Genomic DNA, 70,250 nt, shown 5'->3' on the forward strand with positions numbered 1-70,250 from the left:
GAGAATAAGGAGGGTGACTATCATGATTTGGAGATGGTGGATCACCATATTTTGAGGAAGGCAGAACAAAAGACTCAAATGATGATGAACAAACAATGTTGTCCAAAAGGGATGTCCACTCCCAATACTGCAATTCACAAGTATTGTTCTCCCCTTGAATTGTAGTATTAGAGTAGTAAGGGATAGTCTCAAAGAATGTAACATCCATAGTGTTGTAAAACTTTTTGGTGACTAGTGAATAACATTTGTATCCTTTTTGGTTAGAAGAGTAACCAAGAAAGATACATTTACGAGCCCGAGCATCAAACTTCCCTCGGTACTAAGAGTGAATATGCACAAAAGCGATACAGCCGAAGAGTTTGAGGAGAGTCGGAGATAAGGCGAGACTGGGGAAATAATTTTTGAAATGTCTGCAATGGAGTGCGGTGTTTAAAACCTCCAGAGATCAGGCAATTTATGAGTGGTATGTAGTAGTGAGGATTGCTTCTCCCCAAAAAGTGGTTGAGGCATTAGCTTGAAATAGTAGGGATTGAGCCACCTCAAGAATGTGGTGATTTTTCCGTTCAACCACACCATTTTGTTGCGGTGTGTCAACACGAGCTTTGTTGGACAATTTCATGAGATTTGAAATATAAGCCAAGATCAGAATTGAAAAACTCTTTGGCATTGTCGGTCTTGAGTATTTGAATATCACTTTTGAATTGGTTTTTAACCATGACATGGAAGTTTTGGAAGATGTGCTTGCTTCTGATTTGTCTTTCATTAGGAATGTCTAACATAATCTAGTGTGATCATCAATCAATAGTAGGAACCACCTTGAGCATGTGAGACTTAGGGTACGAAATGGTCCCTAAATGTCACCATAGATGAGAGAAAAAGGATGTGTAGGCTTATATTGTTGGGAGAGTGAATGTTTTGAGTATGTTTTGCAATTTGACAAACATTGCACTTAAACAAACTCGGATTTTTATTAATAAAGAGTGAAGAAAATAAGTACCTTAAATATGAAAAATTGAGATGACCAAGTCGAAAGTGCCACATCATAATCACTTTCTGTATTGGATTGACTACTATCACCGGAACTCAACTGACATTTGTGACTAACTAAATGACTTGAAGATAGATAGGCATTAAAGAAGTAAAGGCCTTCACAAAACTCAACACTGTTAATCGTTTTCCCGGTGCTCAAGTCCTGAAACATCCAAGAGTTAGAAAGGAATTTAATCTCACAATTGAGATCTTTATTTAATTTACTAACATGCGCAAGATTACAATCAAGGTCAAGAACAAATAGCACAGAATGTAGAGTTAGTATGCTTGAGAGATGAACAATTCCTATCCCAATTACTTTAGCACGTCTCATATGCAATACACACTGATTGGGGTTCGTCACATAGTGAAAACGTGGAGAAAAGTGAACTATCACCTGTCATGTGCTCTAAAATGCCAGAATCCACAATCCAAGGGAAGTGGGTAGATGTGTGCATTGTTGATGGAGGAATATGTTTGCCTTCTAAATGAGTTGTTGGAGAATATCAAGTTGTTCTTAGAGAAAGGAACCAAGTTGTCACACTATGTCGTGCGTGTGACTACACCATTTCCCTTTGCTTCGCGATCCTAGGAGGGCTTCCAATATGTCGATTTCCCATGCCGCTTCCAACACATGTCCTTGGTGTGTCCTTACTTTCAAGGGTAGTCACACCATAGGTGTCCCTTCTTTTGGTCGATTGTCATTTGTTTTGTCAACGGGATTCCGAGCAGCTAGAACACTTGCTTCAGTTGACTTGAGGGCTGAATTTTAGAGTTTTGTAGTTCCAACATTACCCGCATACGACTTTCTTTCCTTCGGACTTCTGAAAATGCCACCCGAAGACTTGGCAGTGGTTTTGTCCCGAGGATTCTGCCCCTTCCTGTATCCTGAGACTGATCAAGTCCTATCAGAAACTTAAACACTCTCTTGGTCTTCACAAATCTCTTGAAATACGTGTGGTCTTCAGAACACTTCTAATTATGGGTTTCAAAGAGATCCACCTATTGCCAATAGCAATTAAGAGTTGTAAAATAGATAGTTACTGAATGATTACCTCGCCTGAAGTCTTGGAGAGAACTTTCAACATGAAATAATTCGGCAATGTTGTCTTAGTTGGAGAAAGTATCACGAATTGCCTCTCATATATCTTGGGCAATCGTGAACAATAGAAAATTTTCACCAATTTCTACATTCATATAGTTGATTAGCCATGACATAGCAAGTTTGTTTTTGGCCCTGCAAACTCGATACTCCAAACTGCCTATTTCTAGTTCTGGACTACCCATAAGATAATCAATCTTTCTTCATCCGCTGAATGAACATTATTACTGATTGTGACCAATGAAGATAATTGTAGTCATTCAATTTGTGAATGGTAATTGAAATAAGATAGTTTATGATTGAATTCGGAAGTGTGGCATCATGGGATGATTTGGAGCAGAGTTGACTATGGAAGAGTTCGCCAGCATCATGGGGTGATTTGGAGTAGAGTTGACAGTGGAAGAGTTCGCCGACATCTACTCGAAGTCCGACATGATTGGCTATAGCCTCAGTAAGTAGACAGAGTGGAAGAGATGTTCTAATCGAAAGTTGTCGCCCTCGAAGATCAGAATCCCCGATGGTTTATGAAGACTAAAACCCTAGAGCGGCCGGGCAGCAAAAGGAAACTTCGCTCTAATACCATATGGTTTTCCTCAAAAAAAAAAAAACTTCACATTTATTTCAATAATCTTGCCTCCTTTTATATACAAATTACATACCCCTATTTAAGGAATTGAAATCACATAATATCTCCTAATCAATTACAAATATTATCAAATCAAATCTTCCTAATTATACAATATCAAATCAAATATGCAACAAATCTGTATTCTGACGAACCTTTAAGTAATATCTCAGTATTTGAACGCAGCTTCTAGTTCTACTCCAGATAATTTGCAGAAATAGTCTAGCATTGTCGCCGGACTATGACTTGGGTTTATTGTTCTAATCATGGGGAATGTGCAGGAAAATGAAATAAAGAAATTTTTCGGATGTAACTAATAGCAAATTTTGGAAGGAAAAAATCTCACCCAACTTTAAATTTAAACAAAGCATCATAGTTATCTGGAGTTATGCACTTTGTATTTTGAGAAACAAATAACATATCCAAGAAAAAAAGTAAGTTGATAATTTGAGCCAGTGTTTAGTTGTGAGTTGATTTGCAGACCGTTATTACCGTTGAGTCTATACTAGACATATCTCCTTTCACAAAACCCGGGGACGGATTTTAAGGGGCACCGTAATCATCTTTTACTACAATAGGTATCAGGGTGACCAAACGATCAAGTAATGACCAAATCTAACTCCTACGTCGTAACTACATAACTAGAGATATTAAATTGATTTGCTATGCAAAAAATAGTATAGGTGGAGGATTTGGAAAGGACTCCGACTCTCAGAGTATGGGTTACCTTGAAGGAGCCACTGTCCTTGGGATCCCTGCACCACTCGAGGTCAAGATTATTAGTGGAGGTATGGTATGTGGCCTTGAGCGAGTCTCCCTCCTCGAACTTCCTGGTGACGGCGAAGTCCCAAGTGTTCTTAGACACATCATAGCAGGGCTCTAGCACCGTCCTGCCCAATTCCCCGTGCGCGTACACGTACTTAACCTTACAGGCGCTCGGCTCACCAAAGGTATAGCTCACGTTAACCTTGTCGGAGGGATTGAAGGCAACGGACCCGTCTAGAGTCGTCCGATTACTCCCCTGGGCGTGGATGTAGGTCAAATTCACCGTCTTGTCCATCAAACGGACGGAATTCATGAATTGGAATCGCACATCCTAAAGCGAGATAAACATAAAAGAGTCAATCGATGAATCCATTAAGGCAAGCGATGGGAGAAGAAGAAGAAGGGAGAAGAGGCAGACGTTGGCAGGCAGGTGGTAGTCAAGTATGAAGGCGCCGGGCTTCTCGACGGAGAGTGCGAGGCCGTTGAGGGAGGGGCCACGGATGAAGGTGGCGTCGGTCATGGATGCCTTGATGCGGACATCGCCAGCATTGACTGCAAGAGTGGAGACAGCGGTGGCGCCCTTGTTAGCCTCGTACCGGCCCTTCAACGTCGTCTTCATCTTCCCCGCCCTCTCTCTCTCTCTCCCCTCAAAGTGATTGAAGGACAGATGGGATTTGGCAGGAGTGGCGGCGGCTACAGACGATGCCTTGCGTCTTCGCCGGGAGATGAAAAGATAAGCTAAAAGGGAGGGCAAGCGCTGGCGTTCGACTTTGAGAACTGAACCGGAAAGTAAACGGTCCGAGTCATCACGAGGAAATTGAACGAACCGGCAATTTACAACCCAACTAGAAATATCAAATATATTGTTTAATTTAATTCGAATGACTTGATTGGTCATGCTCATCGATTAATCCTTGATTAATTTTATATAATTAAACAACAAAAAATGACAGCACACAAGTTCAGTCTGTGACTAACGGATTGAAGAACTTAAAACTATTATCATAGTCTGGTACAAATAGAATCTGACCTGAAAATAAACAGGTTATTTCACCAACACAGCCAGATACTACAATTTGACTGCCACTCGTGACAATTTAAAAGTCAGAATCTACTTATTAAATAGTAAGACTTGTAACTCTGCAGCAGGAAGCTCTTCCGAGTCTTGAGGGGTTCTTTAGGGAGAAAGAAACCCTAATCATCACAATGATATGATTTTTAAATGGAATTGTGAACCACCAATTCTGACATGTAAGCCAGTTTATGGAAGAAATCATAATCTGGTATCAAGTTCATGCAGCTACAGCTACTGCTTCTTCCAATGCAACAACTCCCGGAAGCTCTTTTCCTTCCAAAAGCTCCAAGCTAGCTCCTCCACCAGTTGATATGTGGCTCATTGCATCAGCTACTCCAACTTTCTCGACAGCAGCAACAGAATCTCCGCCTCCGATGATTGTTGTCGCCCCTTTTCCACTGAGCTCTGCTAACTTTTTTGCAATGGCCTGCCAAGTTTCAAAGAATAAAAGATTTGCTTTCCGGTGCCATAATGAATCACACAGAAAACTCAATGAACTTACTTACAAAGTTACAATTGAGAATCTCCATCGGTACGACTAATATATATTAATGAGAAGAGAAATTATCCTTACCTCGGTTCCAACAGCAAACTTGTCGAACTCAAACACTCCCATTGGACCATTCCAGATAATGGTCTTGGTTGTATCCAGTGCATCACTAAATGTTTTAACTGAATCTGGGCCAATATCCAATCCCATCCAACCATCAGGAATTCCAGATGCTGGCACGACCTGAACAAAAATTAGTTGCCTTTGATCGCCACTTTGTTTTTGGCATTGATAATATATGCATACAAAAACTATAAGTCTATACAAGGATAGAGACGACAAGATATGTGATCCACAATAGTTTTCCCAAGCAACTAGTACAAGATTAGCAAACCTTGCTGGCTGCATCGGGTGCAAATTTATCAGCCACAACAACATCAGTTGGCAACAAAAGAGAGACACCTTTGGCTTTGGCTTGTGCAATAAGAGTTTTTGCAAGCTCGAGTTTGTCATCCTCTACTAAAGAAGAACCCACTGAGAAGCCTTGTGCCTTGTAAAATGTGAATATCATTCCTCCACCCAAAAGGAGAACATCACATTTCTCTAATAGTGATTCAATCACTCCAATTTTAGATGACACCTTTGAACCACCTACGATGGCTGCAAAAGGTCTCTTGGGGCTTGAAACAGCACCTACAAGATAATCAAGTTCCTGCAAATAGATGGAATGAACAATTTAAGCAAAGTGAACATAAAACAGGAAGCAAAATAAGGGACCATTTCAGGTTTACAAATAAAGAGGCATATATCTTCAAATTTTTTTTTGGCACGGTTCAAAATGTGTCAATATTATTTTGCAAAACCTCAAATATACAGACGCATAATGACAGACCTATAAGTTCTTTTCAATGTTTATACCTACCTTTTGCAGTAGAAAACCAGAGACAGAGGGCTTTAAGAACTTGGTGACACCCTCGGTTGATGCATGTGCTCTATGTGCTGTTCCAAATGCATCATTTACATAGAGATCCGCTAGTGCTGCGAGCTTCTTTGCAAATTCAGGGTCATTTTTCTCTTCTTCTTTATAGAATCTTACATTTTCAAGAAGTAGAACACCACCTTCAGGAAGTTCATCGACCAATTTCTCAACTTCTGGACCAATGCAATCGTCAGCTTTCTCAACCTATTCATGCAAAGAAAGCATAGTTTGAAATAAGAAATGCCCACTGGTAGAACTGTGTGCTTGCAATATACCATACAAGATACAGCACGATCAAACCTTGATTCCGAGAAGTTCAGAAAGCCTAGGCACAATAGGGGCCAAGCTGAATTTCGGTGTAACACCCTTTGGACGTCCCTGATTATCCAAATAAATAATATATAAGTACAGTGGCAATAACTCTAAAACATATACAACTTAATTAGTAACCATATGACAAAGTGTAAACATTATCTATTATAGCATGTAACAAAGCAGAACTCACTTTTTTATAATGCAAAAGGACAATAATAACTAGAGTAAATGACATTATAATAATCCTTGCAGAGGCAACTTGAAATTGCAGTTCATTGTAGTATTCTGATAATTCAATCAAACATCAAGGAAGCCAGAAAGTCATCACTTTATAGTCAGGATTTTTCCATATCCACAGAGATCAACTCAAGAATTGCTAGCAAAAAATTCTGCAAAAGCAAATATTGGAATCCAAGATGGAATTGTATAAATTGTTGTACATCTACTTTTATGACAAAGATCATATAACTTGCAAAAGGTTCGTTTTAAGATGGATTTGATGTAGAATAAAATTCCAAAATGTTTTGAAATAGTAAAAGAGAGAACTAAAGAGCATTATAATTTAGTCTTCCAGTACCATGAGATTACAGAGGCGGAAAACATCATGGCTGATGCGACATCATAAAGTCCACTAAAATAACAAACTTAGGATTAGCAATTTTGTTAGAAAATGGTAGAATTATAAGAACAAGAAACTAATAAAACTCCCTTGCCAGTCCAGCATGGAATAATTGCCATTATAGTTGAATTAACAGCATATTCGGAACCAATTTTTATCGAAAAGAATCACAATGCAGTTGAAAAAGACTTCCTCACTTCTAACTCTTGTGTTTGAATTTAAATGAGAAAATCAGAATTGAAATTCCTTTTCTTAGTTCTTACGTCTGGAATTGTTGATTAAGGATATGCTTGGCATTATATTGTAAATTTTTGTAGTCTCGGAAATTCTTGAGAACTTTCAAATGTAAATGCATAGATTTCTAACAGAATTTATTCGATAACAAAGTTATAATTTTCTTTTGCCAACAAAGACAGGAATCTGCTACAATATTAGACAGAATTCAGATACCATAAACCTTGATGGTTCCAAACAATTTGTAAAAGAAATAAACAGCAAATATCGAGTTGACAGCATGTGCATTGCAGATCCCGTTAGCTAAAAGAATAACATCTAAGAACGTCTATGATTATGCAAACGGGTATTGTCGCCATGATATGTGATAGAAACCCGAGTTGCAAAATAGTTCGACCAAGGAAAGACGCTTACCAGATGGCTGGAAAGGATGACCTTGGCCCCGTTGCTGATCAAATGCTTGATGGTCGGCACAGCCGCCCGGATCCTAGTATCATCTGTGATGTTACGGTCCTCATCTAGGGGCACATTCAGATCCGCTCGGACGAACACCTTCTTCCCCTTGAGGTCAGCCGCGGTGAGGTCACCAACGCTCTTCTTTGCCATCGACACCACACCGCGCGTCCCTCTTCCGCTCTTCCCAGCCACCGCCTGGATCCTGTCGGCGACGTGGGCGGTCAGCAAACGATCATCCGTGGCGCAGGCGAAGCCCAGCCGTCGGAGCGAGGGTCGGAGAGAAACCGAAGCGGAGGCAAAGGCAGAGGCAGCGGCCACACGCCGGCGTGATGAGGAGGTCGGGAGGAGGGAGAGGGCGGCGGCGGCAGTGGAAGTCATGGGTGGCGAGCGCTGATCAAGAAATTAAAGACGGAGAGGGGAAGCGGGGAAAGGAGAGAGGGTTAAAGAAAAAACAAAGGAGTTGGGTCTGTGGAGGAGAGCGTGAGGGCGTGGATTTTGCTTATCGAGGAGGAGCGGTGGAGAGAGGATGATAGTGGTTCGATCAATGGGATGGTGGTTGATTTGGGCGGGTGGCGGATTTTGGTGGCCGTTTACGGGAAGAGATGACCAAGGGGTGGGCTTTAAAATATTGATATACTTCTGACGTTGTTCCAATTCTACCATCTGCTTAAGAAACTTTTAATTTATTTCAATTTTGAATTTGTGGGCAATTGTGTCAAATCAAGTTGGAGACCTGCCCCGCGGGGGCTTCGGTGCAATGATAAGATAGGGGACGGACTCACTAGGTAATGAGCTAGGATTTTAATCTAACTTAGGACACATTATATATATATAAGAAGTTCAAATTATAATTACCTGTGATATTGGCCGTCCATCATGATCTGCTTTCCGAATTACCTGTGATATTGGTCGTCCATCATGATCTATACTTTTTGATTTATTAAATTCTAACGAATAACGACTAATGAAAATTTTCATCAGATCAAAACGATGATCTTCGAAATTAGTCATATTATAAAAATTATATTCCTAGATTAAAAAAAAATTGGACATTTGAAAAATAAATAAATAAATAAAATTAGAGCAAGGGTGCAATGGAAAGACACTTCAATGATAAATAGGAGCATCACGAATCTTGTCATGAAAGCATTTGCCTAAAGTGGGATTATAGACAGTAAATGCTTGACACTAAGTGCATTGCATAAATGCCTTTTTTTTTTCTTTTTTTTTTATTGTTAGACCTTATATCTTCCCATATTAGATCCACATTGGACCTGATATGGGAAGATATTAGATCCAACATGGACTTGATATGAAGAGACATTGGGCTTAACAGGCTCACATTGGGCCTCATATCAGACCCAATAATAAAAAAAGGAAAAAAAAAGAGGATTTAGGTTTTTCAAAACTTCTGGTCTACTATTAGGAATGTCGAAAATAATAATGAAGAGTATATTTGGACTCTTTGCAATTTTAGAGAATCCATAGGACCTAAAATAACTGCAATCTGAGATTTCTAAGTCGATCAATGGATTTCAATCAAAACTTATTGATGAATCTAGAGAGCTCCGATTGCATCCATTTCAGTTCTTGTGTATTTTTTATGTTACAAGGATTTCAAATATGCTATCTATTATTTATTTCAACTTCTAAAAGATGTTAGAATATAATAAAAAAGAATCAACAAAATAATTCTCATACGTTGAGCCTGATATGAATCATATCAAGCCCACGCATGAGGATTTTTGTCAATTCATCATTATTACAATTTTACACCTCCGTATAAGTTGAAATAAATAATGGATCATTCTCTGTTAATTTATGGGGTTGAAAAAAATTCAAATATGTTATTTATTGATTATTTTGATTTCTCCAAATGTATTCTAATGTTATCCAAAAATCAACTGAATTCTAAACGTTGCAGGTCTGATTTATATATCAGACCTATGTTATGCATGCACGCGTGGAAAAAAAGATAGAAAAGAGAAGAGCGGAGAGGAAAAATTAGATTGGTTGCATGCATAGGAGAAAATAAATAGAAGAGAGAGTGAGAAACAACAATAAAAAAAAAAGTCAAATTTGTCAGAAAGATAAAATAGGAAATACACTTAAAAAGGTACATTTTTTGATAAAATACTAAATTAGTGTACGTATTTTGATAAATTGAGATCTTTACATGCGCCCTTTGATAAATTAATATAAAAATTATATTCCTAGATTACGAAAAAATTAAGCTGGATATCTAAAAAATAAATAAATAAAATTAGAGCACGGGCATAACGGTAAGACACTTCAATGACAAATAGGAGGATCATGATTTGAATCTTGTCCCGAAAACATTTGCCTAAAGTGGGATTATGGACGATAATTGCTTGACATCAGAGTGCATTACGTAAGTATTTTATGAATTTATTCTAATAATCGATGAAAAATTTGTATAGAGCTGATTATTTAATCCTAGGATTAATCAGTTCAAACAAGTTGAATATCTAAAATAAAAAATAATTAAAAAATAATAATGAAGCGTAAGACACGTATTGATGACGGTAAGTTTCATGCGTCTTTATCTGATGATCCTGGTCGTGCAAATCTTCTATTGCATTGGACGTGGTCAACGGAAAGACACGATGGCCCTCCCAAGATTTGCAAATTCCTAAACCTAATAGTTAGTAGCTTCATTTGACCATCTTAACTCTGAGAGATTGCAAATAATTCCCATTGCTAGCTCTTCAAGTATGTTAATTATGATACTTCTATGTTGCCTCAGCATTTGCTGGTACTTTCTCAACTAATTAAATGGGAAGAACCAAAGGGAGCCAAAGGTAGATCAATGAAGTTCGAATGATTGAAGTTTATTGTTGATGTGCGCAGTTTGCAACGTGTTTCATAGCTATCATTAACTTCCAACTGTTGGTTAGACTTCACTAATATGTCTTAAAGTATATGCTAGTTTTCTCAAGTGCAACTTGGCTTGTTATAGTAGTTCCTTTCGAAAGAGAATTAAACTGAACCTGTGACAATTCTGTTATGTTTTGACATTAAAAAAACAAGAAGCAATCCATAAGTCTCCAGAGTCCTGTCCTTTAACCATGCAGATTAACCTCTGAAGATATATTTCTAGAAAAGTTCATTGGTCAATTGTAATGCTTCTCACCAGTACCAAACGTCAAACATTACAGTGCAAGATAAAGTTGATTGTGCAAAACACTTTTTTCATAGTTACTGGGGAACCTTATTTTTCAGTGGGCAATTTTGAATTTGTATCAAAACTAATTTTGATGAATACCACACGATAAATCCACCACTCCTGTCTCTCTGTTTAAACACTTTACTAATACATTTATTGGTTCAAATAATTTAGTCTGAGAATTTGAGAAAATTCTTTGAGGACTTTGGATGAACAAAAGTCATCAAATGTTTGAGAAAATTTATTCCGCCAAGTTTTCTGTGAGCTTCTTGAATTGTGTTATCTCTAATTATTTGCGTGGTAACTTCACAATCCTGATTCTTGATTTGCTAGATTTGAATTCCCATGTTTTATATTCGAGCTAAATTACCTGGAGCTGGAAAGCACCAAAACAAAAGCAAGTGCATAAGATGAAGGTTATTCAGCAGATATTCAGGGAAACAAAGCAAAAAAAAAAGGAAAACATTTACATGCCAACCAATTTGAAATTCACATTCTACTTTCTTTTTTTCAACCTTTCTTAAGCCACAAATTCACAAGATTGGTGGCATTTCGCTGCCTTGACACCAAACCTTCAAGCAAGTTACACAAGCACAAACTTAAACAGAAGAAAAGAACTACAAATTGCCACATGAGCAAGGAAAGCAATTGCTTGCTGGTTATTAAATATTCTTTTTCCCCAATGGCATGATCTGTAAGGAAGGTGGGTTGGATGATGACTCTAGGAATAATTGAGGTTGTAGTGATCAGATCACATGGCAACACAGACATTGCTGTCAACTCACATGCCATGCTCCCTCAGCACATGCAATTATGCAATCTCCTTCCCTAGCATTCCTATCATTGGATTTGAGAAAAAGAAAGAAAGAACACCTCAATCACACTCTTGACAACCATGTTACACAAGTGGTCACAGCTCACTAGATTCCTCTATTACAAATAAGCAGAGGGTACTAATCACACTTAGCTAATCAATTTACAATGTGATAGTTAGAGTGGAAGCATGGTGGTCGTTGCATTGGTGGTGATGCTGGTGGTGGTTGTCAGGGAGGAGCAATGAAGGTGGCGGGGGCATGAGACTAGGTGGTCGTTTGTCAGACCGGCAGCCTGCATGAAGGAATGGATCACGGTCGGACCAACGAACCGGAACCCCCGGCGTACCATGTCTTTGCTAATGGACTCTGATTTGGATGTCTTAACTGGGATTTTCCTGCATGACCTGTAGTTAGGTGAGAGGGGCTTGTGGTTGATGAATCCCCACAAATAATTGTCCAGAGATGCGAACTCTCTTCTGACCTGTCCAACCAGCCACATGTGCTGTCTGATTAGAAAATTCAAATTGAAGAGAAGCTGAACTTTAACAAATAAAAATCCCTAGGCAATAACTTTTATGAACCCAACACGGATAGAATTTACACGTATAACAATCTGTCATAGACGTTTTTAACCAAAATCTTCTACAAAGAAACACACAATGGTGAAGGGAATTTTAGTGGCGTCTACCAATTCATGCCATGGATATCAATTATAGAAACAATCATTTGTTAAAATAGGCAGCCTAGAGTACTTAACAGAGTGATTATAACTTTTCAGAGATTTTGCTGCAAAATTGTAAGAACAAAAACAGTACAACAACAACTTTAAACCTTTTGTTATATTCACCAAGTTTCTATATAGTAAATCTAGTAAATTGGCAACACTGATTATGATACTTTTTTTCCTCATTAGTGATTTTCAGAGGGAATTAAGAGGCTTCTTTTGTGTTTGATTAGGATTGTTTTGGTAATTACTAGACAAAACATGGATAAGTGTCATTTCAGAGAACAAGTTGTTTGGCTGATGTAGAATTTTATATTATGAAAACATGCAAAATAAAAAACAATGCAGAAGAGTACAAAATTAGCATTGCAGTTATTCGAGTACCTCAAGAATTCTCTTGCCGTTGCCGACTATTTCTCTAACCTTTCCTATATCTAACCCACAAGCTGCACAAACTGAAGCCATTTGCCTCTCAGTGAACTTGGCCACCAACTCTGCGTCGAAATCTGCAAAAGCAGCCCTGCAAAACCAGTAGGGCGTGTCAGCAAACTTGAACCTTAATTTATTTTACAGATTCTACATTCAGAAAATTGTGTTTTGCTCACCTGAATTCCTCCCTTTTCTTCAATATAGTTGTCCAATCCAACCCAACTTGAACTCCTGCCAGTACTAGTAGTTCAAATAGCATCCTGTGAAAAACAAGCGAGCAACTTTCTTTAGTTTAGTCTATGCACAAACAGAGAGATAAAGAAAGGAGAGAAGTAAGCTTACTTGTCATCATGGAGGGGCACTCCCCACTCCTCGTCATGGTATGCAACGTACACAGGATCTAAAACGCAGAGCAAGAAATTATTTACAATTTAAAAGATCTCGCGTAAGCGAAATGAAGAAAAAGTCAGTTTGACACCAGAATTTGATGTGATGAAACTGCATCTCTTCTCCTCTTGACTGTTGGCATCATTGGGCATGGAAGAATCAACAGGAACCACCTTTCCGTCAAGTTTCGCCGGCGTGCGCCCGTAGTGCGCAATCCGCATCTTGCGCTGCGCTTGAGCGAGCACGGCGTGCTCCCTCTGAGCCGCGGCGATGCTACCGGGCGCCCTGTCAAAACCAAGCAAGGACATCGATTCCGGCGACACAACGAATTCGCCGGCTCCAACGGAGCTCATCGACCGCTTTATCACCGGACGCGTTAACTTGGTGAGCGGAAGCTTCGCAACCGCAAGCTTATCGCCGCTCGTACTCAACCCGTTCGACTCACTGCCTCGCGGAGGTGCAGCCTTGGGCTTCTTCGGCTTGGGGGACACCGGAGGCGAGAGCTTAGTGGGAGTCGCAGCAGCAATGTGATCCGCATCAGGCCGAGCTGCATTTTTGGTGAAGGAGGAGGGCAAAGAGAGGGACTTCAGAAAGGTCTTCTTCAGCGGCCGAGCAGCCTCCAGCGGGGCGATGCGGTTGGAGGGCGGCTGCAGGACCGGACGGCCTTCGATCTCCGCCACCTGCCTTGCGAGGGCAGACTTGATCTTGGAATTGCACATGTCGGTGGAGGGATTGTGAGGTGAAGAAAAGGAGGCTAATCGATCCAGATATCGCAGTTGGGATGGGAAGGATGGAGGAGGGAAGGTTGTTTATTTATAAGGAAGGAAGGAAGGAAGGAAGGAAGGGGAGGGGAGGAGGAAAAGGAAGGCGGGGACAGATAACTAGTTAGATGGAGGAGGAAAGGAATGAAACATGGAGCGAAGGGATAAGGAAGAAGGGGGCCTGCGCCCTGCGGTCTGCCACTGCCCAGGACAGGCCACTTTAGGTGGGAGCTGGGGATGTCTCGCACAAAATTGCTGCTTTGTAGTTTTTTTTTTTTTTTTTTTTTTTTTTGTAATACAGTATGCACCTTTTCGGATAAATCAAGCAGCATCAAATAACCAACATCAACATTCTTAGGCCAGTTTTTAAATTTTTGTTAAGGAAAAATTATTCAATAAATTAGGAAATTAATTCAGTTGAATTATATTTTTTTATCATTTAGTTGAAAAAAATGGTAAGTTAATTGATCCACCTATTTCGGCACCACAGTGCCTTTACTTATGGGATTATAGACGCTTAAATATTAATTTAGATGCTTCACGTGGACTAACGCATTGTTAGTTTAACGTGTTAAACCGATAGAGTGCAAAGTGCCTTCACTTGTGGAATTATATACGATTAAATATTAATTTTGAAGCTTCTTGTGGACTAACGTATTGTTAGCTTAATGTCTTAAACCGATAGAATGCAAAGTCCATTCACCAACTTTAAGCATCTGTTATAGCGGAATTGCTTATGGGTTCGGTGTACAATATAACTAGCAGTTAAATAGTATAACACGTATTAGTAAGCATGTGATAATAATATATTATAAATTCTGCAATGTGGAATAACAAACATATAATTTGAAATTATAGTTCTATGCTTGAAATTTACTATTATTTTGTAGGGTTGGGGAAATAGCTGAATCGGGGGATGGGATGTTGTAATCATGGGGGACTCGGAGTCGACGGTTCTAGGGCTGCGAGCAGATGTAGGGTTAGCAGTGAAGGCATTTTATTTATTCATGCCCACCAGGAACAGGAGGTGCAGCCGTGCAGGCTGGGAAAGTGGCAGTGAAAAAACCAAGATTAGCAGGAAGTGCATGCTCGTGTGTCCATTGCAGTGAAACTACATCCCAATATTAAGTTTAAAACTTTTTTTAAAATAAAAAAGTCTTTTGACACGCGAGTTTTTTGCCACATAGTTTCATAATTTTTTTTTTCTTGATTGAGATATTCTATCTCGATGCCACCACTGAAAAGGTTCTAGAAATTCTCCTTCAGTTCATAACAATGAACATGAATTTGGATCATGCATGCAAATTCATCTCCCTAATCAAAACTTGTGTTCTTTTCGACACATGTCATGTGGCAGTCTGCGTGTCATAATCACTATCCAAATGGCCGAGGATGATCTAACAAACAATTGATTTTCGAAGAGAATGCACAGTGACATAGTGTTGGAGCTCACATGCCATGTCTTTTGGTGGAAGTTGGCACAAGGATGGATGTATTTGGAAGTAAACGAAGGAGCTGATGTCGATGGCAGGTACATGTTGAGTCTTTTCTAATCTTTTTGGAAGCATTGATTAGGCTATCACTGCTCCACCAACAATTTGCAGTTTGCAGCTAAGTGAGAATTGACAAATATCCATAATGCATCAAATGAAAGTAAAGTGCAGACTGACAGAAATTTCTAAGAATCAGTCTGTAAGTATTTAGAGAAGTTGATGATTCTCATTCTCTCTCTCACACACACACATCTTTGTTACCTCTTTATTTAGAGCAACAAAGTTTGTTTATAAGATAAATAATAGCAAAGTACATGTGAATTAGTAATTTTCCACAAGGACTAGTTTGTTCATTTGGTGCATTTCCTATACGAGTTTCATGAAACTTCTTTGCAAACACAGCCACAGATATGTCATCAGTTCAACTACAAAGGAGTCTTGGAAGACAAACAAGAGAATGCACCAATATAGCAATATAATACTGTATTTTTTTAAATTGAAACTAGATATCCAATTTACACCGATTAATCATAACTAATCTAGCCCCATGCAAATTTTCCATTGGCCATCAAAGTAAATCAAGAAGCACTTGCAACAGACGGTCTATCAACCTAACATTTTTAGGTCAACGACTCATTATAAAAAAATTCATTCGTTAATTCGCCAAAATTGAAACTTGATCCTTATTGCCTCGGGGGCATAGTCTGCATTGATCCTTATTGCCTCGGGGGCATAGTCTGCATTTTCCAACTATATGTGATAGGGGACAAATATTGAGATATTGATGGGTTCATCCACCTCTGTGTTTGGTCTCCTACTCTAATAGCAAAAAACCTAAGGGACCCTGGCTTGATAATTGTGTGCTGGGGAGAAATGTTAACATGGAAGGGACAATTAATTCTTTGTAGTACACAGTTGTCATAAATGATACTAAGCAAGGCAGAGCTGCTATGGTCTCAATAGTATCATGCAGACAATGTATTCCAATCAATGTAAGCTCTAGATTTAATGTTTCTGACCAAAGTATGCAAGTAGCTGCACAGTTGTCCCCAAAGAAATACTAGTGTTAATCTTTACATACTATTTGCCAATCTGCGAGTTATATCATATCATAGCCTATGCCTTGATTGTGTTCCGCAACACAGTTTATCACTATTGGCAGAAAGAAACCAGTTTGAACAAACAGATTAAATTGAATAAATAACAGTTATATACACTTCAAGCTGGTCTGGCACAAATGTCAAACAAGGCTAAATAAGTTAGGAGCAAAAGGTGAAACCATCATCTTAACAACCTCTCCAAGCCCCAGACTCTCTGGAAAGGAATAAATTACGGTAGACATTTGCCCTAGCACAGCGCCCTTTGCATGAGGGAGGTCCGTCAGGCACCCGGTGAGACATTTTACACCCATTGGGAATTAACCCTAAGACCTATTGGAGTAACCACTCATGCAGGTATTAACTCCGCCAATACATAGGGCTAAATAACTTCATCTAGACACTAGAAAAGAATGATATCTGCATCATTAATAATATATTTGGGAAAATGTGGTACTCAAACTACTGCAAACTAAATTGGCAGTAGCTTAACTTACAATTTGTTAAGACAAACTGCTACTGCAGAGAATTATAAAAGAGGATTAACACAACTGACACAGCAATTATAACTGGCAATGCAGTGACCAAGTAAAGGGCACCGTAGCCCTGCACGGACAAATAGTTCAGGTCAGTAAAAACATAGAGCAAAAAAAGATTACTAAAACATGGGCACAACAAACAGGATAGAGATCCTGGTGAAACCACAAGTAAACCTAGCATGTATGTCGGTTTTACTTGTTCTTAAGATAATATCAAGATATCAGCAGACTCCAATCATTAACTAAGATGTCTGTTAAAGGTATTAAAGATAGTAGGTGCTAGGTGCTCCGTGTTAGTACTTCTAGGCTTATGGGCTTATCATGAACCTTACAAGTACTACATAAGTGTTTCCCATATTCTAAATGGTATCTGAACCATTGTTCTTTTAAGGTTAGATTTTTATGAAGAATATCCTGAAGGAGGAACCCACTGACTTCAACGACAACTTCCCTTCATCGAATTTCTCTTCAATCTTTGTCTAATCTAGTTAATCTGCTTCTGCTATTCTCGATTTCTCAACATGAAGTATAATACTCGATTTTGTCTTTAGATTAATGTCTATCAGTGTTTCAAATGTACTTTTTTAGGAGATTTATTTCTCTCCGTTTCCTATACATCTCAACCTTGTTCTTGGTTGCTTGCTTTCAGGTGGAGAAGATATGCTCGCTAGATACAGACGTATTCATCTCCTTAATTTCCTTTTATGATTATTCCTTCTTGAACAAAGCAGAAAGAGGGCTTCTATACCTTGACTTCACGTGTTCCCATCATATTGTTCACGACCTTTCTCTTTATATTTCCTTCTCCTATTCTTCTCTACCCATTGATCCAGTGACTTCCTTTTGCTTGTTCCTAGAAACACTCAGTTCATTCTTACTTCCATCTTCATTGACTACCTAAACAGAGAAAACTCTCCTTTCTTAGGTTACTACTTATAACAAAAGCTGAGTTGCACTATCCATCTCCGACAAAGACCAGATGAGAAAAACATCTTGTTCTCATTTCTAATTCCAACAAAAAATTAAGTTGAGATATTCGTCTTTTATCTGGACCCTCATGTGTGTTCCTTGTCTCTTTGTCTATTATGTGCTATTACATGCGGCACTTCAAGCAGAAATAATAAGAGATTTGTTTCTGATCTCTCTTCATCCTCTTTATTGACATGGTGATATGGAGTCATCGCCACCATGTTCCATCAAAAGTTTCCATAGCTTTGATTAGTTATGTTTTCATTTTAATTGTCATGGTCTTGATTAATATTTGTGAGAGCTTTTCTAATTTATTTAACAAGCCAAAATAGACAGAATCTATGCTCAAGCTTGGAGAGAGTGGTGATGGTATTATACTTATTAAGTGTAGCTAGTTTACTCCAGCATTGATGCTTCTAGATTTTTATGCCTTCGAATACTATCATATCCAATAAATACTATAAAGTGTTTTTTATCATGTCCTATAAATATTATCAGTGTTTCTTATTGGAATGAACAATACAATATCTTCTTTTGCCAAACTCTAGAATGTCAAATAGTTGAGGGCCCAAGAACAATTAAACCTCAAGGCCATATAGGCAGCTGTTTAATTTTACAAAAATATTCTATGTTCTGAAATATTGAGGAATCAACTCTACTAACAGAGGAAATAAAAAAAAAAATCACAGAAAATATATTCAAAAACCTAGCCATTTCATAAGTCTATTAAACTACAAAAGAAAATTCTAAAATAAGAACTAAAAAAGGCAGTTATTTGAGAAGTTTTTCTTAAAAAAGAATGAAACAAATAGGATCACCATTCTCAAAGGCATGAGTGATTTATAGATATGAATGCGTGACGGAGAATAAAAAAAATATTTACCACAGCTGGGGGCACATCTATATCATCACCATCACCATCCTCATCTTCAGGATCTATGTCAACAGCTGAATCCCAATCTATGTTAAGTCTCTTAGCAGCCTGGGGATCAACTCCTGTATCTGTGGCCTTTGCATAAAGAGATTTTCTAGGCCTGCCCTTCTCTAGTGATTCAACCTTTATGCAAAAAGGTAATTAAAAAAACAACCAGTGTTATCTGACATATCCCATTTACATATGGATCTTTGATAAATGAATATACTTTTGCTAATAAAAACAATTAAAATACATATACATATTGCTCAAGAACATAGACCCTTATGTCAATATTAAAACCAAGATGGCTATAACATGAAAATCGGTACATGTCTAACAATCATTTAACTAACAGTTATCAATCATTAGGCAAACCACAAGTTGCCAATTAAGATGATGCGAGAGAGAAAAAATATTCAAAATGCAACATGGGGGTTCATTCCCATCACTATGTAAATGTTTTCGATAATGTAATGCTCGTAAGGTTTTCACCTCCCATTCCCTTCACCAAAGACATGCAAAATAGGCAAAACAACAAAAATGAGAATTGACTGCAGTGAATAGGAAGTACATCAAAATTCTGTTTCTAAAATTCATGCTACTGGAGGAATTAAATTTTGGAGATCTATGTGGGGAAACAAAATGCTACAACAAAGCAGAACTACCCAGATATGAGTATAAATAAAAATTGAACAGTGAAACAACAAGTTCTTCCCAGGTAATGTTAAAATTTGCACCTCAAGATTGGGCCATTCAGTCATCTCCTTTGCAAGCAACTTAAGAGCCACCCGGTTTTTAGGAATTCTCCCTTCATTCACCTACAGATAATAGAATCAAAGTTAGTTTTCTAAATAAACAAAACTCACAACATACACTTCATTTTTTTTTTAATTACTAACACCCTATTAGTACAAAATGATGCAGCCAACAATAAATATATTTGTCTCCCTAGGTTAATCCCTTCTGCACACAATGGCCTATTTAAGCATTGTTTCATACTTTTATTGATTGAGTAAACTTCAGATAGTTGTACTATATGGACGTCCTACACAACATTTTGAAAGAAGCTGACTCTCTTGGAAGAATAAGCGTCAGTGTATCCAAGCATCAAGCATGCATAACATAAACAATAGCAATCAACTATTATAAATCTAGAATTATCTTGGTGGATCACTGGGGTCAATATATATTAGTGGATGAGTGATTGAAGAAAGCCACCACTTGTTTGTACGCAGATGTATTGTCCCAATATTCAGTCTCACCTAGCAGCCAAGCAAACCACAGAGGCAAACACATTAGCTCTTGTGAGTTCAACCACAAAAGATTGAGTAATGATGCATACTGATAATTTGGGCTTAGCTATACACCTTCACAAGAGTTCTATCCCAAATTTGCAATACAAATTACAAAAGTCATACATCTAACTGAGCTGAAGCACATACATCTTCCAGAGCAGTAACCAAATCATCCCTGGTGATATCCTCTGCGTCATCTATACCAAGCAATCTCTTCCGTTCGACATCCCTAGGGTCCTCGATCATTATAGTTAACTTAACCTAGAAATGCCAAAGAAGAATAAATATAGCTAAGTTTTAGATCAAAGGGAAAAAAAAGGACTAAACTCCATGGTTTCTATTATTAAGATGATAACACAGAGTTTTCTTTTTTTATATAAATGACAAAATTATTATGACCAATAATTGAGATAAAATATAAAACCTAAGTGGGCCAGCACAACTCTCTCCAAACATAATTTGTTAAGACATTTAACCATGCTACACTATAAAAAAAATAATCAAGAGTAACCGTTTAAACTCTAGGCATCCAAGAAAGCAACAAAATATAAGAATGCAAAGTAAATGTGCTTCCTCAGGTATGTGGCACTAATGTCACGCACAAATAAATTACTTGGCAGCCTAAGTAAACAAAACTTGTGTATAAAAATTTAAGGTTCCAGGCTCAGTTCTTCTATCCATCATCCAATTGTACTACATTTGTATAAGAGCTACAAAGAATCATACCTCTCCGAAGATCATGTCTCTATTCTTCTTCAGAAGCTCCAAAACCTGTCCAAAAAATTGAGATTCATTCACAATATCAACGGAGAATGCATCCGAATCGTAAGTTTGAACAATTTTCTCAAAGAAAAAGTGCTACGAGAAGCAATAAGAAGTAAACAAAGGGCGAAGTAAAGATACTCTCTGGATCTCCTGGACGCATTCGAGATCCTCAGGGGATACATCGGACTGATCCTCTTCGGAGACGCGTACGTCGGTTTCTTCCTTGCCGACGGAGGCGAGAACAGGCAGCCCTCCGCGTCGGCGGTGGCCAGGGAAACGGCGAGGTAGGTGGGAGACGGAGGGACAGCGACGTGCGAGGGAAGAAGAGGGAGGCGTCCGGGAGGGCACTCGGGGAACGAGGAGGGCGGGGGGGAGTTTGAGAGGAGGCGATGGGAGATAAAGAGCCATGGGCGTCGGATTGCAGCGCCGGATTGGGAGGCGAGCACGATAGTGGGTACGGTTTATCGCACTCTTAATGGGCCTAGCTTGGTCGAATTACGGATCAGCCCAGTAACTAGTTTGGATGATCTAAATGGGTTGGAAAAATTGCACATCGTCTGAGTGACCCAATGCTAGACCATCCAAATATATACCTTAGTATATTTATTTTATTTTATCAATAATTTATTTTTAATTTATCAGAAAGTACAACGCCCATCGCGGTATAATGATTATAAGAGCCAGCCACATTTTATTATCATGCATCAAAATGTACAACGACAAGCAACAGAAATTATTCAAACTAATTACGATGGCTTAATTCTAACCTGAGACAAAACAATCTCAGAACAGCAAACTAGTTCATGTAATTCTCCATCTTCCTAGTCCTGCAGCCTTGCCGGAGTGGCTCTCCAAACTCAAAAAGTCCTCCTCTGTATTATCCACACCAAGCACGGCATCACCTCCGTTTCCATGGATACTCGAAGCGTCCAGAACACCCTTCACCTCGTCACCATTGCCATAAAGGTTCGCTGGAGAATGCTGATGCGCATCTATCTTCTCTCCCATCACCTCGGAGTTGAACAAAAGCTTGGCGTCGTCGGCCGTTCCTGTGAGAGCGGAAAAGAAGGAGAGGCCATTGGGCCAGCGTACGTCCGGCTCCGGCTCTTCCAGTTGAGCTCCTGAGGCGCGAGGGAGGAAGAGGAGGGTGACGTCCTTGTTGTTCGGAGATCCGCCATGGGGAGAAGGCTGGTAAATTGAGGAAGAATTCAAAGAGGCATAATGGTTCCAGTTGTAGAGCAATGGTGGATTCGGAGCGGGCGTATGCTTGAATGGAACAGAGGAAGCGGTGCTGCTGTTCCTCGAGGAGAAGAGCTGAGAGAGGAAGAAGCCGGATTGGTGCCCCAGTGATTCAAACATATGCCTCATTCTCAACACGAAATGCAGATCTTCTGCTATCTGACACGTTCCAAATCTAGAATTTTAACGTGATTTTTTTTAAAGAACAAAAATCTGCCACTAAGACTTACTATCTTGCAGGAACCAAGTTGGAGGAGGCCATGGCCTGCTTGAATCACAGCTATAGTCTGCTCCGGAAATCACAAATTAAACATAAAAAACAGTTTTAAAGATTATAAAAAGTGAAGAGGGAAATGCGTGTTGCCTGAATGCCAGAGGCAAATTGATCAGTCCATTCGGGAGGAAGCTGCATTGACAAAGTATAAAACAAGGAATAAAGCTCCAGTCACAATGATTTAATGCTTGCAAATGGATGGCAAAAAAGAGTAGCGCGATTAAAGTTTAAAGGGCATCCAATTCTCATTCTTTTGCAGGTACAAAGTGTAAGCTCTCTACACTTTTGTCAGCTGGCGCAGTGGTGTGCTGTCTACTAAAAGGTAAAAACAAGGAACAAAAGCACAAAATAGTGCAGAGCAGGCTACTACTTACAGAATCAAAGGAGCTCTGCCAGTAGTTGCTGATGCTTGCCTCACATTGATCCGAAGGTTCCTTGAACACCCATTTGTGACACTTATCAGAAGCAACCTTCCCCATCAAGCTGCACAGTTCAATCAACTTCCTAGGTCAAGCCTAACCAAAACAAAAGGAACAAAAAGAAAGGCCACGCAAGCTCTCATCTTTTGGAAATTCACTGACCGAAGACTGACAGGAGTAGTCAAAATCGCTATTTTAACAGAAAAAAGCTACCAAATAGTTTTTTTTTTGTTGTTCTTTGAATGGAAAAGGATTGAAGAGTTCCTAAATTAAAGGAGGGATTGGAGGGTGCTAATTAAGATTGGAGTCATGTTTCTTCTAATATGGTTAATGGTTATCCCTCAACACCTAGCGATTACCCACCCTTCTCCGTAGTTATATAGTTGAATCGACATCTTGCTGAAGACCTTCCTCACAGTGTCCTCCTCTTCCATGCACTCTGCTGTGCTTGTCCGGCAAAATCCATCCTCCCACATCAACATCCTGCAGTTAATTCCAACATAAATTAGCTAAAATTTTCACGAAAATTTAAATCTTTACGAGGAACTTTAGAAGAAATTAGTGGTGACAACTCACAGGGTGCCATTGTCGTCTCCCACCACCTTGCAGACATTGACACCCCTGCTCCTCCTGATTACCAGGTGCAAAAAAAAAGGAAACAATCGAATAACAACAAGAGAAACGAAAGGAAAAAGTTTGCGAGCGTAGTAGAGAGAGTACGGGCGAGGGCGTATAGTCCAGAAAACAGAGTAAGTCCAATCCGAGTTGAGGCAGACGTTCCTGAGAGCCTCATGAAGAGCCATCATCCCTATTGCATCCTTGCTCCTGCTGTCCCCTCCTGCCGAGCCCACCATTTCGTCTACCTATCTCTCACACTATTTCTTCTTCCTGCTAAAACAAAAAGCCTCAAGCTACTCTTGCACTTTCCAACCTCAGTAGCTCTGTTCGATTGCAAGTCTAGGCAGCACGAGAACATATAGCACAAAAGAATTTTCCTTAGGTATATGATCATATAATGTCGGGCTGGTAGCTACTTTCCTTCCAACGGCCTCTCCATCCACCACGAGTGGTCCTAACTTTTACCATTTGGTTTAACTATATTCACTGAATACAGAGCTACCGAACGTTATTTATCTGATCAAATTTGACAAAGAAGTAGCGCCGAGGACAGCAGCAGCGAATAAACTAAAGCCCGCGGCACGTGAGCACGTGCCGTGGCCGAGGACGGCGCCTCGTGAGGCATAAACAAACGAAAGTGGCTTTGTTTAAGCAGAGGCAAAGCAGATTAAGTTAAGCGTGGCACCAGTGCGTGAGATGATAGAGACAGGCATATGCGGAGAGGAGAGGAAAGAGCTTTAACTTGAAGATAGGGAGATGAATTCAAGAGCAAGTGCTTAATTTGCCCAGTTGCAACTGGCGGAGTTAAGAGCACCGATCGCGGGCCAGTGTGCCCTGCCCGTTGGACAACTTTTACCTAGAAACCTTCTCTTTCTCAGTTCTCACTTTGACCATCAGGCATGAGCTCCAACGGCCCCTTCGCTTTATTAATTTGTGTGTTCCCTGAGACTGAGTTGAAGATCCAGCAAAATCTAGGATAACTGTTAACTATATAGTTTCAGTATGCTTATACGTCGAGAATTTTGATTAAAAGTCAGAAGTCAATGGTTAATCAGTAAGAGATCGGAATTCAGTATTGAAGTCTATTCTCGACTCTTGAGATTGGAGGATATGATTTTGCCCCATCTCTACTTGCACTTCTTCCGCTGGTCCCAGAATCAAAATCTATCACTACTCCCATCAAACTCATAACATAAAATCATCATTAATTAAGGACATGTAAATCCCAATGATATATGATTTCATCACAACGCAAGCAATCATTCTCAACATCTATTTTTATTTGAGATTAATTCCACTTCAACACCGACCCGGTAATGAAGAGGGATCCCATCAAGAAGAGGTCAACATAAAACAGATCGATTGATATGAAAGATAAGGTCAAATAAGATGTCTAAGTGAGTAGAGTAGATTGAGTACGGCCGAGCGGATCGAACATGGCCGAAGAGACTGCACAAGCTTATGAGATAAGCCAATAGAGCATTTCTTAACAGGGTAAAGATAGACCTCCAACCACAAAAAAAAAAGCTAAGCAGCAGCTAATTTCACTAACCGGACATCACTTCCGATCAAATGGAGACAACCGAGGACAATCAGGAAGTAAGGAAAATGACGAGCTCGTAGGTCCGATGGATACTGCCGAGCGAGGGTAGCTCGACCGAGCGAACGTCGATCGACTGCGCATGACCCCACCAAATATCATATCATATATTTTTGGGAGTTTGTGTCGCTGACAGCAGGGCATGTCTAACAGACAAATCGTACTTTAAAAGCTTCAAGACTGTCACATCAGAAGATTGCATGACTGCTTAAGGAATTGTGTCAGGGACACTTTTCGACTGGAATTTTCCTAGGGCACATAGGAAAATGTGCATACGCTTTGAGATGCGTGCATAACTCTATAGTGACACTATAAAAGGGGGTTCTCATCTACAGGTAGAGGTACATGAGCAACTTCATTTTCTATACACTTCATCTACAGTTTCCCGTCCTTTGAGATCACCGGAGACTGACTTGAGCGTTGGAGGGCTAATGCTGGAAACCCCTTCCCGGCCCGATACTAATGCCTTTGTGTTACAGGGCCACGTGGACTCTTCACCACATCAACTTTGAAGTCACATCCCCTCCCTAGCTCAACGTTATCTCCGTTTTCGAATAGCGTCATATTTAACGTCATCTGTGGGAACATTACCTGTAGCCAAAACGCGAAGATGGAGGATGTTGGATGACTCACCACGATGATGTTGACACCAGAAGAGTTGGACATTGATCCTGTCTGAATCAGGAGTCAACGGACGCTGGGGACGTGGCGCTCCCTGCTGGATCCTCGAGTGCTCCGGCGAACCTGCAACAAAACCGAGCCGGGAGGGGTGTCCCGGCGACGGCCCTCCGACGCTCAAGTCAGGCGAGGAATAGATGAAGAAGAAGGCTCCAGAATGAGGACTCGCGTACCTCCGGTTGAAGAAGTGGAGGTCTTATATAGACTTCTGAGGAGGCTGATTCACACATACCGAGGCACACACATGTGTCCTCAGCCCATACCCAGTATGGGCTTGTCAGAGGAACTTGCCTGACTCCTTACTGCTACAGTATGAGCACGTCTTCGATGGGACAGTGAGCTCACGTCCCAAGATTCTGCGTATCAACAGCTGTCAGAAGATGTTTCTATCCCTGCCTTTTCTTACTCCCCGTCGAGCGTCCGGCCGGTCGCCGGTATCCTCGCATCCGGCCGGTCGGATGTGATGATCCGCTTGGGAGATTCTCAATCATGTGCTCTAGACTTCGCAGTGTTGTTTTATTCCTTCGGCCGAGTCGGCCCTCCGCTCGGCACTACCTACTGTTCATCGTGAGCGTCGGAACCCCGTGTCCGGCGGGGTGTACTGCTTCCGCTAGGCAGACTCAGCCAGTCGTCGTCGTCATTATCCGCTCGGCCAAGCTTATGGTTGGGCTATTGCCTTTGGGTCTCCTCGCGGCGTTGACTCTGCTGAATGGGGCCCCCCCTTCTTACTCCCGGATCACTTGCCTCCCCTTCAAGTCTAGTCGAAGGAGGAAGTGAGTCCGACTGACTGGACTATGTGTCCGAGCGGGCGATCGTCGCCTTACCATCACCTATAACATTCCTTTAGCCATTCGACCCTTATGCCGGATTCAGCCGCTCGGCTCTTTGTTTTGGATGCCTTGTTGTTCAACGTGGATATTTGCTTGTCTAAATCTTCTCGAAAATCGCACAAATCCTTCCCATTAAGTCGCAACATGCGCGGTATGGGCGCATTAATTGCGCCTCGTGGCAAGGCGCCATGTGGCTCTTCTCGCGTGGCGGCGATGCTTAGTACGATGGGACGCGATTGCTTGGAAATAGACGGTTGGATGATGACCTCGTCTTTCGTGACCTGCATCCGACGGCGGAGGCCGACCAACCTCGGCCGTATAAAGCCTCCGTCTCCTCCCTTCGCCGCATGCTTGCTTGCGCGTTGTCCTTCCGCCTCCTCTCCTGCTGCGACCTCCGACGATCCAGTTCCTGTTTTTCGGCGGCTACCATCCCACCGGTGATCCTTTCCGCCCGTTTACTTCTCAGTGAGTCCTCTCCCTTCACTTACAAGGTCTCCCCAACTTGTTTTGTCTCTTCCGTTCCCGTTCCTCTGGTTTCTTGCTGTCTTATTGCTTCTCCGAGATGGCCAGCTCCTCTGAACCCGCTGTTGATGCTCATGGCCCATGGTATACGACCATGGAGAGTCGGTTTGATGAAGAGGGCGCTCGGCGTCTTGTTCGGACGTATGGGATCCCTGATGACCACGAAATAATTATAGCCGACCCAACCGACCGGCCACATGACCCGCCGATCGGCACAATTTGTTTCTTTTTAGACCAATTCCAGGGTGGCCTTAGATTTCCTACCCATCCCTTTATTTTGGAGGTTTGTAACTATTTTCGCATTCCGCTCGGCCAGCTTGTGCCGAATTCCTTTAGGCTGCTGAGCGGGGTGGTCGTCCTCTTTAAGCTGCATAGTATCCCTCTTGACCCCAAAATATTCCACTTCTTCTTCTACCCCAAACAATCCGAGTTGGGCACTTTTATCTTCCAAAGTAGAATAGGCTTTAAATTTTTTGATAATATGCCGACCTCCAACAAACACTGGAAGGAATTTTTCTTCTATATCCGACTTCCCGAATGGCCAGCATTCCGAACCAAATGACAGACCGCTGTCCCGACCCAGCCGGAGCTTGGCAAGTTCAGAAGCGATCCAGCCTACCTTCATGCGGCGAACTGGTTGTCCGGTCAGCGGTACAAGATCGACCAGTTGCTTCTCAAGGGGGTGTTGTATATTTTCGGATTATCTCCCGTTCGGGCAAATCTCCCCTTCCGCATGAGTAAGGACTCTTTACTCTCTTAATCTTTTTTGTCTAATTGATGTTAATTTCTTTCACTGCAGCTGAAGTCATGTGGCGCTCCAAGGCTACTGATCATCTGAAGTTGAAGTCCGTGGAAATTGAAGCGGCCACCAAAAAAGAGCTCGCCGAGCGGGGTCTCATCCCCAGCCGCCCGGCAGATGCAGGAGAGGGGGGGGCGCAGTCTGCCCCTGGTTGAGGCGGAAATCGATCCTGTTTCCTCGGCTCCCGCCGAGCTGGGCGTTCCGCATGTCGAGGATCCACCACTGGAGGTTCGGCGGAAACGTCGAAGAGACCCGAACCTCCCGCCGACCCAAGAGGAGGGACCACAGGCGCCGATCGGCGTTACTTCGCCCGACCGCACGCCATCACAGCTCGGGACCCCTATGGCTTCGCCACCGGCACAGCTTTCTGGTTCTCCTCCCCGAACCCGTCGTCGCCTGCGACGGTTCGGCGAAACTTTCACCACAGGGGAGTCCTCGGGCCAGGCTACCGCAGACTGCCATCCGATTCCCATCGGAGGAATATTTACTGTCCGCCGATCGGCCATCGAGCCCCGTTCACGAAATAACATTGACGGGTCCGCTCGCCAAGCTTTTTGAGGACGCGCAGATTCAAGCGGCCCTCATGACGCCCAAGCAGCTCGGCAACAACAACATGCAGCAGGCCACTCAGGTAAATTCATTTTTCTTCCCGTGCCATGCTACTGTTTGGTTCCTGATTTCATTATTTCCCTTACAGCGTTGGGCTGAGCAAATCGCCACTAGCCATCGGCTAGCCGAGCTGGAGGATCTCCTGGAAAAACTCCAAGTGTCGGGGGGTCCAACGGCCGAGCGAGAGAAACAAGCCCGCGAGGCCGAACAGAAGAAGGCCGCCGAACTGGCTACAGAGGTGGCTCGACTCGAAGGCCTGGTGAAGAAGCGTGACGCAGACGTGAAGCGCGCCAGTAGCCGGAAGAAGCGGGCGATTGCTGATCTGGACAAGATGAAAGTTGAAGTCCGAGCCCTAGATCAGCAGTCCAAGAATCTGAAGGCCCAGCTGGACGCCGAGCAGGAGAACCGTTCGACAGAACGCACAAAGGCCGAGATGAACTTGAAGGCAGTACAAGATTCCTTAATCGCTTCCCGGGCGGTACTCAAAAAATATAAGGAGGGAGAGCCGAGTCGCCTAGCAGCAGTGCGCCAAGAGTACCTCCGCTCGAAGCGGTTCGGCACAAAATTCGATGCAATGTCTCCTCAACCTTCGCCGAGGCGATCAAGGTTACTGTGGCCTACTTGAAGAAGGGTGGCCACCTTCCTGCTGACCTGAGCATTCCCCCCTCGGATCTGGCTGTTATGATAGACGACATCCCGGACGCCTTTTTTAACTTTGAAGACCCCGAGTGAGGAGTGTTACCTGTCTTGTTTTTGTTTTTCATGTCCAGTACAACTCTTTGTATTTGTCGTTCGGCATGCCTTCCCTTTAATGCAGTTTTGTCTTTGCTTGCGTCTCCCTGGTCCTTATCCACAATATTCTTCTGTTTGTTGTATTTAACAAGTGTTGAAGGATCAACGGTCGAGCGGGCCTAAATGTTTTGATACTGGTGGTTCCTGTGGTTTCTTACTTTTACGTTCGTTCGCCAGGGGTATTTATAGTCGCCGGACCGACCCTTGACCTTTAACGATGGAGCTCGTCGGTGTTATGCTCGGGGACTTATAGACGCCGACTCGTCTCCCGGTTTCCCGGCCGGAGGGTTTATAGACGCCGGACCGTCTCTCGATCTTTAACGACGGAGCTCGTCGGTATTATGCTCGGGGACTTATAGACGCCGGCTCGTCTCCCGGTTTCCCAGCCGGAGGGTTTATAGACGTCGGACCGTCTCTCGATCTTTAACGACGGAGCTCGTCGGCGCGGATATTTATAGCCGGTCAGCGCGGCTCTCGATCTTTAACGACGGAGCTCGTCGGCGCGGATATTTATAGCCGGTCGGCGCGGCTCTCGATCTTTAACGACGGAGCTCGTCGGCGCGGATATTTATAGCCGGTCGGCGCGGCTCTCGATCTTTAACGACGGAGCTCGTCGGCGCGGATATTTATAGCCGGTCGGCGCGGCTCTCGATCTTTAACGACGGAGCTCGTCGGCGCGGATATTTATAGCCAGTCGGCGCAGCTCTCGATCTTTAACGACGGAGCTCGTCGGTGCGGATATTTATAGCCGGTCGGCGCGGCTCTCGATCTTTAACGACGGAGTTCGTCGGTCTTCTGCTCGGGGATTTATAGACGCCGGCTCGTCTCCCGGTTTCCCGGCCGGAGGGTTTATAGACGCCGGACCGTCTCTCAATGTTTAACGACGGAGCTCGTCGGCGCGGATATTTATAGTCGGTCGGCGCGGCTCTCGATGTTTAACGACGGAGCTCGTCAGCGCAAATATTTATAGCCGGTCGGCGTGGCTCTCGATGTTTAACGACGGAGCTCGTCGGCGCGGATATTTATAGCCGGTCGGCGCGGCTCTCGATGTTTAACGACGGAGCTCGTCGGCGCGGATATTTATAGCCGGTCGGCGCGGCTCTCGATCTTTAACGACGGAGCTCGTCGGCCTCCGAATGAGACTACACACCCGTCCGAACGGCTCGGGCCTTCACATCGAGCGCTTGGCTCGTGTATAATCCCTGAGGTAGTACTCAGCTATAATGTACCTGGCCGAGCGGCTCAGGCCTTCGCTCCCTGAGGTAGTACTCAGCTATAATGTACCTGACCGAGCGGCTCAGGCCTTCGCTCCCTGAGGTAGTACTCAGCTAAGATGTACCTGGCCGAGCGGCTCAGACCTTCGCTCCCTGAGGTAGTACTCAGCTAAGATGTACCTGGCCGAGCGGCTCAGGCTTTCGCTCCCTGAGGTACTCGGCCGACCGGCTCGGGCCTTCGCTCCAGGTGGTACTCACTAAGATGTACAGGCGGCTGGGCCTTCGCTCCACGAGGTAGTACTCGGCTAAGATGTACTGGCCGGCTCGGGACTTCGCTCCCAGTGAGTACTCGGCTATAATGTACTGGCCGGCTCGGGGCCTTCGCTCCCGAGGTAGTACTCGGCTAAGATGTGCACTGGCCGGCTCGGGGCTTTCGCTCCACGGTGGTACTCGGCTAAGATGTACTGGCGGCTCGGGCCTTCGCTCCACCGAGGTAGTACTCGGCTAAGATGTACTGGCCGGCTCGGGGCCTTCGCTCCACAGGTAGTACTCGGCTAAGATGTACTGGCAGGCTCGGGGCCTTCGCTCCACAGGTAGTACTCGGCTATAATGTACTGGCGGCTCGGGGCCTTCGCTCCCGAGTGAGTACTCGGCTAAGATGTACTGGGCGGCTCGGGGCCTTCGCTCCACGAGTAGGTACTCGGCTAAGATGTACCGGGCCGGCTCGGGCCTTCGCTCCCCGAGTGGTACTCGGCTAAGATGTACTGACCGGCGGCTCGGGGCCTTCGCTCCACGGTAGTACTCGGCTAAGATGTACTGGCGGCGGCTCGGGGCCTTCGCTCCACGGTGGTACTCGGCTAAGATGTACTGGCCGGCGGCAGGCCTTCGCTCCACGAGGTAGTACTCGGCTAAGATGTACTGGCCGGCTCGGGGCCTTCGCTCCACGAGGTGGTACTCAGCTATAATGTACTGGCCGAGCGGCTCGGGCCTTCGCTCCAGGTAGTACTCAGCTAAGATGTACTGGCCGGCTCGGGCCTCGCTCACAGTGAGTACTCGCTAAGATATACTGGCCGGCGGCTCGGGCCTTCGCTCCACAGGTGGTACTCGGCTAAGATGTACTGGCGGCTCGGGGCTTTCGCTCCCTGAGGTAGTACTCAGCTAAGATGTACCTGGCCGAGCGGCTCAGGCCTTCGCTCCCTGAGGTAGTACTCAGCTAAGATGTACCTGGCCGAGCGGCTCAGGCCTTCGCTCCCTGAGGTAGTACTCAGCTAAGATGTACCTGGCCGAGCGGCTCAGGCCTTCGCTCCCTGAGGTAGTACTCAGCTAAGATGTACCTGGCCGAGCGTCCGATCGGACGTGAAGCTTATGTTGGGCTATGCTGGGGGAGACACCGGGCAGCTCATGCGTCGACTAGGCGAAGACGTCATGATTCCTCTGGAGGCATGTGACCACCTCTTCTTTCTGTTCGTCCTCCAGGTCGGCGGCAATAAAGGTTGTGGCCTCCGGTCGGCTCGGATGAATCTGCACTTCCTCCTTTTCATCATAAATTAAGGCAGGAGGCTTCTCGGTTATGGCGTGTACCTCGATACGTGGAGACTTTCGAGCGGCGTTGGATTCAGCTCGGACTGTTTCCACATAGCATTTCCGAGCGGCTAGTTGATCTCCTCGTACTTCGCCGACTTTGTCCTCGACCGGGAATTTGATCTTCTGGTAGAATGTCGACACAGCAGCTCGAAATTCGCTTAACGCCGGTCGCCCCAATATCACGTTGTAGGATGAAGGGGAGTCGACCACCACAAAGTTTGTTGTCCTCGTTCTCCGGAGCGGTTCTTCCCCTAAGGAGATAGCCAGTCTTACCTGTCCGACCGGAAGAACCTCATTGCCCGTAAACCCGTAGAGGGGGGTTGTCATGGGCAGCAGCTCGGCTTGATCGATTTGTAGTTGATCAAAGGCCTTTCTGAAGATGATGTTGACTGAGCTGCCAGTGTCAATGAAGATACGGTGGATGGTGTAGTTGGCTATTACCGCTTTGATGATAAGGGCATCATCATGCGGCACTTCAACTCCCTCAAGATCCTTGGGCCCGAAACTGATCTCGGGTCCGCTCGCCCTTTCTTGGCTACAACCCACCTCATGGATTCTGAGCTGCCGAGCGCTTGCCTTTCTTGCCCTGTGTGAATCTCCTCCGGTCGGCCCACCCGCAATGATATTGATTTCTCCCCGGGAGATGTTGTTTCTATTCTCCTCTTCCCGAGCGGACTGCCTAGGTCGCTCATTGGACCTTCGAGAACGATCTTCATGCCTTGGAGGGAAACGCCGTTCGGGAGATCTCCTATATGTTCGTCGACCGGACTCTTGCTGACGATGCCGGCGGTCGGGCGAAGGTGATCGACGAGGGCCACCCCGTCGCACGGGGTGGGTGATTGAAGGCAAGCCTCGACAATCGCGGGTGTTGTGAGAGTCAGTATTATGGAAAGAGCAAAACATTGGAGTCCATACCCTCTTTTTCTTCATCCTTGGCCGATCGGCCGCTACCTCTTGGACCACCGGGGACTTCGTATGATGCGCCCGGGATGCCTCAACTCTTGGCCCTCTTGGTGGCTGATGGGCAGCGGACTGCTTCCGTTCGGCTTGGGCCGGACGTTCGGCATGAGTTCCCTTCCGTCGGGCAGCCTCCACCTCTTCCACATTTATATACTCATTCGCCCGGTGCAGCATGTGGTCGTAGTCTTTGGGCGGTTTGCGAATGAGCGCGCGGAAGAAGTCCCCTTCCACGAGGCCTTGCGTGAATGCGTTCACCATTGTCTCCGAAGCGGCTGTGGGGATGTCCATCGCTACTTGATTAAATCGCTGTATGTACGCCCGGAGAGATTCTCTTGGTTCTTGTTTGACGGTGAACAGGCTGACGCTTGTCCTTTGATAACGTCGGCTGCTCGCAAAGTGATGAAGAAATGCCGTTCGGAACTCCTGGAAGCTAGTGATAGAGCCGTCTTGCAGTCTCTGAAACCACCTATGTGCGGATTCCGATAGAGTGGTGAGAAATACCCGGCACTTTATGCCATCAGAGTACTGATGTAAGGTGGCGATGCTGTCGAACTTCCCCAAATGATCGTCGGGGTCGGTCATTCCATTGTAAGCTTCGATCGGTGGTGGTGTATAATATTTTGGTAGCGGATCCCGATGTATGGCTTCAGAGAATTGCCGGTGAACCTGCTCGGGTGGTGCGTCCACTCGGGGAGCTTTGCCCTTTCTATGATCCCGAACGGGAGGCTCATCGGACGAAGATCCTTGCTCCCCGTGGGCGGGCGCGGTTTCTGGGGGAGTACGGAAGAGAGCCCGAGGGAACCCTCCTGTTGAAACATATTCCGGGCGATCTGCTTGCGCCGCCCGGCCTGCTGAAGCTGAGGTTGTTTGCTGTTGCGCTCGCTCGGCTTGTGCTTTCTCCTTTTGCTGCTCCACTATCTTGGCTGCTCTCGCCTCGACTATAGCGTCAAACTCCTCTTGTGAGAGTGCCACGGTGTGTAGTCTTCCAGCCTCGTCCATTGCCTCTGCTCGGATGCAGGTGCGTTCCCACAGACGGCGCCAAATTGATCATGTCCGAATCAGGAGTCAACGGACGCTGGGGACGTGGCGCTCCCTGCTGGATCCTCGAGTGCTCCGGCGAACCTGCAACAAAACCGAGCCGGGAGGGGTGTCCCGGCGACGGCCCTCCGACGCTCAAGTCAGGCGAGGAATAGATGAAGAAGATGGCTCCAGAATGAGGACTCGCGTACCTCCGGTTGAAGAAGTGGAGGTCTTATATAGACTTCTGAGGAGGCTAATGCACACATACCGAGGCACACACACGTGTCCTCAGCCCATACCCAGTATGGGCTTGTCAGAGGAACTTGCCTGACTCCTTACTGCTACAGTATGAGCACGTCTTCGATGGGACAGTGAGCTCACGTCCCAAGATTCTGCGTATCAACAGCTGTCAGAAGATGTTTCTATCCCTGCCTTTTCTTACTCCCCGTCGAGCGTCCGGCCGGTCGGCGGTATCCTCGCATCCGGCCGGTCGGATGTGATGATCCGCTCGGGAGATTCTCAATCATGTGCTCTAGACTTCGCAGTGTTGTTTTATTCCTTCGGCCGAGTCGGCCCTCCGCTCGGCACTACCTACTGTTCATCGTGAGCGTCGGAACCCCGTGTCCGGCGGGGTGTACTGCTTCCGCTCGGCAGACTCAGCCAGTCGTCGTCGTCATTATCCGCTCGGCCAAGCTTATGGTTGGCCTATTGCCTTTGGGTCTCCTCGCGGCTTTGACTCTGCTGAATGGGGCCCCCCCTTCTTACTCCCGGATCAGACATATTGATACAAGCGTGAGCTACAAAGATGTTGGAATAGCAGGAAGCAGCGGTCGGTCGCCTAGCAGACAAGCTCGTGGCATTAGCGACAGAGCAACAAGCAAAGCATAGAGGTCGAGTGGAAAATCCTGTCGCTCGCAAGCCCCACAATAAGCCGATCGACACATTCGGAGAAGCGCCGAATATGCCTATCCCGTATCACCGAGTATTGTTCCGCATCCCTTTAGAGGAACAGGGCAGAGCACATAGGATGCAAGGATCCTCTTCTGATGATGCGCCCGTCTAGGACAGCGAAAGGGTAAAGCGCCTAAGCTTAATGACTCCCCTGAACGGATAAATAAGCAGTTCTCTTAGGATATCCTGGATAACCAACTATCGTGGCATTACGCGCCATTGATGATCGAAGAGTACACGGGGGCAACCGACCCCGTGGACCATCTAATCAAATTCGACAACATGACCATGCTCTATCAATACACCGACAGAGTCAAATGCCAAGTCTTCCTCACCACACTCTCCGGATTAGCCCAAAGGTGGTTCAGGCGACTGCCAATCGGATCTATATGTAACATTAAAGACTTTCTAGCGGCGTTCTTACAACACTTTGCAAGCAGTCACCACCATCATAAGACAAACGTCAATCTGTTTGCGGTCAAGCAAGGGCTTAAGGAAGCATTGCAGGCCTACATTAAAAGATTTAACCAAGTGGCTATAGAAATCCCGTCAGCCACTCCTGAGATCCTTGTAAGTGTGAGACCATTGGCGGCCGGCTAAAGGGGGGTGAATAGCCCTGACAAATAAAAAGAACCTTTCTCGAATTTATAGCTTCATTAATCTAACATTTACATAAATAAAATAAATGACTGAAAGAAAAAAGACACGAAAGGGTTACTTGGTTACAACCGGGAGGTTGTTAATCTAAGGAAGTTGGAGCTTAGTAAATAATCTACTTCAGGCAAAGAAACCTCTTACAGCAGTTGAAGTACTCAATTACAGAACAAAATAAAACTAGAATGAATCACAAGTGTTGTTTTGAACCTCTTGGACCAGAGCTATATTTATAGCCCTGGTCGAGATACCTGGAAGGGTTCTAGACGCCTGGAATGGGATAGAATTCTATCCTCGATGTAACGGTTAAACGCCACATCGATTTGGGTAAAGTTTGGGTTCCGGGCGCCTTGACCTGGTCTGGGTGCCAGGACCAGAAAAGTCAACACAGCTGACTTTTTTGTCCGGGTCTTCCGCTCCGGTTCCGCTCGCCTCGTTCCAGGTCTTCCACTCCGGCTTCGCTCGCTTGGGTGATTTCGACCATCCGAAATAGGGCTCACCCGAACCCAACTTCCGGCCTTCTCGAGTAATCTTCCACTCCAGCTTTTCATCCCTTGGAAATGTCGCGCACCTCATTCTCGTCCGCCCGCGTACTCTTCCACAGCATCTCGTCCCCAGACGCTCCGAGCCCGTTGGCTCTCTTCCGTGTCGTCCTTCTCGCTAGCTGTGTCTTTTGCTCGACTTCCTGTGCTCTTAAGTTCCTGCACATTTAGACACAAGCTCCCAATAAGACTTAACCTACATTGTTTGATAACATCAAAACTACTTTGGGGTTCAAACAATTTCCCTCTTTTTGATGTTAGTAACTCAAGTTAAGTTAGGGTAAACCAACATAAGGTAAAAGTAATAAATTTGCTATTAAATGTAAAAAGTAAAAAATTTAAGCTACCTCCCCCTAAGCTTAATTTTTCCTTCTCCCTCTTTGATTACATACAAAAAGGGTTACCTCAAAAGTCTAAGGAAAAAAAAATGAGTTGATAAAGTTTTAAAAAACTTTGAGATAGATAATTTTTAAAAACTTTAAGTTTTACAAAAAAATTCTAAATAAATGCAAGAAAAGAATGTTTAAGTAATTTTGACAACTATTTAAAATATTATTAATCACAAGTAAATGATTTATCAGTTAGTCAATTAAATATTTTATTTCATTAATTGACTTCTAGGTTGTGGCGAAGCACTAGACCTTCTTGGTTATTAAAGCAACAATCACTTTCTAGACAAAGCCTCTTAAGGAAATTAAGCAATTAATCTACTCTCTGAAAGCTCTAAATTTAAATATCTAATTCAAATATGATTTTGGAACCCAATATAGGTTCCTTCCAACTAAGTTAATCAGAAATTTCTTAGGTACACCCTATGAAATCTAAGGTGTCAATTTAAATCATTATATCTTTTAATATGTGTGCATGTACGATTTTTCAGCTCTTCTATTTCTGTTTTCAAGTTTTCATTTTATAATTTCACTTTTTCAAAATATTCTAATTGACAAGAAATAGCTAATGTTGATTTTAACTTCTTATTTTCTACTTCTAATTTATGAGATGTTTTAGTCAGAAACTTTATAAATTTAAATAGCTTATCAGGCGGTAAGGATCTTACCTGACTTACCTTGTCAATTTCATCATCTAAGACTCCCCCTGTAGAGTTGCTCTCTTTTGTGGTTGCTCCTCCTTCATCAATGATCTCGATACTCATTGCGGAAGAGCTTGTTTCGTCCTCTTTGTCTTGATGACTTGCCATTAGTGTGATTCCGGCGTAGGCCTCGATTTATGATTCTAATGAGGTTTCATCCCACATTGCTTTTAGGTTATTGTGCCTTTTCTGGGTTGGTCTCCTACCTGTGCTTGTGTCCTTATGCTTGTCCTTGCTTCTCAGTTTTGGGAAGTTATCTTTTACGTGTCCTTCTTCATTGCAGTGGTAGCATTTTACATTTCATTTTCGTCTCTTACCCTGGACTTGATTAAACTTATTGGATTTCAATAAGTTTTTAAATCTCCTTACCATTAAAGTCGTTTCGTCATCGTCAAGTGATGTCTCAGAATCTGGTTCGTCCACTTTTACTTTTAAAGCAACATTTTGCCTTGATTCTTTCTTTAGACCTGCACATCTTGACTCATAAATTTCAAAAGTTGAAAAACATTATTCTAAGGTGCTTACATCTAAATCCTTAGAGATGAAATATGCATCTACTAAGGTTGACCATTCTAAAGTCCTAAGAAATGCATTAAGTGTATACCTTAGCGAATCTCGGTTGGATACCTTTTCTCCGAGATTCATGAGTTCGGTGATTAGCTCTTTGATTCTTGAGTGGAGGTGTGCGACGGTTTCGCCTTCTTCTACCCGAAGGTTGCTGATCTGATTCCGAAGCAGGTCTCGTCTTGCTAGTTTTGCCTCAGAGGTCCCTTCATGTAGTTCCAGGAATTTCTCCCAAAGCTCCTTGGCTAACTCGTAGGATCTGATACGGTTGACTTCTTGAGGTGGTAAAACACTAAGCAAAAGAAATTCTGTTTTGTCATTTGTCACGAAGTCGGCTTGCTCCTTCTTCATCCACTGATATTCTTCTTTGTCTTTCGAGGCTACGAAACCATATTTCATAATTATTAATAATTCAAAATTTATTTTAAAAATACCTCCATCTTCTTTTTTCAGTTCACGAATTTTCCCTTAAACTTCGGTGGATGAATGCTAGATTCGGTCATCTTGTGTGCTTCGTTTAACAGTTAGTCCTCCTGAAGCGAACTCACACTGATACCACTTGTGAGACCGTTGGCGACCGCCTAGAGGGGGGTGAATAGCCCTGACAAATAAAAATAACCTTTCTCAAATTTACGGCTTAATTAATCTAACACTTGCATAAATAAAATAAATGACTGAAAGAAAAGAGGCATGAAAGGGTTACTTGGTTACAACCGGAGAGGTTGTTAATCCAAGGAAGTTGGAGTTTAGTAAACAATCTCCTTCAGGTGGAGAAGCCTCTTACAGCATTTGAAGTACTCAATTACAGAACAAAACAAAACTAGAATGAATCACAAGTATTGTTTTGAACCTCTTGGACCAGGGTTGTATTTATAGCTCTGGTCGGGGCGCCTGGAATGGTTTCAAATGTCTGGGATGGGATAGAATTATATCCCCGATACAACGGTTAAACGCCACGTCGATTTGAGTAAAGTTTGGGTTCCGGGCGCTCGGATGGTCCAGGCGCCCCGGACTGGTTCCGGGCGCCCCGACCTGGTCCGAGCGCCCGGACCAAGAAAGTCAACATAATTGAATTTTTTTTATCCGGGTCTTTTACTCCGGTTCTGCTCACCTCGGTCCGGGTCTTCCGCTCCGGTTCACTCGCTTGGGTGATTTCAGACATCTGAAATAGGCCTCACCCGAATCCAACTTCCGACCTTCTCGAGCAACCTTCCGCTCCGACTTTTTGTCTCTCAGAAACGCTGCGTACCTCCTTCTCGTCCGCCCGCGTACTCTTCCGCAGCACCTCGTCCCTCAAACCACCGAGCCCATCGGCTCTCTCCCGTGTCGTCCTTATCGCTAGCTACATCTTTTGCTTGACTTCCTAAGTTCCTGCACACTTCGGCACAAGGTTAAACCCATCAGAATCTAACCTAACTTGTTTGATCACATCAAAACTATATTGGAGTTCCAATAGTAAGTTCGTTCTCACCAGAGCTTTTAAAGGGCAAATTCTTCCACTCGCTCATTCGGAGGCCTCCCCCCTCCCAAGGACTTTGATTATCTACTCGAACATGCTACCTAGTGCATTAATGTTGAGGAAGCCCAGGCGGGCCGGAGGAGGGAAGTGATCCCTGAGCCAGCCATTGTCCCCAAGTGTCGAGCGACCCATACTCACCAGCTGCCGAAGGGACCCCAAGTCGGAGTTGCACAGCTACAGCCCAGGCCCAAAACCCATGTGGTCCAGCATGTGGAAGTCGAGTGAGCGAAATTAACCAATAGACAATAATAGACGCCGCTCTTCTGCTCTTTTTATCGGGTGGCAACACACAACACCAAAGACTGCTACAATCTAAAGCCAAAGCTCCATTGAGTGGCCTCACCAAGATCACACTGTCGGTCCTTGTCTCCTGACTAACACCATCACAGCCGACTAGGAGGGCGACATGAAGAGAGAAGGCCATCAACCGAAGAGTGTCGACAGCCAACTCAGAGCCGAAGAGCATCGGCATCAGCTGAGCGGCCACGCCCATCAGCTCGGGAAGAGGAGAATCACCACAACGCCGCTCGAGACGATATAGGGATGATCGCAGGAGTCCCGACCAATGGCGACTCCAATCGAGCCCAAAAGTCACACGCCCGGAGCCTCGAAATCCATGTCGTCGGGTGCAGCAAAACAGTAACAAAAGGACCAGAGATTAGTTTCGGTCCGTGAGACTTAGAGGGAGTGGAGGTACCTCACGATGAAACCCTAATCATCAAAGAGGTAATCACAAACTATAATATTCACCGTACTTTCGTAGATACTGTTGGAACCCCAAGGTTGTTTTGATGTGATCAACAAGTTAAGTTAGGTCTTGTGGTGTTTTAACCTTGTGTCTAAGTGTGCAAGAGCTTACGAGCACAAGAAGTCGAGCGAAAGACGCAGCTAACGAGTAGGACGGTATGGGAGAGAGCCGACGGGCTTGGTGCGTCCGAAAGATGAGGTACTGCGGAAGAGTACGTCGGCGAACGAGAAGGAAGAGCGCGACATTTTTGAGGGACGAGAAGCCGAAGCGAAAGGTTGCTCGAGAAGGTCAAATTGGGTTCGGGTGAGCCTTATTTCGGTTGGCTGAAATCACCCAAGCGAGCGGAGCTGGAGTGGAAGACCCGTACCGAGGCGAGCAGCACCGGAGCAGAGGGCCTGGACCAAAAGTCAACTAAGTTAACTTTAGTGGTCCGGGCGCCCGGACCCATTCCGGGTGCCCGTAGCGATTCCGGGCGCCCGGAACCCGATTTTGACCGGATCGCGTTCGACCATTGTTAAGGGGATAAAACGTTATCCCCCTTCCAGGCACCTGGAACCTTCCAGACGCCCCCGACCAAGACTATAAATACAGCCTTAGTCCAGAAGCTTTTCAACACAACAAGAATCAGCAATACAATATTTGTGAGCTTCCATTTCTAGTTTAGCTTCTCTTTTTTACGCTTTCACTGTTGTAAGAGGCTTCTCCGCCTGAAGGAGATCTTTTTAGTGTGTGATTCATTCCTTGGATTAACAACCTCTCTAGTTGTAACCAAGTCAAGTCTGTGAGCCTCTTCTTTTGATTTATTGCTTTCAATTTTTTGCAAGTGTTTAAGTTATAAGTTCGAGAAGGGTATTTTGTATTTGTTTTTTTAGGGCTATTCAACTCCCTTTTAGCCGGCCCAACGGTCACAAGAGATACAGGTAGCTTGGTGAATATTATCTTCAAAAAGGCATTTGATCAATTACAATTCGACTGGAGTAAGTTGCAGCCCATGACAACTCCCTTATACTAGTTCACCGGCAACGAAGTATTGTCGATCGGCCAGGTGCGGTTAGCCATATCCCTCGGAGATGAGCTACTCAGGAGGACAAGGATGATGAATTTCATTGTGGTGGATGTCCTGTCCGCCTACAACGTCATATTAGGTTGATCGACGCTAAATGAATTTCGAGCGGTCATGTCCACATTTTGCCAACACTACAACAAAAATGTTAAACGACAACACCACAAAGACAACGGTTTTAGAAGAAACTGTTGTAAATTTGGTAAAAGACAACGATTTTAGATAAAACCGTTGTCTTTGAGCTCCCATAAAATACAAAAGACAACGGTTTTGTGAAAACCGTTGTCGTTGAGCAATATTTTTTTAAATCAACAACGCATTTTACAACGGTTATCTAAAACCGTTGTCTTTAAGCACTTTTTTAGGCGATACGACAACAGTTTTGTAAATCGTTGTCTTTTACTTTATTCTTTCGATGTTTTTCCCTCTCTGTGAAAAATTTTTGGCGCCGTGTTTTCCGCCTTAGCCTTCCTGAACCCTTCTTATCCATTTTTATTTCCCTCTCTCCATACGATCTCTTCACGCTCCTGCTGCCGAAAACCTAAGCATCTTCATTCAACCCCTCTCCGGCGAACCCCTCTCCACAAATTTTTAAGTGGAGAGGAGGTGGAGGAAGGTGATTAGTTTGTTCACCGGAACATGCGCCAATGACGAGAACTCGCCGAACCTTGTTTGCTAGCTTGACTGCGTCTAGGGCATGGTCGATGCCACTACAAGAAAAAAGCCAATAGACAACGCTTTAAAAGCGTTGTCTTTGTGCCTGAAAAAGCGTTGTTAAAGGCACTGTTGTTAAAAGTCCGCTCAACGACAACGCTTTTAAAGCGTTGTCGTTTGTAGCGAAGACAACGCTTTAAAAGCGTTGTTGTTTTTTGGCAAAGACAACATTTTTGCAACGCTTTAAAAGCGTTGTCGTTTTGCGAAAACATCATATTTGCAACGCTTTAAAAACGTTGTTGTTTCTTGGCAAAGACAACGTTGTTGCAACGCTTTAAAAGCGTTGTCTTCTTAAAATAAAAAATAATAAAAAAATCTATTAACAAAATTATTTTTTTATATTTACAAAACTATTAATTTTCTTTTACCATGTTCTGATTCGAATTTGACATATAAAATAGCATTTAATCAGCTCGGCTAATGATTTCAAACTCATACCAAAATAATAAAATTCAACTGCAAAGTATTAGTATTTACAGGAGAATTCAACTATACACAAAGACTAAATAGTTCTATTTCACAGTAGATAGTGACATTCGAATTTAAAATAAAAAAAGTATAAAATAGCTAGCTGGCCTCGAAGACAACGATCTGCATGCTTACTTCTACTAGATATATTGATCAAAAAGGATTGTTGGCTTGAGACTGGGACAAAACACCTACCACTGTATATCTGTCACAGAAAACAATACCATCAGTATTATGCAAAAGAAATTTTAGGTGGTAAAAACTGAAAACAAAGGTCACAGTTCACACCATACAATAATGAGAAAATCTGGATTGAGAAAGACAAAATAATCTTATCGAATAATACACTATTTTGCGAACTTGGTTTATTTTTCTTGTATTCTTTAGAAGCTTATGTTTAATTACTTAGATACGAAATCTAGCTTTAACTGTGGTGATCTCAGGAACAAGAGGGTCATCCAGATTTGGGTCGGTCAGAAGAGAGCAAATCGAGAGAACCTTGGAGATAGTCAATGCAGATGCTTCTATTTGAGTTGATGTTAAGGTGGTAAACCTGCAATATGATGAAAGAGTAACCTCATAGTGTGATGATAACTGAATCCCACTACAAAAAGGTAAATTATCTTATCTATACGATAGTTTAATTAAGTTTTGAATACTTCTTGAAAGCTACTGCAGAAGGATGAAATAACATTTTTGTCATTACAAATCCTTCATCAATATGTCATTTAAGTCACATCAATATGCATCCTTCTCTACCTATATATCTTTCATAAATACCATTAGTTTAACCTTAAATCAAGCTAATCATGTCAGGTCAACATATATATCTACAATACCTTTATCAAAATCTTGATAAATAGACATCAATCTTTTGCTAGCCATTATCTATTTGGATTTTAAGGAAAGCTCTATAGGAATGGAAGTATCACGCTATAATTCACTGTCATGTAGTTACATGACTAAAATAAACCAATAAGAAAAGCCCGAACACAACTGGTGCAAAGTAGAAACTACAGAGAAGGTTCATGAACTAGCAGAAAATTACCAACAGAGAGTCCTTAGTTTTGGATAAAATTGCATGCCTTTGCCTATCCTGAAATTTTTTCATACCGAGGCATCTATGTATTGAGTCATCCTTCCAGAGCAAGCCAAGCAAGCAGGAACCTTAACTTTCTATTTGGTCGGAACAAGATCATAAATTCTTTGTTGCGCAATATAGTGAGTGACTCAAGAACTTCTTCCCAAATCATAGCATACAATTAGATTGATTCATGATGCCCTGCAACTACCAATGACCAATAGTAGTTTGCCAAAGCTCATGACTAGTACTGGATTGCAGGAATGAAGATTTCTACGTATTCCACACACATAACTAACCAGTGTCATGATATCTTCAATTGGATATTGTGTTCATGCCAAGTATCCCACAACATTTTTGTTACAGTCATTTATTCATAAATATTGTGTCATAATAAAAGAAAAGTAGAATATCAAATGCCAAAATAATACAATTCTAAGTTTCAACAAATCTATTCAGAACTTTAATAATTAACCTTGTTTTTTTTCAACTTCATAGTCTTAGATCTTGACTTTACACGTTCATAAAGTTAATCACGAGCAAAGGCATAGAGGGAATGTCGTAACCTATGGAACTCAAAAGACAAAGAAAACAAGTAGTGAATCTCATAACATTAGACAGACAAGTAATGAAAAGATAATTAGAAAGACAAGTAGTGAATCTCATAACATTTCTTTAACTTTGAGAGTGTAGGAAAAAACTAACAAGAGTAGATTGCATCTCATAAGATGTACTAAGCATTGGAAGGGAAAGACAAGCATAGCTGAAAATGAATTCCAAAGAAGCAAGAAGTTGCTTTTTGCTAAAGATAATGAACTTACATAAACTTTAGCTAAAACATGGTAATGAACTTACATAAACTTGAATGCACCTACTCATAAATATGATCTTGTATACATTCTGCCAACTCTGATCACACCTCATCAATTTCTTCTCGAGAATACTCCGCTTGTGTGAACTGTGACATTAATGAAAAAAAGTCAACATTGACTTTGCAAATTTTAAATAGTTTATTTCAAATAATTTGAGACATAAGCAAGAAAATATTACTATAGATCGTAGTGAATCTCTCTCGATAATTTCAACTTCTTCAACAATTTGTCTCATAAATCACATCACATAATAACCACATTGTTTGACATCTTGTTGTCGAGGAGCCTATGATAATTAGAGATAAATTATTAATGATAAACATACACATTAAAATATATGTTACAAAAATTACACATACATTTACTACTACCCACATAATATTTTTTTACTTAATATTATAATGTCATCTTTAAATTTGAAAAGTAAAAATCCTAAATAACGTATCTGCAAACTAAACAAATAAAATAAAATACACGCTGATTAATTGCAAATATTAATTGCAAATATCTTCGGTGTAGTGTCTAAACCTCCCAGCCCTTCGAAATCACCAAGATCGAAGACATAGTAAGCAATACAAAAATAGAAATACAAAATCAAATATATATATATATATATATTTTTACTTACGTTGTATAAATTTGTTGATTTTTTTTTAGTCTTTCTATACCATACTCCTTCGAGGTTCTTGCTTCCATGGTGTGTAGGTGGACATTGTGTTTCTAACTGATGACAAAGAAGTATTAGATCACTAGCAACCAATACCTGAGAAGTGGCAGAATCATATCAAATCCAATTCTGAAGTATATTTGCCAGATCTACTAAAATCTAATAAGAAAGCCTATTAACTTTAAGTTTCAACATAATTATGATTTCATCAATATCAAATTCTAACACTAGTTAGATTCATCAGTGAGACATTGACAGTAAAAAAGAACACACAAAAAGAAGTAAGCACATTGGAAGGAGTTCAACTACTCACCAAGAACATGAGCCCTGCAACCGTGGCCTGAACCAGCTGCTGAAGCAAAACTCCCTTAATCACAGAGGGTAAAGGCACCACATTCTTCTGCTCTTGTTCTTTTCCAGTATGCAATCGGTACTGGTCCAGCGAAGGCAGGAGCTGATACAGACATACAGTCCAGTGTACAACCAATACACTACGACGGGGGCAAAGGTGCCCATCAACTCATCACTGATGTACCCTTCCCAGAAGACCATCTTTGACTTAATGGAGTTCCGGAGAACAAAAAAAAAGAACTCCTATTTCACCGAGGAATTCAAAAATCGGTATGAAGCGCGACAGATTGTGGTCACTAGAAGGGGAAAAGATGGATCGTTACAACAGAATCAAATTAAACAAGAAACCAAATTAAACTGTCTTTGATTCTACACTAGAATTGAGAGGGTAGGGTATACAGAAACATACCAGAAGAAATCATTCGCACAAGGAGTTTCAAGGCTTGGAGGAACAACTTAAAGGGTACTATATAGGACAAGGAATCATTCGGGTTACAGTAGCATACCAAAAGACACCGGGATCTGCCGTGATCACACTGCCTCAGCGTCGAGGGCGAAGGAGGCGAAGAGATGGGTCGATCTGCCGTGGTCGATCGCCTCAGTGCCGGGATCTGCCGCTTGACGAAGGTGGGGTCAAAGAGATTGGGCAGTGTGAAGGAAGCGTGAATGAGGTGACAGATCGGAGGCGAAGAGATTAGGGCATGAAGCGTGAATGAGATGACGGATCAGAGGCGATGGACGGATCGGAGGCGCCAGGATCTGCCCGCGGTCTTGACGGAGAGGAGTTTGAAGGAGTGGTTCACGGAGAGGGGTTTGCCGGAGAGGAGTTGGAAGGAGAGGGCGTGAGAGGAGTTGGATGAAGAAGACAGACGTGAGATGAGGAGTTGGGAGAAGGTTTTGGGAGGGATTCGATCGGAAGATAGGTGGGTGAGTGAAACTAGGGTTTTTTACTTGATCCAACGGTTTATATTAATCTAGATTTAGACGAGAACTTGACAATAGACAACACTTTTTAAAAATCGTTGTCGTAGATACTAAAAAAAGGCTAAAAGACAACGCTTTTTAAAAAGTGTTGTCTTTGACCCATAAAAATCATTAATAGACAACGGTTTTTAAAAAAGCGTTGTCTATTAATAAGAAAATAATGAAATAGACAACGCTTTTCACTAAAAGCGTTGTTAAAAAAAAAAATAACAACGCTTTTTATAAAAAGCGTTGTCTTTTAAGTGTTGTAGAATCCCAATTTTCTTGTAGCATGCTCTCTCTTTTGTCCGGTGGAAGTGTCATCAGGTTAATGTCTCCCTTCACCTCTTTCCTCTGCTTACTCATTAGGGTTTCATCTTACCTGCTTCTTGATGAGGATGTTGTCGTTGAGATCTCCGAACATGAACTCGTCATCATTGTTGAGGAGTTTGGGTGAGGGGGACGAAGAGGGGACGAACCGAAGCCAATCCCCAAGGGGAAAACCAAATCTCCGGAGCAAATCTTCCCGGTCATCTCGCCGTCGAGTGCATTCTTGATTTGTTCGCCCCCCAGTTTTCAGGGCTGCGTTAGTTGAGCACCGTACGGCAGATCGAGATGTGGATTTCCTGGGCGACGCGGATGCGGGCCTCCTTCGGAGCTTTCTTCCTTTGGCTCGTCACTTTGGTCTACTTCACTCAGGTTCCCTTCCTTTGGCTCTTATTTCCGACCTTGTAGAGTAGGGCTTCTTTGTCGATTCATTCTTGTACCTGCCTTTTTGGTAGTTTTCATTGATCTTGTTTCTCTATAAAAGACGTAATTTCGATCGTCATTGTTATATACTTTGGCAGGGTTTCAGATCCTTTGTGTGGACTGCAATTTCTTACCAGATGAAAGACATACTGAAGTTATCGCCATCTTCATCACAGTTTCTAGTTTCTGTTGCTCATTCTCCATGGAGTATCAAACCAATTTATGGGTAACCACTTAACCGTCTTGTGTTTGGTCCACTTAACCGTCTTGTGTTTGGTGGTTCGATGGATCTTATTGCCTGCTGCTTGCGTTGTGATTGGTACTTCAACACTTACAGACAAATGATCTGCATTTTATGTTAGCAATCACAATATGTAGCCAATTTATCTTATAAAATTGTTTTAGTAATCTGTACGCAATTCTAATTCATGACTCTTTTGTTGTTGATGTGCATGTTATCATGAGCTTGCTAACGGTTAAATTATACTAACTCGACGTGTTTATTTCTTTTGGAACACTAAACTTTAAATGACTTGGTCTTTGTATATTTTCTCATAATAGATACACATAGCTAAACTCACAAGAACATTTGGGCATTATGTGTGAGATCATACTGTTTCTGATATTGATGCATGAAGGTGCATAACTTGTTGAGCAACACAAGGCAAATATGTCAGTATAAATTTCTTAAAACATAATATTTCATATCAAATTGTTTCCATATTTGTGATGCTGCTAAATGCATTTCTATTACTTACATTTGCATTGCTCGTATGAATTAGCTTATCCACCCAAATCAAAGAATAAAGGAAAACAAATGTCAAACACGATTGTTCTCATGGTGATAATTATTTTTTCTTGTTGAACTCACACAGGATATTACTCTTGGTGTTTCCCTTGGTTCAGCAACCCAGATCTCCATGTTTGTTGTAAGGATTTAATTTGATGTAGCTTTGAAATGAAATGTTGTGTATATGTTAAAGAATAGCTTACAATGTACTAATTTGCCCTTTTAAGGTTCCATTATGTGTTATGGTGGCTTGGATAACGGGAATCAAGATGGATCTTGATCTTAATCTGTTAGAAACTGGCTCATTGATCATGGCAATACTAGTAATAACACTCACGTTACAGGTAACTCATTGGGGTATGCTTGTTAGTTACACTAACTTCTGTTGTTGTTTTTCAGTTATTTTGAAATGCTAGGATTCAACCAAAATTCTTCCTGCAAGACTCAACTAATGGTACTGTTACAGGATGGAACTTCACATTACTTAAAGGGGCTTGTTCCCTTGCTGTGCTACTTGGCAATTGGTGCATGCTTCTTTGTTTTCAAATCCCCACTTGAGTAAGTCTCAAAAAAATTAAGTCTCCTCCTTAAGTGCATCTTTTTCATCATTATGGTTCAAATTTATGAACTTTGATATAAATTTAACTGACGAATACATGAAGGCATCAGCCAACAAGTTCCATAACCAGAACAGCTGTAGTGATTGTAGCCTAGCTAATAGCTAGTAAAAAATGGTAAAATATTCTTCATAATTACCCATTAATTTCCTACTTATTGGCTTTACTCTTGAATTCAGCACGTACTTGCTTGCAGAGTAGGAGCTGGCGAATTGCTGCTTCAACCAAACCATATTCCCCTGAACAAATTGAGTCTTACAATAACTTTTTTACATATACTTTTAATTTGAGTTTTGCTTAGTTGCTTTCGTTTACCTCATGACAGGTGATGCTGAGACGGTTTTGTCCTCGTAAGACTACTCTATTGTTTGTTATACGAGATAAAACAAGGGTGAATATTTTCATATGTGCATTTTTCAGCTTCCGTATTGGAGACTCCTAATCTAATGAAAATGAGTATTCATGTGCATTTTTAAAACAACGATTTTTAAAAACGAAAGCAACATATGGTATAGGTCACGAATATTTTCACTTGTGACGAGTTGAAATGATATCAGCTGGTTCTAACAGTTATACTGATCCATAAAATTGGTATAGTTAGCACAATTTGGTTTATGCCAATGTTAGTTCAGATCTTATTATAGGTTTGTAAAGGTTATATGAAAATGATTCACATGGTATAGGCCATCAACTAGCTGGTAAAATCAGTCTTGTTCAAAGTTTTGGACCATGGTCACTCTGACTTGTTATGCCCAAAGAGAGTAGCACAAACAACACCACTAAATTAGAAGTTGAAGCTTAACTAAATATACCAAACTTGATTTCCTCTTGTTAGAGTCAAGTTTATTATGTTCTAGTGTACAATTTTGTTCATACTACTGTGGCTTTTGTTTTGCTGATAGTTTCATGTTATGTGATGGCCTTATTTCAGTCACAATTGAATGAGGCTATTTTAAGAGAGGATTATGGAGAAGTTGCAACGCTGAAGTTGGCCATAACTGGTGCTACAAAAAGGATATTGTTGGAGCAGCATTGATTATTATGAATGAATGAAACTTGTCTTATACACTTATTGTATTTAATTTATATTCTAAGCACTCTTGTTGCCACAGAGAGCTATAGAGGAAGAGCGATACATCGATGCAACTTTCATTCGTGATCATGTTGGGGCAGGACTAGTCAGTTTATTGGAATTAACTTGTTGCCAATTCTTACATCATCTCCATTAAGCTATGCTTGTCCCAATTTTTTGGTTTCAACTACATGAAGCTATTCACTCCATTGAGCTTTATTCATTTTGCTATATGCAAGGCTATAACAGTGGTTGCCAATTCTTATATATTGATTGAAAAAAAATTCTTCAAATGTTGAACGCATACAGAAACTTAAAGCAATGTTCAGAAAGGGTGCATGCGACTTAAATACTGATGAAAAAGGTAGTTGCTCAGTATACTGCTTTGTGGTTTTTATGCAAACTGCACATCCTCAAGCTTTGAGATCTTACTAGAGTGTTGCTGCTGTAATGTTGAGACATAAGGTACATGACTTCCTCTATGATTCCTTCTTTCTGTTGCTGTTGTTAGCTATTCGATCTAGCTGCTTTCACATAATACATGGTTTAAGATATAATGTCAAGTTTATATATTCATCAACTTTTTTCATGTTAACTTGCTTGACTACTCATGAAAATGTGAAGCGGCAACGTTTCTCGTGCTTATTTGGCCATTCTTTTACTTAAACATTTCAGAAGGTCCAGATTTATGTACGTACTTCACAATTTGGTTTCTACTGTACAAAAGATGCAAAGCTGCAAGAAGTTTATAATTATTTATACATGTTGATAAGTTTTCTACTTTTGGAGCTTGTTTGTTTCAATTATCAATTTAGTTTGTAGTGGTTTATTAGATTTATTCGTTTCAATTATCAGTTTGCAATGATTATCAGTTTATACATGCATGTTTATACTTTTTTCTATGGCTTTAACTATATTTTATTTTCAGAAAAGGGAGAAAGTTGGGTTTGCAAGCTAAGTCTATGAAATTCTGTATGCAGAAAACGGACCAGTACGTGAAGATTGTTGTGGTCTTATCTTTTGTGGTTATGGTCTGATAAACTACTTGTGGTCATGTTTGGATAGCTTGTAGTAATTGTAGAAGTTTATAAATTTAAGTGAATGTACATATATGTTGTACCAATTTTTGATTGAGACGAGATGTATAAAAGACAACTGAATGTATATATGTTGAAAACAGTTTTTGTGAATGTATATATGTTGTACCAGTTTGTGTGCAAAAGAATTATAATGTTTTATCTATTCGCGATGCATTTTCTAATCAACATAGACAACGAATTTTTAACCGTTGTGCAAAGTATTCAAAGACAATGATTTTAAACTAAATTTTGAAGAAAGACAACAGTGTATTTGTTGTTAAAAGCATATCTGCAATCAAATTTTTGCAAAACTGGCAATTACAACGGTTTTATACTGTTGCAGAACTGTTGTCTTTGGTATTAAAAGACAACACTTTAAATCCGTTGCATGACTGTTGATCCGGCAGATAGAACAGGGGGCCCCCATTTTGAGGGGTCGACGCCACGTGGAAGTCAAAAGGCTAGGTGGATCGGGCGGCTGACCTGAGAAGGATGGGCCGACCTCCCAGCCGCGTATTGTCGGAGCCTAAGAAGAGATGGACTCCAATGTTCTGCTCCTTTCACCGGACGGACACACATAACACCAGGGATTGTCGAAGCCTTCCACTAATCGCCCACCCCGTTCCCAGAGGTGGCGGGCGTCGGTCACCATCAGCCGACAGAAGACAGGAGCCCCGTGAAGCCGAGCGGAAGGTAGCTGGCAGACGACCACAACAGACTCCCGAGCGGCATCGCTCTCCGAGACGGGAGAATCTCGGGATGTCTAGGGAACGACCCCGTTCGTCCGCTCAAGAAGAAGAAAATAGAAGCAATGCTTCCCGAGGCGAGATCAACATCATAGCAGGCGGACCGACCGGAGGTGACTCAAACCGAGCAAGGAAGGAGAACGTCTGGCAGCTCCAAATCCACGCAGTCGGCTGTAGCCAAGAGCGAGCGAGCGGACCCGAAATCAGTTTCGGTCCTGGGGACTTGGAAGGAGTTGAAGTACCCCACGACGACGCTCTGCTCATCAAAGCGGTAATAGCTAACTACACCATTCACCGCGTATTTATTGACACAGGAAGCTCGGTCAACATCATATTTAAAAAGGCGTTTGATCAACTACAAATTGAACAAGCTGAGCTGCTGCCCATGACAACCCCCCTCTACGGGTTCACGGGCAATGAAGTCCTACCGGTCGGACAAATCCGGCTGGCCATCTCTCTTGGGGAAGAGTCGCTCAGGAGGACGAGGACAGCAAATTTCGTGGTGGTCGATTCGCCCTCATCATACAACGTCATTTTGGGACGACCGGCGCTCAGCGAATTCCGAGCGGCCGTCTCCACCTTCCACCAGAAGATCAAGTTCCCCGTGAATGATAAAGTGGGAGAAGTACGTGGAGATCAACTGGCGGCTCGGCGATGCTACGTCGAGATGGTCCGAGCAGAAGCCACTTCCGCTCGGAAGACGCCCAGGATCGAGGTAAACGCCATCACTGAGAAGCCACCCTCTCTGGTTTATGAAGAGAAAGAGGAAGTGCAGATTCATCCAACCCGACCGGAGGCCACGACCTTTATTGCGTCCGATCTAGAGGCCAACCAGAAGGAGGAAGTGATCAAATGCCTCCAGAAAAATTATGATGTCTTCGTCTGGTCGACGCATGAGCTGCCTGGAATTTCGCCGAGCATAGCGCAGCACGAGCTGCATGTCCGACCGGACGCTCGGCCAGTGAAGCAGAGGAAAAGGGATTTCAGCGCTGATCAGAATGCCATCATCCGGGCGGAAGTTGAGAAGCTTCTGGAGGCCGGCCATATACGCGAGGTGCAGTTCCCGAGCTGGCTGGCTAACGTAGTATTAGTCTCCAAGCCGGGCAACAAGTGGAGAGTATGCATAGATTTTCGGGATCTCAACAAAGCTTGCCCGAAAGACTTTTATCCTCTGCCCCGGATAGATCAGCTGGTGGACTCTACGGCCGGCTGCGAACTAATATGTATGCTTGACGCTTACCAAGGCTATCATCAAGTGTCGCTCGCCCGTGAAGATCAAGAAAAAGTCAGCTTCGTGACGGCCGACGGCACCTACTGCTACAATGTGATGCCGTTCGGATTGAAGAATGCGGGGGCCACATATCAACGCTTGATGAACAAAGTATTCAGAGAGCAGATCGGGCGAAATCTGGAAGTGTACGTGGACGACATTCTCATCAAGTCCGTCCGAGCGGCCTATCTCTTCAAGGACATGGAAGAAACCTTCCGAACGCTACGCAGATATGGAGTCAAGCTAAATCCCCAGAAGTGCCTGTTCGAAGCAAAAGGAGGGCGTTTCTTGGGGTACATAGTGACCGAGCGGGGTATTGAAGCAAATCCCAGCAAAGTAAAAGCCCTACAAGACATGCCGCCCCCAAGAAATCTGAGGGAAGTGCAGCGTTTGACCGGTCGGATAACTGCTTTGTCCAGATTCATATCTAAAACCGCCGACTGGAGCCTTCCTTTCTTCAAAATCTTGCGCAAGGCCACTAAATTTCACTGGGACGAAGAATGCGACCAGGCGTTCGAAGATTTAAAGGCATATCTGAATTCTCTCCCGGTATTAGCCAAGCCGGCTACGGGTGAGCCACTTTGTATCTACCTATCCTCTACCGAGCAGGCAATCGGCTCGGCACTAGTGAGGGCGAGCGGAGAGGAGCCTGTGTATTTCCTTAGTCACATTTTAAAATATGCTGAATCTCGCTACACTGGGCTCGAAAAGCTGGCTTTTGCTTTGGTCCTCGCCGCTCGGCGCCTTCGTCCATACTTCCTGGCACATACTATCATCGTCAAAACTAATAGCCCGCTCGGGCGTGTATTACTGAATCCAGAAGAGTCCGGGTGGCTCATCAAATGGACGACGGAGTTAAGTGAATTTGACATCCAATAACACCCTCGCTCGGCGATAAAAGCGCAGTCCTTGGCGGATTTCGTTACCGAAGTACAAAGGCCAGAGCCCGAAGCCATGTGGAAGATATTTGTGGATGGATCGTCCACTAGGCTCGGAAGCGGTATTGGTGTACTATTGCTGTCTCCCCAAGAAGAGAAGATGCATCTATCTGTCCGGCTTGACTATAGAGCTACAAATAATGAGGCAGAGTATGAGGCCCTTATAGCCGGCTTACAGGCCGCCCGACATGTAGGGGTCGGACGGGTAATGCTGCATTCAGACTCTCAATTGGCCGCTCAGCAGCTCACAGGTACCTTCGAGATTAACAACGCTCGGCTCAAACTTTATGCCGAGGCCTTCGAAAAACTCAAGGTCGACTTCAGAGAGGTAATTATCCAGAAGATACCCAGAGCAGAAAATCAAGCAGCCGATGAGTTAGCCAAACTCGCGAGCTCAATAACGTCGGTCGCTATTCAGCAGCCAATTGAACAAGTATTGTTGGTGGCACACGTCGACCGGATGGAAGACCTCACGTTTCCAAGCGACTGGCGGACACCCATCATAGAGTTCCTCCGCTCGGGCGCCACACCATCCAATGAGAATGAAGCCCAGCTGCTAAGGAGGAGAGCCAGTCGGTTCACACTCATCGGCGATCAGCTTTATAAAAAGGCTTTCTCGCGCCCGCTGTTGAAATGCGTGAGCTCGGAGGACTCGGCTTACATCCTCCAAGAAGTACATCAAGGATCGTGCGGAGGGCATCCGGGCGGACGATCACTAGCTAAGAAGATCCTGCTAGCTGGATACTTTTGGCCAACTTTACAAGCGGGCGCCGCTCGGACCGTGTCGACGTGCCTTTCGTGCCAGAAGTACCATAACTTCTACCACCGACCGGCAGAGGAAATGAAGGCATCCACAGTCTCATGTCCGTTCGATCAGTGGGGAATGGATAACGTTGGTCCATTTCCTATGGCGACCGGGCAGCGGAAATTTCTATTAGTGGCGGTGGATTATTTTTCCAAGTGGGTGGAGGCCGAGCCGCTAGCCAAGATCACCGAACAGATGGTCAAAAAGTTCATCTGGCAGAACATCATCTGCCGGTTTGGCATCCCTCGCCAACTTGTTTCCGACACCGGACGACAATTCACTGGAAAGTTGCTCGAAGATTGGTGCCAAAGCTATGGCATCGAGCAACACTTCACGTCCGTAGCATACCCCCAAAGCAATGGTCAAGCTGAAGTAGCTAATCGGGAAATTCTTCGTATTCTACACGCTCGGCTCGACCATTTGGGAGGAAGTTGGGTGGATGAAGTGTCGGGCGTCTTATGGGCCATCCGAACGACTCCAAAGGAAGGGACAGACGTCACGCCTTTCCACCTGGTGTATGGCGGCGAAGCGGTCATTCCTGTTGAAGTCGGCGTCGAGTCCGCTCGGATCCAAAATTACGATGAGGACAACGCCGAGCGGAGGAACATGGAACTGGATTTGGTCGAAGAAGAAAGAACCAAGGCGTCCGTTCGGCTGATGGCGTACCGGCAGCGGATGAAGCAAAACTACAACTGCCGCATAATCCCCAGATCATTCCAGGTCGGCGATCTTGTCTGGAAGAAAGTCAAGCCGGTCGGCGACGTCGGCAAACTGGAGGCACCGTGGGCGGGCCCCTTCAAGGTTATTGAAAAGCTCCGCTCGGGCGCTTATTATTTGGAGGATGGAGACGGGCGCCAGCTGGACCGGCCGTGGAGCGCGAATCATCTCCAGCCTTATCGGGCTGGGTGAAAGGTGCATTAATGCAACTCATTTGTGCATATATTGTGGTCGCCCATGTCCTTGTAATGCAGGAAGCGAATTTAATTCCAAGAACGGCCAATGGGTTTGCCGAGCAGCAGTATTAAAGTTAGCCTTAAAAAGGCCGTCGAGCTCCGACGTTAAATATCGAGAGACGAGCCGGCGTCTATAAACGTCCGAGCGGAAGACCGTCGAGCTCCGACGTTAAATATCGAGAGACGAGCCGGCGTCTATAAACGTCCGAGCGGAAGACCGTCGAGCTCCGACGTTAAATATCGAGAGACGAGCCGGCGTCTATAAACGTCCGAGCGGAAGACCGTCGAGCCGACGTTAAACCCTAGAGACGAGCCGGCGACTACAAATCATCTCCAGCCTTATCGAGCTGGATGAAAGGTGCACGAATGTAACTCATTTTTGTGTATATGCTAGTCGCCCGCGTCCTTGTAATGCAGGAAGCGAAATTAATTCAAAGGATGGCTAAGGGTTACGCCGATCGGCAGTATCGAAGTTAGCCGCGAAGACCGTCGAGCTCCGACGTTAAATATCGAGAGACGAGCCGGCGTCTATAAACGTCCGAGCGGAAGACCGTCGAGCTCCGACGTTAAATATCGAGAGACGAGCCGGCATCTATAAACGTCCGAGCGGAAGACCGTCGAGCTCCGACGTTAAATATCGAGAGACGAGCCGGCGTCTATAAACGTCCGAGCGGAAGACCGTCGAGCTCCGACGTTAAATATCGAGAGACGAGCCGGCGTCTATAAACGTCCGAGCGGATAGCTATCCACGTGATACAGTCCGGCGGTAAGAGCCGACTGACGACAGAGCCTGTTCTTTAAGGCCAACACCTGGCCGAGCGGCTCGCTTAGCAAAAATATATGGAAAATCCCTTTGAGGTAAAGTGCAGGGCAAAGGATGGTTAATAAGAATTAAAGATGTGAGCACGTGAACGAGTGACATTCGCGTGCCGAGCGGCTACGCAGTCGCATGACGAAAGACGTTTTTTTTAAGACAATCGGCTTGAATCCATGTTAAAGTATGAAGCCGAGCGGAGGTGTTTTAAAGAACACTTAATGTGACGAAAGAAAAATTTCTTGTCAAAACAAAAGTTGCAGGGACGGGAAGACGATCTATTTACGCCAAATGTTGGGCAAACAAAAGTTACAGCAAAAATAAGTTTCGCCGAACGGCGAGGATACAAAAAAGTTGATAAAAAACACTCCTCACACGTCGAAGTCAAAAAGAGCATCAGGAATGGCGCCCATCACGGTAGATAGATCCTCTGGGGGGATGGTCAGCTCGGCGGGAAGGTGGCCTTTGGTCTTCAAGTAATCTACCACCGCCTTGATCGCTTCTTCGAAAGTGAGGGAAATCTTGTCGGTGAATTTCTCTCCGAAGTCGTCCGAGCGGACAAACGCCTTCCTCACTTCGTCAGAGCGAGTCGACTCCCCGTCTTGATACTCTTTGAGCGCGGCTTTGGAAGCATTGTTGGCGGCCTGGAGATCCTTTAAATCCCCTTCAAATTTGAGCAGATCGGCCGAGCGGCCCTCCTTCTCGGTGGCCAGAAGGGCATCCAGATCCTTGATGCGCTGCTCTAGCCCTCTGATCTCCACCTTCATCAGGTCCATGTCGCTGATGGCCTGGCGCTTCCGAGTGGTCGCCGTCTGGATCTCTTTATCCCGTTTTTTGACCACAGCTTCAAGCCGAGCGACCTCGCTCGCCAGATCGGAAGCTCGTTTCCGTTCGGCTTCCAAAAGCTTTTTTCTTTTCTCCAGAGCGGCCGTGGATTGCCCCTGGTTCGCCTTCGAAAGATTGAGTTTTTTCATTTCTTCCTCCAGCTCAGCCAGTCGATTGCTGACCGCAATCTGCTCTATCCAGCTCTGCGAACGGAGGCAGTTAAGCTAAAAGCTAAAAGCTAAAAGCTAAAACAAAAAATATCAGTAAAGCAGAAAGGCATACCCCGGTCGCCTGCTGCAGGTTACTGTCCCCTAGCTGACTGGGGGGCATGAGCGCGACGCGTACGCGCGTGTCCTCCCAAACTTTGGCGAGCGGACCTGTGAGGGTGATCTGCTGTTCGGGAGCCGATGGCCGATTGGCGGCCAGTAGGTATTCCTCCGAGGGGAATCGTAGGACGGTTTTAATCACCCTCAGGCCGCTCGAATCATCTTGAGATGCAGCGGCATGGCCAGAAGACTCGCCGATCGGGACCGGACGGTCGCCCAGTCGCCTAAGGCGACGTAAAGTCCGAGAGGTGGAAGGTTGCGCCTCAGGGATAGTCGGTGGCAAGTCAAGTTGAGTCGGAGTGTGCTCCGAGGAGACCGCCTCCAAAACCGCTTGAGCCTCATCGCTCCGCTCAGCAAGTTGTTCCCTCGGTGAAGGCTGTTGAGCGGCTTGCTCTAGCCGACGGCGCTTTCGAGTCACCAAAGGTGTTTCGTCGGCCGATCGGCCTTCCTCCTCGCCCTGGGCAGAGGTTGTGATATTGACCGCGTCCTCGTCAGTGGGGACGCGGGCGGCCGATGCCTCGGGAGCAACTTGAGTTCCCTCGCTCCCTTCAGTTGCAGCGCCGGTCGGAATCAAACCCCGTTCAGCTACCTCTTTGTCCTTTACCGCCTCAATATTGGCGGCTTTCAGCTTGAGCTTTTCGGTTGCCTTAGCACGCCACATAACTTCAGCTGCAGAAACAAAGAATAAATCAGTTAGCACAAAAGAAAAAGGGGGGATAAGAATCGCTTACTCATGCTACAAGGCAGATCGGCTTGGATGGGAGACAAGCCAAATATGTACATTACTCCAAGAAGGAGCAACTTGTCGATATCGTAGCATTAGCCGACCAGCTGGTTCGCCGCATGAAGATACGCCGGATGGCTCTTGAATTTGCCAAGACCCGGTTGATTCGGCACCGCCGTTTTCCACTTCGTTCGGAAGGTCGGCCGCTCGGGGAGACGCATAAAAAAGAAATGTTCCTTCCAATGCTTATTGGAGCTCGGCATGTTGGTAAATAGGATGAAACCCGACCTAGATTGAAATATGAAGGTCCCCCACTCGGATTGTTTTGGGTAGAAGAAATAGTGGAAGATTTGGGGGTCCAAGGGGATATCATTCAACTTGAAAAGGACTATCACCCCGCTCAGCAACCTAATCGAGTTCGGGACTAATTGGCCGAGCGGGAGGCGAAAGTGGTTGCATATTTTGATGATGAACGGATGTGGAGGAAAGCGCAGCCCGGCCAAAAATTGATCACGGAAGAAGCAAATGGTACCGAGCGGCGGATCATTGGGGCGATCGGAAGGAGTAGCTACAACTATTTCGTGGTCGGCCGGAATTTCATACGTTTGAATGAGACGCAATGCGTCTTCTTCGTCGAATCGGCTCTCCATAGTCGTATACCAGAGACTAGGAGCGCCGACCGTAGGCGTAGAAGTACTCGCCATGGGCGAAACAGAAGCGATAAGCGACAGAAAAACTAAAAGAAGATGCCGCTAGAATGCAAAAGGAAGCAATACAGGAGACGGGTAGCTGGAAAGGAAGGCTTACGGGTACGAGGAAGATCGAGGAAGGGAAGAAGATGGTGAGCGCACCAAGCAGACGGGGAATAAAGATCGCCTGAGCAGAAAGAGCCGCGTGAGGACGAAGGTCGATGAAACAATAGGGCGGCGGAGAGAAGAGGCCGCGACATTTATAACGTTCGCGTCGAACGGCCGTAGCCGTCCGATCCAGGTCGTGAAAAACGAGGCCATCATCCAGCCATTCATTTCAAACGGCGATGTCCCGTCGGAAGTGACGCCACCGCCATACTCTGACAAACGCACGATCGCCACGTGTCAGCAGGATACTGGTCGCATTTAATGAGCGCCCCTTACCGTGCGCAGCACACGTGAGGGGCAGTAGAGGAGAGAATTGGGCATGGATTCCAAGAGAATATAAGGCAGGGGCAAGATACAGCCGAATGGACGAGCCTCCCTAAGCCTGGCCGAGCGGATTAATATAGCGGTCGTTACTCAGTCTGATCAGCAGTCCAGTCAGTCGGACTTCACCTCCTTCGATTAGACTCGAGGGGGAGGCAAGTGATCCGGCAGATAGAACAGGGGGCCCCCATTTTGAGGGGTCGACGCCACATGGAAGTCAAAAGGCTAGGTGGACCGGGCTGCTGACCTGAGAAGGATGGGCCGACCTCCCAGCCGGCCGGATAGGAGTCGGGATTCCGGCGCTCGAATGAACAGTGACGATGGGCCGAGCGGAAGTCATACTTAACCGAAGATATAAGGCCGGACGTGATTGGAGTGTCGTCTGGCCATCGCATAAGATGAGGGTCGTCCGAATGACACTCCCCGGCCAGACGGACGTACTGGCCCGTGGTGGGTAGAGAAGGACAAACATCTTCTGACAGCTGTCAAGTCCTAGGGCTACGCCATACTCCAAGTCTGACAGCTAGGTGTTCTCTTGTCCCATCGAAGACATGCTTGGACTGTAGCAGTATGGCGTCAGGTAAGCTCTCTGACAGATACATACCGAGGTATGGGCTGCGGACACGTATGCGCCTCGGTGGACACGTGCAAAAGCTCTTTCACCGCTCTATATAAAGAGCCTCATACTTCGCCGGAGGTGCACGTTCAACACCTTTGGGACCACTTTTTTCACTGTTTGCTTGCCTAACTTGAGCGTCGGAGGGTCGCCGCCGGGAACCCCTTCCCGGCCTGACTTCTGTGCAGGTTCGCCGGAGGTTCGTGCAACCAGTCGAAGATCCACGTCAGCAGCGGGGAGCGCCACGTGCCCAGCATCCGTTGATTCAGCTTCTGGACAGGATCAACTGTTGTCTAATGTGGTCAAAGACAACGGTTTCAAACCGTTGTCTTTTACCGCACATTTAACAACAGTGTCAATTACAACAGGTTTAAAGGGCCTATGACAACGGTTTTTAACCGTTGTCTTTTAATGTTTTTGTTGTAGTGCAAAAGATCAAGTTTTCCGTCAAAAACTCAGTCGTTGAAGTAAAGGGCCATCAACTGGTCGCTCAATGATGTTATGTCATGTCAAGATGGTCAAAGTTGAGTCAAAATCCGCTCAGAAGTCTCAGCTGCCGGAGGTGAATGCAATTTTGAAAAATAGTCAAGCCAGTTGATAACGTAAGCAAACTGGAGGCCCCATAGGGAGAACCCTACACAGTGATTCAGATGCTCATCTCGGGGTCTTGTTATTTACAAGATGAAATGAGGAGAAACTTAGAGCAGCCTTGGAGCTCGAACCATCAACAGCCCTATCGTGCGGGGTAGTAAGTTCATGACTAAAATTATGTAACCTGTAGAAATGTTTACTCTATGAATGTAGAAAGTTCTGAATGAAAAATTACCAAGTGTCGAAAACTCTCCACCCGAGTAGGCGAGTTATAAGCAAGCATGCTCTCGTGCCTCAAGATAATTAGTCATGGGGTCTAACTAGGCGTGTTAAAGACTCTCGACTTAATCGGGTGAGTTATAAGTGAGCGGAGCTCTCATAATTCCAGACTCTTAAGCCATTCGACCAAGCTATAAGCAAGCTAAGCTCTCGTGCCACGTGTCGAAGACTCTCGACTCGAGCGGGCGAGTTATAAGTGAGTGGAGCTCTCATAATTCCAGACTCTTAAGTCGTTCGACCAAGTTATAAGTAAGCTAAGCTCTCGTGCCACGTCTCGAAGACTCTCAACCCGAGCGGGAAAGTTATAAGCAAGCGTTGCTCTCAAGTTTGAAGATAATTAGCCACGGGGTCTATACCGGGTGTGTCAAAGACTCACCTGATCGGGGAGAAAGGCTCAAGTATATGTTGGAGCAATCCCGATGGTCCGATGTGACCATGTGTTTTGATATTTAGGCACAGGGTTTAAGTTTAATTTACCTTTGTTATTTGATATGTGTATGTAAGTGTGCAGCTTTGCAGGATATACATATGATTCAGCTTGATGGCTTCGGGTCCGGTGAAGGATGGAGCATCCGAGGAACTATGGACAAGGCAGCAAGGACAAGAGCTAAGAGAAGCACACTTCGAGGCATACATGAAGGATAACATTGGGGCAAGCCGCAGGCTTGAATGCGTACGAGGGACAAGAGCCAAAGGAAGAAGGCTTGAAGGTAAGAGATCAAAGCTGCAAGAAAGAGTCAAGTGAATCGTGAGGATACGAGTACATGAGAGATTGTACTTAGGGTAAAATCCCGGAGGATTATTGTAGCAGTCAAGGGAGCACTATAGCAGTCAACGGAGCACTGTAGCAGTCAACGGTACTGTGGCAGTCGACTAGTACACTGTAGTAGTTGACTAATGCACTGTTGTAGTCAACTGGTGTACTGTAACAATCGACTGGTAAAAAATCGTTGGCAGAATCATAGATTACCGTTGGGTTGACACCAGTCGACTGGTGCAATGACCAGTCAACTTGTGCACTGTAATAGTCTCTGTTCATTACCATTTCTCCGAGATTTATGAGTTCGGTGATTAACTCCTTCAGTTTGGCGTGTAGTTGTCCAACCGTTTCTCCTTTCAACCGGAGGTTCGTCAATTGATTCCGTAGTATGTCTCATTTAGAGAGCTTGACTTCGGAGGCACCTTCGTGCAACTCTAGGAATTTCTCCCAAAATTCTTTTGTTAAGTCGTAGCTATGATCCAATTAACTTCTTGAGGTGGAAGAACACTCAGCAGATAGTATTTAGCTCTCTCATTTATCACGAAGTCATTCTGCTCCTTCTTGTTCCACAAACGCTCTTCCTTTTTTTTCTTTATGTTGGTCTTTGGGTATTATAAAATCATATTTGATTATTACAAGACTTTTGAAATCAATTTTGAAAAATACCTCCATCCGATATTTCTTGATGGGAGACTTGCCCATGAGAAGCGGGGAACCGAGTCCCAAAGGTCCGTTCGCCTTCATAGCTGACCGGTCGTATGTTGAGTGCCTTGGCGTTGAGAAATAGGGAGCTACACCCATAAGTTCGACCGACTCTTGGTCCGATCGACTATATACTAAGAGTTGTATTATAAAAGTGGGAAGGTGGGTCACGTATGCTCGACCGACGTTGTGACCGATCGGGTTTATTTTATATATCTTAGCACTGAGGAGTGGAGCGCTAAGTTTCTTAAGTACGACCAACTCTAAAGTCGACCGACTGTATATTGTGCATCTTAGTATTGAGAAGTGAAAATCTGAACTCCGGTGAAAGTGACTAATTCAGATACATATATTATCTGTATATCCAAATTTTTAATATAAATCTTATATCAACATTAAAATTTTAATTATACCATTAAATCAATATATTTAAATACGTACCATATATTAAATTTTTGATATTTTTCTTCTACCCCTCTTTTACTCATGTTCTGTTTCCGGATAGCGAGCGTGGCTGCAGCATCATTCCCGCGGGTTGAAGGGCCGCTGAGATACGAGACCAAGATGCGAGTGCGGCTCGTTACCTTTGACACGCGCAGAAATGAAACTGAGACTAACAACGCCTACCGCCCTAATCCCTAGCCATCCCCGCCGCCGCACCTCGACTTCAACCTCTCCGTCCATCTCTGGCTCTTCCCGTCATAGTCTAATCCATCGTTCTCAGCCACTTAGCCTCGGGCCCTATCGTCTCCAGCTATTCAGGTCTCGGTTTCATCTTCTGCCATTTCTCTGTGTTGGGATTTAGTTTGCGATATTCCGTTCGATCTGAACGAGTCATCGTCGACGTCGTCGCTGATGATTAGTTAACTAATTAAGCAGCGATCTGGTTTAATTCAACCAGTCTCACCGTTCAATCTCTTCCGCCGTCTCCGGTCTCCTGTCTCCTGTCTCCTTGTTATTACGTACGTTTATGTCTTAGCTGCTGTGGAGAAGTTGAGACTGCAACTATATGTTGTTTAACCTTAGCCTTTTCTGCAGACCGTCCTAGTTGACGATGAAGAACAAGGATCAAACATTAATCATGACGACCCAGGGGCCAGGGCTATACATGGCAGCACACTTGCTGCTTTTGCCGTATTTTAATTGCTCACAGCTGCCGCCGTTTGCATATTGATTTAAGTGAAGGGATTGGTAACGCTGTGCGGCGGCCGCATGCTGGTGCCCTTTAATGCGTTGCCTCTTCTCTTTCTTCTTTTAAAAAGTGAGTAGGATTATGAGATCAGATTAAAATAGATTAAGATATAGGTCATTTATAATTATATTGTATTATGATTGTAATTAATTATGTTTTTTTTTTTGAGTCTATCGTTGCCTTCATATTATAGTTTGGTTTGGAGATGATAGTCAGAGGTTGTCCGAAGGTCATCCTTCATTCGACGTCTAGTAACCTGGCCATTTGTTCATCATCGGTGGTCTCTAGCCATCCTCTCCGACCTAAACTATAACTTGAAGGGAACAATGAATCCATGAAGAAATCATAACTAATTGTGATCGGATCGTGACCACAATCTAATCACAATTATGAATGGTTCATCCCCTGATCCATAAAAAAAGAACCAATAGATCTACTCTCGTAGGATTAGTACATAGGATCGAACTTATCAACTTCACGACACCAAATGGGGCCTTAGAGCATCCGTATTATCATTAACGCGTTCATGCATTAATGGTAACATGTTAATTTTTTTTTAATATGTACTCATTAATGCGTTTAAAAAATTGAACGTGTTAATGTTACATTAACAAAAAGCATGTCATATTGGTGTTAATGGTTCAGGTATATACGTTAAGGGTGTGTTTGGTTCAAGATTATCGTTGATAACTTTGGTAGGTTATTAATCAAAACCTTATTTAGTTTAGATAATGAGTGATTCCCGGTAATGGGCGATTCCCGCCACGTCAACAAAGTGGAAATACAACCCGGAATAAGAAAACCTCGGAAGCGTAGGGTTTTTCATGATTCCGGGGTTAATAACTTTTTTTTCCATAATTACCCTCCGATTTTTTTATCCCGTCTTCTCTTCGTCCTCCTTCGTCGAGTCGTAACTTCCTCCATCTTCCTCCCTTCCTCAGTTGGCGATGTCTCCTAGCTCCTTCCTCGTTTCAGCGTGCCCGATCTCATCGGCGCCCTCGTCCGCCTCCCTTCCTCTGTTCCCATCTCTTCTCTGGGCACTCAGAAGCAGCCAGCCTGCATCCTCTAAAGAAGAGGACCCATCGTCGAAGTTGATACCAGAGTCGGAGAAGAGGCGAAGCAGTCCGCCGGAGAAGAGAACCCATCACAGAAGTAGCCTGCCTGCATCCTCCGGACACCGCCTCCATCCAGGGGCTGCCGCTGATGACCCTCTCCTTCTCGACGACTCCGTCGTCGCATTCGCCATCCACCCTGATGATGACGTCGGCACCGCCCCGCGACGTCCGCGAGCTCGCAGTGGGATGCAGACGACGTTGGAGAAGAGAGCACGACAAAAAAATAAAAATAATTCAAAGTGATCCATTTGATTTTTTTTTTAATTTAAACTTTAGATAGTTTAAATAGTTTAAACTTTAGAGAGCACGATAAAAATACTTTAAATAGTTTTTTTAATCCTAATATTATTAAGGGTAATATAGTAAATATAAAATTAGGTTATATCATTACTAGATTGAACCAAACAATACTAAGGTTATATTTTATTCCTTATAACCTTGGTTATGTGATTAACTAGTAATCACATAACCGAGGTTATATATGATAACTTGAACCAAACACATCCTAAGGGTAATGCTAAATGATCAAAATCTGGTCACCCAGAATATCTACATGCATGTGTATGCATGGGTATTTTAGTAATATCAAATATATATATTAATTACGTGCATTATAATTAGGAGATAAAAATTTATAGCTAGTCAAATTCTGGCCAACAAAATTTAATACGTTAATTATATTTGGTCAGAATCTGACGGACCAGAATTAAATTATAATATATACATGTAATTAATATATAAAAATAATATTATTAAAATATTTTTAATAATAATTTATAAAATATATTTTGACCGATCAAATTCTAATTATTTAACATTGTTCTAAATAGTATTGTGAATGCTCTTCGAGGAGTGATCAGTGGAGCGGAAAAAAAAAAATAATAAATAGGGGAAAAGGGTTAAGAGTGCCCTAGTGTGACAGTTACTTTTGCTTTTTCTGTGCCCGTTGCTTCGACGGTAGGTCACGCACCTTACCTAATCAAATAGCCATTGGAAAAACTATTGTAGCTATCAGAAGGTATTCAGGTATTATTCGGCAATTTTAATTTGACAAGATATCCCCGCATAACATTTCCAATTATTTCAAATTTAATAAAAAGATGAAGAGTTAAATGAAAGTGGTAGAAGATAAGATAAACTAAATGGAGTAATAGTTTTAACATACCCTCAATCTCAAAGTGGTTGGCGTTGCAAAAATCAATCAGACTAGAATATATTTTACACTAATTTTCTCAGTTTTAGAAGCAATCAAATTGTGAATGACTCTTATTTGAATCTTTGCTTTTGAACTTGAACTAAGAAAAAAAATTAAAATGGATCCCGGGTTAAAACTCACCTAGGCTAACACCTCTTTCCGCTCTGGATAAGAATCGTAATATTTTTTATACACTTACCCTCTATTTGGATGGAGTGAGGGAAGATTTATTAACAGAAGCTGAATGGAGGTGAAGTAAAATAGAGGGGAAGTAAAATATTTAACTTCTCCTTATTTAGGATGGATGGAAGGTTCGTAACATGAGTTACTTTGTTTAGGATGAAAGAAAAAAAATAAAAGTTAAATAGATAAAGTTATAAAAATATCCTTACTTTTTAAATTAGACATTTTTATAATATTATTATTTATTTTATAAATATAAATTAGATATTTTTAATGATAAAATTTAATTTATTTATATTATCATTTAAATTAGTTGTTTTTAATAAAAAATTAATCTATTTATACCGTTCATAACAAAACAATGAATTATCATAATCAGATAATTAAATGAGAAATAATGAAAATAATAATTTTAGAAACCTTAAATAAAAAAATTTTGAAGGATAACTAATGAGAATGTTTATTCTTTAAAAATTTATTAAATTTTGATGACAAAATTAAAAAATAGTAGATATCCTTTTAAATTTTGAGAGCAAAAATAATTTCTCCTTTCAATTCAGTTAGAAGACATGTCAGATCCCCTCCTCTGATGATTTGACAGCAAGCGAGCTGCCAAGAAGACAAGGAAATTGGACTCCAGCGACATAGTAAAATTAGAAATTAAAAAAATTCTTGAACTATTAATAACAGGAATAAAATTGAAATAATTTTTTTTTTCCCTTCCCCTTCCCTACACCACAATTTAGAGTGTAAAAAAATCTTTCTTTCCATGGATAACAAAAGTTAAAACTTACCCTTCCTTACCTTTCCTTTCCTCACTCCTTCCCAAAAAGATTCAAAATTTTCCTTCCTCTTATTTTTCTTTTCTTCCCCTTCCCTCATCTCTTCCCAAACAGATCGTTATTGGCTTGGTACATTTCTTATATGAACAAATATTTATATTTTGTTATTTATTCTTGCGGTGGAGGTGAGTTAGAGGTGTAGCAATATTAATTTTGACTTTAAAATGTGACTTAAGATTACGAAGAATTCAAATATCTTTCTTAAAAGGAGACCTCAACGCAGCAATATATGTCATTGTACAGATAATTATAAGTGCGTGGGAATCACCAGCTGGAGCGAATGGAAGAGAATACAGCTGTTGCTCGTTGCCCTAAAGATTTTGTGCTAATTTAAGTTCCTATATATCTTATATTTTACACAAACATGGTCGGTCTAATCAGTATTGAATATTATCAATATGTCTACAATTAAAGTCTCAATCTTTTATGTGAAGATTCGCGTTATAATTTCAAAAATTCACACTGTATTATTACTAAGTTAGAACGACAGATCCGTGAAATGAGATGGATCTTTTCAAACAAAAACATCTGACGGCGATGGCGATTGCTGACAATTTTTGAACACCAAACAGCATTAAGGGGCAGAGGGCCATTAATATTTAAAGTCCAATCTTCCTCTTTATGCTAAAGCAAAGGCCAATGCGGCATAGCATTTTCCTCGTCCAGCTAATGGAATAATTGCCGTCGCACGGTTTATTTGTCCATATATAAATCCCTGACCGTGCTGCTGAAAATTGTGTGATATTCCTCCTACTTGAATTTCAAGATTATTTGTTAAAAAAAGTAAAATAGTAAAAAAATATGAAATATCCCGATTGCATAATAACTGCTCCCTCGAGTGAGGTCCGCCATGCATCATTCCCCTGTGGACTAGGGATGACAATGGGGCGGGGCGGAAATGGATTTGTCATTCTCATCCCCGCCTCATTCTTATTTTTTCAGGTTCGGAGATTCCCCGAACCCATGGGTTCAGGGATTCCCCATCTCAAATTGATCCAAACAAACCACAGACACCAGAAAGAGTAGAATATTAACCCAAACAAATCACAGATACAGAAATACCAAAATGGTAGCCACTGTATCATCAATTGCAATCCATGGAGGTGAAAGTTTAACTGCAATGTATTAATACCAATATTAATATTAATATTAATACATATAATTTGACCTGGCATGAGCTATTCTAGTGTCTGTGGTTTGTTTGGGTCAATTGATAATATTAATATTAATATCAATATTATTATTAATAATATTTTTAAAAATTTTAATATTAATATTAATACTATTATTAATATTTTTAAAAAAATCATATTATTATTTATTAATAATAATAATAATAATATTCGGAGCGGGTTCGGGAATGAAGATAGTATTCCCATACCCGCCCCAAACCCGCCCCATCCCTGAAAAATCAGGGATCCCCATCCTCATTTTGGGTTTTCCCGCGGGATCCCAAACCCGCGGAAAAAATTACCATCCCTACTGTGGACATAGATCGTCTGTATTATAGCATTATGCGGACGTACTCGTAGACCCTTGACGTCCGACTTCGTGCGCCACACACGCGGCGGGCAGGGGATGTGGGGGTGGGGTTGGGGACCGAAAAACCCGATAGCGGTGCGATCGACGCAGCCAGTAATAAAAAAATCACAGCAAGATTGGCGGAGAGTACGCAACGGCGTGGGGGCCTGGGGGGGCTACCCCTAGCAAGCCGACGAACAACCCGCATCAATTATGTTCGGAGCTTTGCAGCGTTGCATGCCCCAGCGGTAACCGCACCATAGTACGATACTCATTACTTCCGCCGCGCCAATCCCCCATTCCTGCTTATGTCGGTAAGCCATTTATTTGACTCGTCTCTCTATCCCCGGCTTACGTGATCGAACCGCCACGGGGTCCGACCTCGGCTCCAGACATGGAGGATTTGAAATTTTTGGTGTTGACGAATCGATTAAGGTGGTCTGAAATTTTACACCGTCTGTCAAGTAGACAAGTTTACGATAGAGGGCGAGCCTGCCTCATCCCGTTCCCGTGAATACGGGTCCATGGAGCTTTCTCCGCGCCAATACGCTGTGGGGCTGCCGCTGTCGGGCAGTCGCCCGCAGCCGTACGCGCGTCTGCCACTATGCGGGGCGGCGCGAGGATTGGTGGTGCGGACGCCTTTTTGGACCGGAGTCGGCGACGGCTGCGACACACGTATATACGGGACAAACGTCGCCAACACGCTTACAATAATGTGACCAAAGTTTCCGAGCCCATCTCATCTACCCGCATTCTTCACCAAACTCCGCATGCCGGTTTGCGCTGTTTACAGAGAGAGGGAAAGGTGGTTTTAACGCGGGGAATCGCGTTCTGCGTCGGATTAGAGCGTCGCTGGAAGCGGGGCAGCGAGAGGTGGTCCCTCAACACAGTTTAGGGCTCGAATAATGTTATTTTAATAATTAAAGAAAAGTGGAGGCGAAATGGATTGGAGTGAGAATGTGGCGCGCAGGAAAGGGACAAGGGACCTGCCGGCTAAGGCAGCCGCACCCACTCAACACGCTTGCAAATTGATAATTCAAGCAGGGAATAAAAAAAGAAATATCACCGGGGACGGGATCTGGATTCTGGAGTCTCGAGATTACACATTTCAGCCTTCTTCTTTCTCGATCTGATGGCAGAGGATAAAAAGAAGATACAAAAAGATCTAAACTAATTTACAAAAAAAAAAAAAAAACTCTCCTATTTACTGCTCTTGCTTCTCTGAGGCAAGGAGAGGTTGAGAGTGAAATTCGTACAAACCGAAAAAAAATATTAAGGGAAGAAGATTAGATAATTGTTTCAGCTAAAGGGGCACCGGCATCAATTGAACTCCGGAAGAGGAAGGAGGTTAAGGTCGAAATTGTGGGGTTTCTTGTGCGGGATGGATGGATGGGCGTTAGGGCGGAGATCGATGATCGAGGAGGATTCAGAATCGCTTTGGACGGCGCTAGGCATTGCTTTTGGTAGAGCGGCGACGAACACTGGAGGGCAGATGGTAATATGGTGGCGATTCATCGTGGCCGCGGGTTTGTCTGATTTGACTAGAGAATGTAAGAAAGAGGACGGGCAAACCGTTGGCATGGCCGGAGAGACGGGATAAGCGGGGAAGGAGAACCGCGCGGCGTAGCGGCCGCGTTGGCGGAGATCGAGATCGAGAGACGACGCCAGTGGGATTGCCATAGGCGGCACAGCTGCTGCAGGAGAAACCATATTCTCGTGGCCGCCGTTTGACTCCACCGTGCTGCTCGGGCTGCCGCCGCCGGCTGAGGTTGGTCCGACGACCACGACGCTCGGGCTCAGATAAGCGTCAGGACACGGGAAGTTGGTTTTAGCCTTCGATCCGCGGAAGCGGCGGGCGGCGGCATCGTACGCCCGCGCTGCCTCCTCTGCGGTGTC

At 43.6% G+C, this 70,250-nt stretch overlaps 6 protein-coding genes across 12 annotated transcripts in view; all 6 read right to left on the bottom strand.

Moving 5' to 3' along the window:
- Positions 1–4,293, bottom strand: part of LOC122015831 (outer envelope pore protein 24B, chloroplastic-like) — a 9,474-nt gene extending 5,181 nt beyond the window's left edge. For 2 of the 4 annotated variants that reach the window (XM_042572889.1, XM_042572890.1), the window contains exons 1-2: positions 3,940–4,284; positions 3,484–3,852 (exon numbers count right to left, since the gene is read on the bottom strand). In XM_042572889.1, the coding sequence (XP_042428823.1) occupies positions 3,484–3,852; positions 3,940–4,140 (570 nt within the window). In that variant the 5' untranslated portion in view covers positions 4,141–4,284. Of the gene's footprint in view, positions 1,193–1,212; positions 1,918–3,483; positions 3,853–3,939 lie in introns of those variants that run through there. The other 2 variants (XM_042572887.1, XM_042572888.1) reach the window with 2 other exon arrangements.
- Positions 4,294–4,487: 194 nt separating this feature from the next.
- Positions 4,488–8,257, bottom strand: LOC122015882 (phosphoglycerate kinase, chloroplastic-like). The gene is made up of 6 exons (XM_042572962.1): positions 7,648–8,257; positions 6,366–6,443; positions 6,009–6,269; positions 5,481–5,798; positions 5,171–5,329; positions 4,488–5,023 (listed from the first exon to the last, which is right to left on the bottom strand). The coding sequence occupies exons 1-6, from the start codon at positions 8,065–8,067 to the stop codon at positions 4,814–4,816; spliced, it is 1,446 nt and encodes a 481-aa protein (XP_042428896.1). The 5' UTR covers positions 8,068–8,257; the 3' UTR covers positions 4,488–4,813.
- A 3,482-nt stretch (positions 8,258–11,739) lies between these two features.
- On the bottom strand, positions 11,740–14,211 carry LOC122016653. Its single transcript, XM_042574026.1, has 5 exons — positions 13,323–14,211; positions 13,187–13,244; positions 13,021–13,104; positions 12,800–12,935; positions 11,740–12,172 (listed from the first exon to the last, which is right to left on the bottom strand). Exons 1-5 carry the CDS (start codon positions 13,948–13,950, stop codon positions 11,867–11,869), a joined length of 1,212 nt encoding a protein of 403 aa, XP_042429960.1. The 5' UTR covers positions 13,951–14,211; the 3' UTR covers positions 11,740–11,866.
- Positions 14,212–16,658: 2,447 nt separating this feature from the next.
- On the bottom strand, positions 16,659–21,510 carry LOC122014697 (protein CHLOROPLAST ENHANCING STRESS TOLERANCE, chloroplastic-like). 4 transcript variants are annotated; one of them, XM_042571061.1, is made up of 7 exons: positions 21,205–21,510; positions 21,028–21,072; positions 20,425–20,562; positions 19,744–19,824; positions 18,974–19,147; positions 17,080–17,188; positions 16,659–16,985 (listed from the first exon to the last, which is right to left on the bottom strand). In XM_042571061.1, exons 1-6 carry the CDS (start codon positions 21,472–21,474, stop codon positions 17,099–17,101), a joined length of 798 nt encoding a protein of 265 aa, XP_042426995.1. In that variant the 5' UTR covers positions 21,475–21,510; the 3' UTR covers positions 16,659–16,985; positions 17,080–17,098. The 4 variants fall into 4 exon arrangements, with proteins under 4 accessions (XP_042426995.1, XP_042426996.1, XP_042426994.1 ...); XM_042571062.1 differs by having other exon boundaries at positions 16,659–17,188; positions 20,449–20,562; XM_042571060.1 differs by having other exon boundaries at positions 16,659–17,188.
- A 221-nt stretch (positions 21,511–21,731) lies between these two features.
- LOC122014696 (protein RICE SALT SENSITIVE 3-like) lies at positions 21,732–24,120 on the bottom strand. Its single transcript, XM_042571059.1, has 7 exons — positions 23,719–24,120; positions 23,575–23,628; positions 23,362–23,481; positions 22,954–23,062; positions 22,670–22,711; positions 22,536–22,592; positions 21,732–22,464 (listed from the first exon to the last, which is right to left on the bottom strand). Exons 1-7 carry the CDS (start codon positions 23,850–23,852, stop codon positions 21,868–21,870), a joined length of 1,113 nt encoding a protein of 370 aa, XP_042426993.1. The 5' UTR covers positions 23,853–24,120; the 3' UTR covers positions 21,732–21,867.
- A 45,282-nt stretch (positions 24,121–69,402) lies between these two features.
- Positions 69,403–70,250, bottom strand: part of LOC122017423 (ethylene-responsive transcription factor 4-like) — a 1,069-nt gene continuing 221 nt past the window's right edge. The window contains exon 1 of the mRNA XM_042575037.1: positions 69,403–70,250. This exon is cut by the window's right edge and continues 221 nt beyond it. Within this exon, the coding sequence (XP_042430971.1) occupies positions 69,675–70,250 (576 nt within the window). The 3' untranslated portion in view covers positions 69,403–69,674.

This window comes from Zingiber officinale, chromosome 8B (genome assembly GCF_018446385.1).
Source record: "Zingiber officinale cultivar Zhangliang chromosome 8B, Zo_v1.1, whole genome shotgun sequence".
Classification (NCBI taxonomy): domain Eukaryota; kingdom Viridiplantae; phylum Streptophyta; class Magnoliopsida; order Zingiberales; family Zingiberaceae; genus Zingiber; species Zingiber officinale.

Coding starts and splice junctions, on each gene's coding strand:
- LOC122016653 (XM_042574026.1), bottom strand. CDS start 13,950: ATGTGCAATTCCAAGATCAAGTCTGCCCTCGCAAGGCAGGTGGCGGAG. Junction 13,245..13,322: donor TTTCATCACATCAAATTCTG/GTGTCAAACTGA, acceptor TCTGCGTTTTAG/ATCCTGTGTACGTTGCATAC. Junction 12,936..13,020: donor AAGAAAAGGGAGGAATTCAG/GTGAGCAAAACA, acceptor CTGGTTTTGCAG/GGCTGCTTTTGCAGATTTCG.
- LOC122014696 (XM_042571059.1), bottom strand. CDS start 23,852: ATGGTGGGCTCGGCAGGAGGGGACAGCAGGAGCAAGGATGCAATAGGG. Junction 22,712..22,953: donor GGCAGAGCTCCTTTGATTCT/GTAAGTAGTAGC, acceptor TTGTCAATGCAG/CTTCCTCCCGAATGGACTGA. Junction 22,593..22,669: donor AATTTGCCTCTGGCATTCAG/GCAACACGCATT, acceptor TTTCCGGAGCAG/ACTATAGCTGTGATTCAAGC.
- LOC122015882 (XM_042572962.1), bottom strand. CDS start 8,067: ATGACTTCCACTGCCGCCGCCGCCCTCTCCCTCCTCCCGACCTCCTCA. Junction 6,444..7,647: donor TCATCCTTTCCAGCCATCTG/GTAAGCGTCTTT, acceptor TTGGATAATCAG/GGACGTCCAAAGGGTGTTAC. Junction 5,330..5,480: donor CACCCGATGCAGCCAGCAAG/GTTTGCTAATCT, acceptor ATTTTTGTTCAG/GTCGTGCCAGCATCTGGAAT.
- LOC122014697 (XM_042571061.1), bottom strand. CDS start 21,474: ATGGCTCTTTATCTCCCATCGCCTCCTCTCAAACTCCCCCCCGCCCTC. Junction 21,073..21,204: donor GCGTCCAGGAGATCCAGAGA/GTATCTTTACTT, acceptor TTTTTTGGACAG/GTTTTGGAGCTTCTGAAGAA. Junction 20,563..21,027: donor GAGACATGATCTTCGGAGAG/GTATGATTCTTT, acceptor TGGCATTTCTAG/GTTAAGTTAACTATAATGAT.